This window comes from Drosophila persimilis, unplaced genomic scaffold, assembly GCF_003286085.1.
Source record: "Drosophila persimilis strain 14011-0111.01,24,50 unplaced genomic scaffold, DperRS2 tig00000000-arrow-pilon, whole genome shotgun sequence".
NCBI classification, from domain to species: Eukaryota; Metazoa; Arthropoda; class Insecta; order Diptera; family Drosophilidae; genus Drosophila; species Drosophila persimilis.
The window spans coordinates 3,900,261-3,967,846 of record NW_020825288.1 but is presented as its reverse complement, the minus strand read 5'-3'; the positions used below and the strand labels follow the sequence as shown (position 1 = coordinate 3,967,846).

General features: G+C 46.6%; 10 protein-coding genes across 12 annotated transcripts; 8 read left to right on the top strand and 2 right to left on the bottom strand.

Moving 5' to 3' along the window:
• Positions 1-11,535: 11,535 nt before the first annotated feature.
• On the top strand, positions 11,536-18,526 carry LOC6594857 (DNA polymerase epsilon catalytic subunit A). The gene is made up of 4 exons (XM_026994787.1): positions 11,536-11,606; positions 11,661-11,787; positions 11,850-18,073; positions 18,136-18,526. The coding sequence occupies exons 1-4, from the start codon at positions 11,536-11,538 to the stop codon at positions 18,437-18,439; spliced, it is 6,726 nt and encodes a 2,241-aa protein (XP_026850588.1). The 3' UTR covers positions 18,440-18,526.
• A 136-nt stretch (positions 18,527-18,662) lies between these two features.
• On the bottom strand, positions 18,663-19,420 carry LOC6594858 (ATP synthase-coupling factor 6, mitochondrial). Its single transcript, XM_002020030.2, has 3 exons — positions 19,376-19,420; positions 19,025-19,176; positions 18,663-18,957 (listed from the first exon to the last, which is right to left on the bottom strand). Exons 2-3 carry the CDS (start codon positions 19,174-19,176, stop codon positions 18,789-18,791), a joined length of 321 nt encoding a protein of 106 aa, XP_002020066.1. The 5' UTR covers positions 19,376-19,420; the 3' UTR covers positions 18,663-18,788.
• Positions 19,421-19,775: 355 nt separating this feature from the next.
• LOC6594859 (putative uncharacterized protein DDB_G0290521) lies at positions 19,776-20,793 on the top strand. The gene is made up of 3 exons (XM_002020031.2): positions 19,776-20,004; positions 20,057-20,252; positions 20,311-20,793. Exons 1-3 carry the CDS (start codon positions 19,821-19,823, stop codon positions 20,768-20,770), a joined length of 840 nt encoding a protein of 279 aa, XP_002020067.1. The 5' UTR covers positions 19,776-19,820; the 3' UTR covers positions 20,771-20,793.
• A 505-nt stretch (positions 20,794-21,298) lies between these two features.
• Positions 21,299-22,613, top strand: LOC6594860 (protein SEC13 homolog). Its single transcript, XM_002020032.2, has 2 exons — positions 21,299-21,643; positions 21,728-22,613. The coding sequence occupies exons 1-2, from the start codon at positions 21,357-21,359 to the stop codon at positions 22,515-22,517; spliced, it is 1,077 nt and encodes a 358-aa protein (XP_002020068.1). The 5' UTR covers positions 21,299-21,356; the 3' UTR covers positions 22,518-22,613.
• A 5,244-nt stretch (positions 22,614-27,857) lies between these two features.
• Positions 27,858-30,108, top strand: LOC6594861. Its single transcript, XM_026994811.1, has one exon. It carries the CDS (start codon positions 27,872-27,874, stop codon positions 29,999-30,001), a length of 2,130 nt encoding a protein of 709 aa, XP_026850612.1. The 5' UTR covers positions 27,858-27,871; the 3' UTR covers positions 30,002-30,108.
• A 2,135-nt stretch (positions 30,109-32,243) lies between these two features.
• LOC6594862 lies at positions 32,244-36,176 on the top strand. The gene is made up of 4 exons (XM_002020034.2): positions 32,244-32,861; positions 33,731-33,877; positions 35,076-35,252; positions 35,320-36,176. Exons 1-4 carry the CDS (start codon positions 32,717-32,719, stop codon positions 35,409-35,411), a joined length of 561 nt encoding a protein of 186 aa, XP_002020070.1. The 5' UTR covers positions 32,244-32,716; the 3' UTR covers positions 35,412-36,176.
• A 1,210-nt stretch (positions 36,177-37,386) lies between these two features.
• Positions 37,387-46,656, top strand: LOC6594863 (sodium-independent sulfate anion transporter). Of its 2 annotated transcripts, XM_026995180.1 has the most exons (6): positions 37,387-37,768; positions 43,043-43,429; positions 44,277-44,524; positions 44,589-45,360; positions 45,418-45,720; positions 45,782-46,656. In XM_026995180.1, exons 2-6 carry the CDS (start codon positions 43,285-43,287, stop codon positions 46,282-46,284), a joined length of 1,971 nt encoding a protein of 656 aa, XP_026850981.1. In that variant the 5' UTR covers positions 37,387-37,768; positions 43,043-43,284; the 3' UTR covers positions 46,285-46,656. The 2 variants fall into 2 exon arrangements, with proteins under 2 accessions (XP_026850981.1, XP_026850980.1); XM_026995179.1 differs by lacking the exon at positions 37,387-37,768 and having other exon boundaries at positions 42,926-43,429.
• Positions 46,657-48,695: 2,039 nt separating this feature from the next.
• Positions 48,696-52,768, top strand: LOC6594864 (heterogeneous nuclear ribonucleoprotein A1). The gene is made up of 5 exons (XM_026991032.1): positions 48,696-48,802; positions 48,945-49,419; positions 51,812-52,005; positions 52,076-52,385; positions 52,692-52,768. Exons 1-5 carry the CDS (start codon positions 48,752-48,754, stop codon positions 52,766-52,768), a joined length of 1,107 nt encoding a protein of 368 aa, XP_026846833.1. The 5' UTR covers positions 48,696-48,751.
• A 3,272-nt stretch (positions 52,769-56,040) lies between these two features.
• LOC6595257 (protein C12orf4 homolog) lies at positions 56,041-57,931 on the top strand. Its single transcript, XM_002020037.2, has 3 exons — positions 56,041-56,293; positions 56,346-57,654; positions 57,715-57,931. Exons 1-3 carry the CDS (start codon positions 56,113-56,115, stop codon positions 57,839-57,841), a joined length of 1,617 nt encoding a protein of 538 aa, XP_002020073.2. The 5' UTR covers positions 56,041-56,112; the 3' UTR covers positions 57,842-57,931.
• A 1,221-nt stretch (positions 57,932-59,152) lies between these two features.
• Positions 59,153-66,185, bottom strand: LOC6595258 (ankyrin repeat domain-containing protein 50). 2 transcript variants are annotated; one of them, XM_026984574.1, is made up of 5 exons: positions 60,630-66,185; positions 60,241-60,551; positions 59,991-60,174; positions 59,672-59,930; positions 59,153-59,602 (listed from the first exon to the last, which is right to left on the bottom strand). In XM_026984574.1, exons 1-5 carry the CDS (start codon positions 66,034-66,036, stop codon positions 59,419-59,421), a joined length of 6,345 nt encoding a protein of 2,114 aa, XP_026840375.1. In that variant the 5' UTR covers positions 66,037-66,185; the 3' UTR covers positions 59,153-59,418. The 2 variants fall into 2 exon arrangements, with proteins under 2 accessions (XP_026840375.1, XP_026840376.1); XM_026984575.1 differs by having other exon boundaries at positions 59,991-60,171; positions 60,630-64,506.
• Between the last annotated feature and the right edge of the window lie 1,401 nt (positions 66,186-67,586).

Below are 67,586 nucleotides of genomic sequence, written 5' to 3'. Positions count from 1 at the left end.
GCTTAGGCGCATTTTTCAATTAGGATTGCCAACTTTCGCCCCGGCAACAAATTAAATTAATTAATACGAAAAACAATTGCAGGCTCCATACTGAAGAGAGGAGAAAGGCCATCAGTGGCCCTGCAACTGGAGCCGGCGGCGCCTCGTGACCAATCGAAAGGTGGTATGTAAACGGAAGCGCACTAAATTCGAAGATGATAAAAGAGATGCCGACTCGACGGCGTGACACAATTGTGCCGGCATTTGCCATGCCCGCACCACGTCCTGTAATAGGACCCGTAATTTACGCCACAGCATGCCAAATCACAAAATTAGTTATGGACTGGCAGAGTCAGAGTCGGAGTCTGTTCGGGCAGGGGTGGGCAGGGTGAAACGCTGCTCACAAGTCAATTAAACAAATAACTGGGGAAGATTTCACCCCGGGGCCCCCACCGGAATCAGCGCCTCCGCAATTGATTTATCAGTCGACAATTTGGCAGGCAAACAAAGCAAGGAAGGGCCCGTAAAATGATCCATCAGCTGGAGGCAATCCAGGGGCTGGGGAAGAGGCTGGGGCAGAGGCTGGGGCTGGGGCAGAGGCCTCTTATATTGTTGACAGCTCGTCAGCTAATTACACGCCACAATAACTTTAATAACTTTGCAGCCCATCTTCCCTCTCCTATGTCCTGGCTCTGCCCTGTGTATATATACATATAGATTGTCATTATCAACACTTCGGCGGGCTAAACATTTTAATTAACTCGAGGCAGGCTCTGTGGGTTGTTGTGGATCTGCGCCTGGAAGTTTATGACTACTTAGCCGCTGCTCATTTCACACTTGCCGGGACAGGACTGAAGAGTCGGAAGAGCGCTTCATTGGGCCCTCCTCCATCGCTTCCCCCCCCTAATCGATTTCGGCTTTCATCGCAAAGTGCCAAACAATGTTTCATAATTTTAACGCTTTGCCCGGCGGCGCCGCTTCCTGTCTTGCCTTTGGCATCACGGTCTGGTCTCCGGTTGCAGCCCCCATCGTTTTTTCTTGCAATTTATGACGCATAAATAAACGGAATTTCAAACTAGAAGTGCCAGCCGTGTGACTAACAGCGAGCCAAACACACACAAAAAAGTGCTCAAACTCATTAATTTAAACGAGATTTGACGTGAGCTTTGATAAAGCCGCAATTTATATTCGCCAACGTGGTCGAGAGTGGTCAGAGGAGGTACGAGGACGAAAGGCACGACGGAAGGATACTACATAGACTACATAGAAAATGTGTCGGCCGGAATTGGGGGTAGCAATCTGCAATTGCCGGGTTTAGTTTACGAGAACAATGGCCGGTTTAGTGACATGGCGGACAAGACAAAAAATTATGATTTTATATGCAAATCTCACTCACTGCACTGAGAGAAATTCGAGTCAAACAGTACATAAAGGCGTTGTTTAAGAGTGTTTCCATCACTGGTAAAGGTATTTATAAGGGAATCGAACTGGTTTGGCGTGCCGAAAACAATCCTTTCTGATGGCATGCTTTGGCAATCCATTCTGATATATTGAGGATGTATTATACAGGGGATTAGCACGGTCCCTGGATTTCTTAGGGTTTGCTAGTCTCTCTCAGTGTAAGCCTAGCTAGGGGCGGCAAAAAATGTTCTCCACTTATGGCCAGAACAAAAGGCCAAGTTACCAGCTATGTGCACTAGCTGGGCAGCGCCATTTTGGATAGCGCACTCCATTTGCAAAAGCAATTAATATTCCCTTTGTTTTTTGCGCTTTTTCGGCTAAAGCGTTGCCTTGTGCCCAATGGCACATAAATTTCAACCAAGTTGTTGTGGTCCTGTTAGCGCATCTCGTAATCGAGTCAAGGCGAGTGTAGAACGTGAGTGAGAGAGAGGGAGAGAGAGAGAGATGGGGAGCTGCTGGAGCTGGAGAAAAGCCAACAATTTGCATGCATTTAAATGATGGGCGACAATGCGGTGGGGGTCCGGGATGGGGCCTAAACTAAACTGGTTGTGGTGTGGGTATGGCCAGAACTAAATAAATATTTACGCACATGTGGCCAAAAAATGTGAAAGAGACACAGCAGCAGCAGCAGCAGCAACAGCAGCAGCAACGAAAATGCCAATTTCCAAAGCAAACAAACCAAAGCCAAAAGCAATCAGAGCGAACCGATTCGAGCGAGTAAAAGTGAAAATCAATTTGTCAAATCGAACAATTGAAATGGGCACGAAAGGATTACACATGCGACCAGGAGGACGAGAGCTCTGCTCCGCCCTGCTCTGCTCTGCTCTGCTCTCTCCTGTTTGTGATGCCGAGAGATGTGTCGAGTGCCTGTCTATATAAATCAAAATATTTCACAACGCAGCGTAAACAAATTTGTTTCAAGAGTTCGCAACTCAGGTCCTCCCCGTCAAAGGGTTCGCCCTGTGTTTGTCAAGGCTTTGGTTGCCTTTTGTTGGCGATTTGCTTTACGATTCGTTGCATTCGCCATTAGTTGCGCCAATTAGAATAGTGCCTGGCACTCTCCCGAAAGTTGAGAAATTTGAATTCTGCCACATCATTTAATTTTAAATAATTTAACAAATGATACACCTCGCTGCACCCCTTTCCTCCTTAAATTCCGTATCCCTCTTCAATTTGGGGGGTGTGGAAATTTGTAAATTATTGCGCTGCATTGCCAGCGGCTCGACACTTCTTGTAATTGCACTCACAACCCTAGCAGTGTCCTAACCCAACCCGATCCAACCCATCTCATCCCATACGATCCGTTCTACCCGGCCGTGTAGCACGCGAATTTAAATAATCTTTTGTTGCTGCCTCGCAGCCAAATGATAAATTATTAAATTAGCTGTGGCAGCAGTTTTGCATGTGTATTGTACCGCCTGCCCTTGGTGGTGGGTAGGGCTGGGGCAGGGTCTCGTCGTGGCTGTGGCAGTGATTTGTGCGTGCCTCAACCGAGGATGGAATGGCAGCCCAATGCAGTGGCAGTGGCAGTGGCAGTGTCAGTGTCTTTTGTGCCTTGGGTAGTTAAATTGAATCGTCTGGGGACAAGTTTCTAATAGAGTAAAAGGCAGTTGAGAATTGTCTCTTCTCTCTGCCTGCTGCCTGCTGCTTGGTGTTGCCCGAGAACATTTTATTTTAAATTGCCGGGCTGGTTTTTGCTAATTTGCCTTTTACATCGAACGACCCGACCCAGCTACACTTAGCAGAATGCCAAAGGAAATCGAGTTGGGGTCGACTTGGAGTTTCCATTTTGTTTGCATGCCTAAGTGAGTGCCAGAAGGGAGAGCCAGATGCACTGCAGAAAGTCAAGTAGATGGAAGTTCCTGGGAATCCTAGGAACAAAATCAGAGTAAGTCTCTTTTCCATTTGGGTTGCCTCTTCCACCAATTTCATTTTCTCTTCCATCTGTAACATTTCTCCGAGTGTATATCTCTATTTTGTGGGGTCCCTGCACACTGGCACCCATTTACCATGCCAGCAGGACAATTTACAATGTGTTTTGTTCATTATAGAACTATTCTCGTTGACCTCTACGGCCCGCCCTGGAAAACAGAGCTCAAGGCGCAAATCAACGCACTCAAATGTGGCCGCCGTCGCCGCCTGTCGCCTCTGGCCCTGGCTCTAGCTCCTGCTTCCGAATCTGGCCACATGAAGTTTTTTGAAACAAGGGTAGCTATACCCCCGACTGGGATGCTGTGGCTTGGTCCTTGTTGGACCTTTTTTTTGTGTGTGCCGCTTGCCGCTTGCCTGCCCCTTGGGGGTAGCTAATGAATAGTTCCTGTTACCGTTTGCCGGGATTCAGATTCGGAGGCGAGCTATTTTCAAACACATTTGTTGTGAATTACATTGTTTGTTTGAGTGTCGACTTGATGCACTTTAATTGATGTCAATATGCAGCGATTTTTTCCCTCTCTGTACCGAAGGGGTGGGGGGGAGGATGGGTAAACAATTTGGTGGATTGCATTCTGGTTGTTAACAAATATTTACACTTTTTATACGAGTTTATAAACGTGTGTACGTATATCTGATAAGGGCATATGGCGGTATTTGGGCTTCCGGATGGGGAGGGGGGGAGGCACTTGGGCCGAATATGCAAAAGTATTTGCGCATATTAAAAACTAATTTCAAGAGTCAACATGCCAATAAAAACAACAAAGTCCTACCCGGGAGGGTGGATGTGGATGCCAGCAGGTACTCAAGACGCACCCCTTTTAGATGCCTGCTGCCAGGGGCGGCAAATGTGGGGGAGTGGGGTGTGCACCCACAAATTAGGGAAAAGGCACTCGATTCTGATTCCGATTCCGAGACTCCCCCACAGCCGGCGATAATTTAGAAAATATGCTTAGGCGGAGTTTTAAGGGTTGCTGTGGATTGTGATCCCAACGACCAACCAAAATGCGGGCGTTCCTTGGAGGATGGCTCGAATGGTGGGTCTGGCTCTGGTTTTGGTTACATCTTTGGGGTGGACTGCACAAACAAAAGCCAAAAGTTATGCCGAAAATGATATTTTTCATTATTAAACACAATAATGTGGTTATTATTTTTATGATTGCGGTGGCCCGACAGCCGACGGCCGACAGCCCGCTCCTGGCTCCTGGCGTATTCCTTGGGGAAGGACGGGCTGCATTCATTCGGTTAGTTTGTTTATGTTGGGCTTGTGGTCTTTGGGGATTTGGGCACGCTTAATTTTAAGTGCCCCGTCGAAATGGCTGAAACGGCAACAGAAACGGCGGTAAAAAAAACGAGGAGCGGGCTAACACAAGCAAAAGCGCAGCATGTAATGAAATATTATGGCTGCTTGACCAGGAGTAAGAGCATCAGGAGCAGTTTGTTCTCCTGTAAACAAAGGAAAACATTTGCGCCAAATGGTTTTTCTGGTAATTAAAGAGGGGCGATCGAATGGAATGGGACGGAACGGAGCTGTTCTATTTTAAAGTATTCCTTACAACAAATCATAGCACGCTCCCTCGGCTCCCCTCTAGCCGAACGGCTCATGGCAGGGAATTATGATCCATAACAGCACCCGGATTCGATTCTCACGCCTGGAGCCGACGCGACGCCTCTAATAAGGCAATTAATCAATATAATTACCAGCGATTAATCATAAACCCCAGATGAGTTTCGCCGGCCTCATCCCCATTCTCTTCCAAACGCTGGCCCACCGTTGACAGTTTTGGGCGTTTAGCAGAAACTTTAAAAAACTAAATTGGGAATGCCAGGCAAATAAATCAATGCCCCCGGCCCGACAGGATATGCTCACTGAACTGTGAGTGTGGCAGAAGCAGAAGTAGAAGCAAAGGCAAATCCATCAATCCCCCCCAAAAACTGTCAAAGCCACAAAGCAACATCTAACAAATTCCGGTAAATCCTTGCCGACCGTCGAGAGAGTTTTTTCAGATACTGGGAGATCTGCTGCTTAAAAATTAAACAATCTTTTTGAAGGTTGCTCCGACGACACCCTTTCAATGCCTGTCATACGCTTAGCATCTCATTGACCCGTGGCAATGCCAGCCCCAGCCCCAGACGGAGAAAGGCAGCCAGCTCCTAGTGTCAGCTAATCAGTTTAAAACGCTGTCATGCCGCACTCTCCCTCTGTCTCTCCGTCCGTGGAAATGGGTCCGTCTGTCTGTCTGTCTATGTGGGTTGCGGCACATTTTAATTTGTAATACGAGTCGAAATTGGGTGTAACTTAGACACGCAGCCATGGGATTCGGGTGTGGATTACACCCATCTATGTAGATGGCTGCTCTCTCTTGAGCTGCCACCTGGAGTCTGAATTTGAGTATATGGAGAACCGGATCAAACCGCAAACAGACACATGTGTGAAAGTGTGACTAAAGACTCCATGGGAAAACGCCTGAGAAAATGCCGATGAAAGGTCCCAAATAAGGGACAAAGTTGTCTCTTTGTCTATCGATCGAAATAAGTTAGCCGTGAATAATCAGACAAGTGTCCGTGGCATAAGAGATCTGATAAATTTAGTGGGGATAGCATATGATATCATATATATTATATATTCTCGCCAGAAAAGCTTTGAAAATTGGTACCAAATTATGACAAACACTCGTAATCATTGTAATCCTCGTTGCCGCCGTCATATTAAATTCTATGGAGGTAAATACACTCAGAGAAACACTTAAATATTTAGTGTTTAAGTACTTTGATTTAAGCATAAATGTATTCAAACGTCTTTTGAATATTCCATTATTTCTGACCTAGGATCTATTCAACATTATTCTCGTTTGTCGGGGGTTGTGTAAACTCGATTTGTATAAATATAGATTGGAATAATGATTATTCTCTCTTGATATTCCGCAGTATGAAGATAAAGTGAAACCAAATATCCTGCTCGTTAGTAATCTGTCGATTATTCTATCGCCAATCCAGGAACTTTAATGACAATCCCAATTTACCAATGACAGGACAATAAATCACTGGCAAAACGACGCTGTCAAAGACCGAGTGACAAGGAAGCCAAAAAAAGCACAGTAAACCAGAGAATATAACAATAAAAACAATGCCAGAAAACAATTTCCACAAGAACAGAACCCCAACAAGCTGCGTGGAAAGGAGTCGGAGGGGCTAAAGCAAAACCCCTGTGGATGCTGATGCTGACCAACATGTCAGTGGCGGAAGCGTAACACGAGGCATACGAGAAGCCCCCAAGCTCATCAGCATCAGCATCATCATCATCGGAACTGGAAGTGGAACCGGCATCGGTATCACAGGAGAGCGAGGACGCCCACACACGAAGGCCGGCCTGGCACATTGATAAAGGAAAGGTGTGGAAACGTGCGATTTTGTAATTGATACTAAAAAGCCCTTAATTGGCACCTTAACGCTGCTGATGCTCTGACAAATTCCCCCAAAGGACCGGCAACAAGGGGGCTGGGCCCCGGCGTTGACATGCGTGGGTCGGACCAGGACACCGATACGGACACGGACATGACTTGGCTCTGGTTGGGGGTGGATTGGGGGTGTGTGGGCCGCCACCAGGCATGGTAATGTAATCCAATGCCCTTTAGGTAATAGAGAGCCCGCAATCAAAGGCGTTGAAAATCGGTGCCATATTATGCCAAATAATCATCCTCAACGTCATCGTCATCGTCATGGTCGTCGGCAGCGGCAGCGGCAGCCATCACCATCAGCATCATCAATGTCATGCGACCATGTGAAATATCAAATCCCGATGAAGCTGGGAACAAATGGTACTAATCCATAATTGTCTGGGCCGTTGGTCAAGTGGGACTTGAGCCAATAAATCTCATCAGACTAATTCGATACGTGGCGGACGAGCTCTTCTCTGACTCGACTCCGTGTGCGCGCTGGTCAGGAAGGACTCGGACTCGGAGGCGGAGACGGAGAGAAGTCTGCGGTGACTGGGCTGGCTGCCACCCTTGTGGTTTTTGCTACTTGTTTGCCAGCCTGTTGTCATTTGTTAACATTTCATTACATTTATTCCACACTGGACACAATTCCATTGCAAAGTGGATGAATGGATTTTGCCGTTTGATATCGCCTCGAGGATGAGTACTCTCCCGTGTCCCGTCTCTCCCTCCCCCTCCCCCTGCCCATCCCCATCCGCACAATCTCAATCTCGCTCTGTATTTGCTCTCGAACCAATTTGTTTTATAATTGAATTTGAAATTGAAGATGACATTCGGTTTCCGATTGTTTGGCGTGTGGTGCAGCAGCAGCCACAGGCCAATGGGCCACGCCTCCTGGTCATCCCCCTGCTGACCCGACCCGACCCGACCCGACCCGACCTGACCTCAACTGTCTATGTGTTTAGGTAATTGTATGCACAGATCGAGTGTACTCGTATCTATCTGTTTGTCACTGACCAAAAATTCAATTATGTATAAAATTTCACAACCATTTTCCGGGATGACTTTTGGAAAAACGCAATTTTCTATTTAATTTGCTTTCAAGTGTCATGTCGGTTGCTCTCTCTCTGGTGATATGCCCAAGTGTTAACCCCGCATACATGAATGCCCACCGCAACATATGCACGTGCACTTTGACCTCGAGGTGATTCCGCCTCTGGAAAATATTGTTTGGCACGCCGAACGGTTTTTGGATTTTATTCATGCATCATTTGATTTTGCGGCTATTTCGATTGATTTATTCGCATTATCACCAAAGACTCTGTACATTTTATACATTTATTTCGATGTTCAAATTGCCTGTGTTTATATTAATGGCTTTCCCAGCACTTTGAGTGAGTCCAAAGGGGAGCTGATGTCATTTGCGATGAGTACTAGTATTTAACGCAATTTAAGCTTGAACTTTACAAGGAATTAAGAAAGATAAATACCAGTATTTACATTCAAATTAATAATAAAATAAATCAATCAGTAAATTTTTATTGTGACAAGTGCTTGAAATATAAGTATTTCGTCCAGAATACGAAATAAATAAATATTTTCGGGAACACAGCTTTCCTCAAGGGAGATCCGTACTGTACAGTCTTCCCTCAGTATCTTCCAAGTGAATTCCCATCGTATGCATTTGTATCTCAACATCTAAGAGTAGTAAGTAGCCTCAGTTCGAAATCAGGGGCCCATCGTCATCATCAGCATCATCGTATGCAATGCAGTAGTCAAAGTCCTTCGGGTGGATCCGATACTCTTTCATCCGTGTCGCAGTCTGGACCAGACACCAAATTAGCATACATACCATAAAGCAAATTTGATTTCTATCATCCATCTGGCCCCATCATCCAGCACCCTGCCCCGCCCCCACCACGCAGGGCATAGAATGGAGGCACTCAGCTGTGCGTCAAGCACTTAACCCGCTTTTAGCAATAAAATTAACTTTCCATTGAGCGGGGGGAGCGGGGGGGCCTGGGATCGAGGAGCCAGCAGCAGCAGCACGTACAAGTCGAGCATATAGGAAACTAATGGTTTAAGGCAAAAGTGTTTAACGAAATTGGCTGACGGTTGGAGTACAAGGCAGTGGGAGACGTAGAGCGAATCACACATGCACAGTGTGCACACGATAAACCTTGTAGCCTACTCTAAAGGCAGTAAATTCCTCGACTATCTCTGTATTTCACTTTACGAGTATTGGCGCATAAAAACCGAACCGAACAGAACGGAACAGGAAAAGGAAAGATGCGAAAAGGAAACGGCAACCCAGATCCGATACCTCTCTCCCATCCGAACAGGGAAGCAGCAGAGCAGTCCCGGAGTCCTGGAGTCTGACTGGGACAGGCGCTGGCTCAATTTGAAAGAGAAGCTGTGCTTAAGAAGGCGTGTAATTGAAACATTCAAAAGACAATTTCCAAGTCTTAGCACAGACACACTTAATGGACGCAAAAGACATGGACAAAGTTAAGAAGTGAAATGCGAAAGAAAAATGGCACAGAACAGTCGGGACAGGGGGGAGCTGCATCAGGGGTTCGGATGCGTGGCAATCAGGCGTGACCGGGGGTCAAATGGATTGGCATGGCATGAAATATTCTTACGTATTTTACGTTGAGCTCTTTTTCCTCCCAGCTGCCACCCAAGCACTCCCACTCCCACTTCCACTGCCGAGTCCCAACGTACTCGTGAGGTAGACAATGCCGGCCCGTGCGTTAATTAAACAAACAGCCAATAAGATTGATGGCACTTTGATTGAAAAACAATTGATGCAACTGTGCGGCCACATTAGCATGATATTGGACTCTTGGCCCGGACCACGAGCGGGACCATCAGCATCAGCGTGTGGCTCTTATCAGCTGACATGCCAAAAGTTCAGCTTCGGATGGGAGAGAAAGAGTGGCGGCTCTCTCCACTCCGGGGATGGCTTCTAGCTTGTCCAAAGTTCGCATAAATAAAGTCCAATATCAATAGAGACACCCACCCAAGCGAACACTCGTGTATATATGTATGTATAAGCTGATTGACAGCACACTCGCAACAGGGTCCATCGTTTCCATGGTGTTTTAATGGATTTTTGATTTCCACAACGAGCTGCATTTTCAGGGGTGGCTAGCTGTGTGCCATTTTTTCTTCATTTGTTTCTTTGTTTATCGCTTATGTAAACAAGCCCCATCTAGCTATGGGACACCACTTGACACTGACATGTTGCGACTGACTTTGGATGCGATAGTTCGCTGCGGTTTGATTGGGTCAGGATGTGACGGAAAGTCAAGGAGTACGGTATTCCCACGATTAGTAGACCCTAATGGATGAAAAAGATTATACCTTTTCTGTGGTTCTCTAGAGCGATTCAATTGAAAGCTTGAATGTAAGCAGTGTGTATTGTTTTTGGATTCCTGAGACCGAGAAGAGTTTCCAGTTTTTGTTTTTGCCGAGACTTTTTAGCGTTGTCCAAGTCATTGATGAGCGATAGCCCAAAAGAAAACTGAAGTAACAGATGGTGGATCTCTTTCGAATTATAATACAACTCTAACCCCTTAAGGACTGATTTTACGCATTTAAACACAAACATATTTTAAATAATTGTTGGCGAATACATACATACATATGTTACTATAATACTATTATTCATCAAATACACACTACAGAGAGCATATACATACATACATACATATGTATAATCTAACGAGCCCCCAGCTAAAATGGAGCCCTTCGAATAATTGTTGACATTACTGAAATCGTCTCAGTTCTCATACATTATTTCTAATCCAAATATGATAAGTAGATATGTACATATATGTTTGATTTGGTTTCTATCCAAAAAATCGTTATTTGTTTTGTGTTTCGTGTCAAAAATTGGCACGCGCCAAGTCTTTTGTTTGTCTTTCTGGTTTCGTATGTTGTATGTGCTATATAGTATATATATATGCATGTATGTACATACATACATATGTATGTACATAGTTTATGTACGGTTTAAAAGACTTAAACAAAAGTATTAGCTGACGTTAGGTTACCGAAAACTGGAAACTATAACTACTAACTAACTAACTACGACACGACTCTTATAACTAAGGCTTAGGGCTTAGGCTTAGTGAATGGTGCATTGAAAATAATAACATGAATATAATAACATAACGGAACATAACATAAGCTCAAATTTAGCAATGGCAACGATTACTCTCTTACTTCTTTTTGCTTGAACTTTTTCGCTGAAACCTTTTTTAAGCAAAATCCAATAAAAGCAAGTATTTAAAATAAATTATTCGCGTAGAAAATAAGTTCATTAATTGGATAAAATTATGTGGGCATGGTTAAATGTTCTATCTAGCTAGTAATATTCCACGGAATATAAAAATCGAGGAATGTGGCTACCAGTCCTTGACGGAGAACGATTAACCCATTGTAAGCCAAGGGGGTATTTGAATATTCCATCGAAAATAATGCAAATGTAATACTTTTATCGCAGTTTAGGGAAAATATAAAAGACCACGATTCTTTAAGTTAAGTGGAAGGATAGGATGGATCTGCGAGAAAAACTTACAAACACTATTATTTTCCGTCATTTACCTCAAACCGTTGAACTGCTTAAATAGAGGGGGGTTAGGTGGGCTAAGTTCGATTTCTTATCGATCCACTTTTTGGCGGCAAATCTTTATTTATATTTATTTTACGTTCTGTCGCAGAAATGGCTGAAATTGGCAAAGCCAAAACTCTGCAAAACACTGGAAAATTCGTTAGCGAAAACAGAACTGAAGGGTGAGTGTTGGGATTTAAGGGAAAAGTGCGTTTTATCAGCGGGTTTTCCTTCAGCGATGACTTTTACAACGAGGCAGGCTACCGTCAGTCGCGGGAGAATGATAAAATTGATTCAAAATATGGCTTCGATAGAGTCAAGGATAGCCAGGAGCGCACTGGCTATCTCATCAATATGCATGCGGTAAGAATTAAACCATTAAAGGCATTCAAAACCCTTTTAAAACAGAGAGTTTCCCTTTACAGAACGAAGTGCTGGATGAGGATCGTCGGTTGATAGCCGCCTTGGATCTTTTCTTTATCCAAATGGATGGATCCCGCTTCAAGTGCACAGTGGCCTACAAGCCCTATTTGCTGGTGCGACCCGATGACAACATGCACCTGGAGGTGGCACGCTTCTTGGGGCGCAAATACTCCGGACAGATCGCCAGCCTGGAGCACATATCCAAAGAGGATCTGGACCTGCCCAACCATCTGTCAGGCTTGCAGCAGAACTACCTGAAGCTCTCGTTCCTCAACCAGACGGCCATGACGAAGGTGCGTCGCGAGCTAATGGCCGCCGTGCGGCGTAACACGGAGCGGCAGAAATCCAACACGTACTACATGCAAATGCTGGCGACATCCTTGGCCCAATCCTCGGCGAACACGGAGGAGGGGCTGGGCAAGCGGCAGCAGGACTACATGGACTGCATCATGGACATACGCGAGCACGATGTGCCCTACCATGTGAGGGTCTCCATAGATCTGCGAATATTCTGCGGGCTGTGGTACAACATTCGCTGCAGGAGCGGCGTGGAGATGCCTCACATCTCGCCGAGGCCGGATATCTTGGACAGACCCGAACCCGTGGTCCTGGCCTTCGATATAGAGACCACTAAGCTGCCGCTGAAGTTTCCCGATGCCCAAACGGATCAGATAATGATGATATCCTACATGATCGATGGCCAGGGATTTCTGATAACCAACCGGGAGATTATCTCCTCGAATGTGGACGACTTTGAGTACACCCCAAAGCCGGAATTCGAGGGGAATTTCGTGGTCTACAACGAGGACAACGAGATGCAGCTCCTGCAGAAGTTCTTCGATCACATCATGGAGGTGCGTCCCCACATCATTGTCACCTACAACGGGGACTTTTTCGACTGGCCTTTTGTGGAGACGCGTGCCGCCGTCTACGACCTGGATATGAAGCAGGAGATTGGCTTCTCCAAGATGCGGGATGGCATCTATCTGAGTCGCCCCTCCATCCACATGGACTGCCTCTGCTGGGTGAAACGTGACTCATACCTACCGGTGGGCTCTCAGGGCCTCAAGGCTGTGGCCAAAGCCAAACTGCGCTACGATCCCGTGGAGCTGGATCCCGAGGACATGTGCCGCATGGCCGTAGAGCAGCCCCAGGTGCTGGCCAACTACTCGGTGTCGGATGCGGTGGCCACGTACTACCTCTACATGAAGTACGTGCATCCGTTCATCTTTGCCCTGAACACCATCATTCCCATGGAACCCGACGAGATTCTGCGCAAGGGCTCGGGCACCCTCTGTGAGACGCTGCTCATGGTGGAGGCCTACCACGCGAACATCGTCTATCCCAACAAGCAACAGGCGGAGCTGAACAAGCTCTCCAACGAGGGTCATGTCCTGGACTCCGAGACCTATGTCGGCGGCCATGTGGAAGCTCTGGAGTCTGGTGTGTTTCGGGCGGATATCCCCTGTCGCTTCCGGCTGGATCCCACGATGGTGAAGCAGCTTATGGAGCAAATCGATGGTGTCCTGCGTCATGCCATCGTCGTGGAGGAGGGCATACCCATGGAGCAGGTCCTGAATCTCGAGGAAGTCAAACAGGAGATTCTCCAAGGCTTGCAGGGCCTTCACGACATACCCAATCGTCTGGAGCAGCCGGTCATCTATCATTTGGATGTGGGTGCCATGTACCCCAATATCATTCTGACGAATCGCCTGCAACCCTCGGCGATGGTCAGCGACCTGGACTGTGCCGCCTGTGACTTCAACAAGCCCGGGGTCCGGTGCAAACGCTCCATGGACTGGCTGTGGCGCGGAGAGATGCTGCCTGCGTCGCGCAACGAGTTCCAGCGGATCCAGCAGCAGCTGGAGACGGAAAAGTTTCCATCGCTCTTCCCGGGCGGACCGACGCGCGCCTTCCACGAGCTCTCCAAGGAGGACCAGGCGGCGTACGAGAAGAAGCGTCTGTCAGACTACTGCCGCAAGGCATACAAGAAGACGAAGCTCACAAAACTGGAGACCCGCAACTCGACCATCTGCCAGAAGGAGAACAGCTTCTATGTGGACACGGTGCGCGCCTTCAGGGACCGCCGATACGAGTACAAGGGTCTCACGAAGGTGGCCAAGGCCTCAGTCACGTCCGCTGTGGCCTCGGGGGATGCAGCCGAGATCAAGGCGGCAAAGGGCAGAGAGGTGCTCTACGATTCCCTGCAGCTGGCCCACAAGTGCATCCTGAACTCCTTCTACGGCTATGTGATGCGACGAGGTGCTCGCTGGCACTCGATGCCCATGGCGGGTATTGTCTGCCTCACGGGATCGAATATCATCACCAAGGCGCGGGAGATCATCGAGCGGGTGGGTCGTCCCTTGGAACTGGACACGGATGGTATATGGTGCATACTGCCAGGATCCTTTCCGCAGGAGTTCACCGTGCAAACGAGCCACGAGAAGAAAAAGAAGATCAACATCTCCTACCCGAATGCAGTGCTCAATACAATGGTCAAGGATCACTTTACCAACGATCAGTACCACGAATTGAGGAAGAACGAGGATAAAGAGGGCGAATATCCCGCTCCCCAGTATGACATCCGTGATGAGAATTCCATTTTCTTTGAGGTGGATGGTCCCTATCTCGCCATGGTCCTGCCCGCCGCCAAGGAGGAGGGCAAGAAGCTAAAAAAACGCTATGCAGTCTTCAACTTCGATGGATCCCTGGCGGAGCTCAAGGGTTTCGAGGTGAAGCGTCGCGGCGAACTGCAGTTGATCAAGAATTTCCAGAGCTCCGTGTTCGAGGCCTTCCTGGCGGGCAGCACCTTGGAGGAGTGCTATGGATCGGTGGCCAAAGTGGCCGACTACTGGCTGGATGTCCTCTACAGTCGCGGCTCCAATCTGCCCGACTCGGAGCTATTCGAGCTGATTGCCGAGAACAAGTCGATGTCGAAGAAGCTGGAGGAGTACGGCGCCCAGAAGAGCACCTCCATTTCGACGGCCAAGCGGCTGGCCGAGTTCCTGGGCGAGCAAATGGTCAAGGATGCGGGTCTCGCCTGCAAATACATCATCTCCAAGAAACCCGAAGGTGCTCCCGTCACGGAGCGGGCCATTCCGCTGGCCATCTTTCAGTCGGAGGCGAGTGTGCGGCGGCATCATCTCCGTCGCTGGCTCAAGGACAACACCATGGGTGACGCGGACATCAGGGATGTCCTTGATTGGAACTACTACATCGAGCGGTTAGGTGGCACCATACAGAAGATCATCACTATTCCAGCGGCCCTGCAGGGACTGGCCAATCCCGTGCCGAGGGTCCAGCATCCCGACTGGCTGCACAAGAAGATGCTGGAGAAGAACGATGTCCTCAAGCAGCGGCGCATCAATGAGATCTTCACGAGTCGCCCGAAACCGAAGCCGGCGCTGGAGGACAAGCAACTGGAGCTGCGGGACATGGAGGATCTCGCGGGCAAGGAAATTGAGGACCCCACAGGCTTGCCAATGGTCACAAAGAGGAAACGAGTCCAACTGGAGGAAGGCGAGGAGGAGGAGACGCCGCAGGCCACTACCTGGAGACAGGCTCTGGGCGCCCCACCGGCCATTGGCGACACCCGCAAGACCATCGTCGAGTGGGTGCGTTTCCAGAAGAAGAAGTGGAAATGGCAGCAAGAGCAGCGCCAGCGATCGCGACAGGCCTCCAAGCGGGTGCGCAACGAAGAGGCACCGATCCCCAGGGCCCCCGGAGCCACAGCCACTTTGGGAGGATTCCTGAGGCGTGCACAGCGCACGCTGTTGGACCAGCCCTGGCAGATCCTGCAGCTAGTGCCAGTCGATGATTTGGGACACTTTACCGTGTGGGCTCTCATCGGAGAGGAGTTGCATCGGATAAAGCTCACGGTGCCCAGGATTTTCTATGTGAATCAGAGGAGCGCTGCCCCTCCAGAGGAGGGACAACTGTGGCGCAAGGTGAACCGCGTGCTTCCCCGCTCCCGACCCATGTTCAATCTGTATCGATACAGCGTGCCCGAGCAGCTCTTTCGTGATAATTCCCTGGGAATGCTGGCGGATCTGGCCACGCCAGACATCGAGGGCATCTACGAGACGCAAATGACGCTGGAATTCCGAGCCCTCATGGACATGGGCTGCATCTGTGGCGTGCAGCGCGAGGAGTCCCGTCGCCTGGCCATGCTTTCCACCAAGGAGCTGGAGAGCTTCAGCATCGAGCAGCTGGAACAGCGGCCCCAGACGCAGGTCCAGTACCTGGCGATGGCCAATGCGCGGATGCGGAAGATCTACTTGTATCAACACAACACTCCGACGGCCAAGAAGGAAATCTGGTCGCTCATACTGATGCCCAGCAAGAAGGGTTACATCTTCGCCCTGGACACGGTGCGTGCCAATCAGATGCCCAATCTCCGGCAGATGTACGCCGCCGAGCGGCTGGCTCTACTCAAGAATCTCACGGCGGCGGAGCAGGAGAAGATACCAGCCGAGGACTACACCTTTGAGGTGGTCATCGAAGTGGATGTCAAGCAGATCTACAGGCACATTCAGCGCGCCCTGACCACCTACAAGCAGGAGCACCAGGGACCCACCATGATCTGCTTGCAGACGGCGCTGGAGGCGAGAAAACTCTCGCTGGCCATGCCCATTCTGTTGGAGTTTCCCCAGGCCCAGATCCACATCTCGGATGATGCCAGCCTGCTCTCGGGCTTGGATTGGCAGCGACAGGGCACCAGGGCCGTGGTTCGGCACTTCCTGAACCTCAACAATGTCCTCGATCTGATGCTGGATCAGTGTCGGTACTTCCACGTACCCATTGGCAACATGCCCCCCGACACAGTTCTCTTTGGAGCGGATCTGTTCTTCGCCCGCCTTCTGCAGCGCCACAATTTTGTGCTCTGGTGGTCCGCGAGTACGAGGCCGGATCTGGGCGGACGCGAGGCGGACGACAGTCGACTACTGGCGGAATTCGAGGAGAACATCAGCGTGGTGCAGAACAAGGCGGGCTTCTATCCGGATGTCTGTGTAGAACTGGCGCTGGACAGCCTGGCAGTGAGTGCGCTGCTGCAGTCGAACAAGATTCAGGAGATGGAGGGCGCCTCCTCGGCCATCACCTTCGATGTGATGCCACAGGCCTCCCTGGAGGAGATGATCGGCACTGTGCCGGCGGCCACTCTCCCCAGCTACGATGAGACGGCCCTCTGCTCCGCGGCCTTTCGCGTGATGCGTTCCATGGTGAACGGCTGGCTGCGGGAGGTGTCCATCAATCGGAACATCTTCTCCGACTTTCAGATCGTGCACTTCTATCGCTGGGTGCGGTCCAGCAATGCCCTGCTCTACGATCCTGCCCTGAGGAGATCCCTCAACAATCTCATGCGAAAGATGTTCCTGCGGATCATAGCGGAGTTCAAGCGCCTGGGCGCCACCATCGTCTATGCGGACTTCAATCGGATTATCCTCAGCTCAGGGAAGAAGACCGTGTCGGATGCCCTGGGCTATGTGGACTACATTGTCCAGAGCCTGAGGAACAAGGAAATGTTCCACTCGATTCAGCTGTCCTTCGAGCAGTGCTGGAACTTTATGCTCTGGCTGGACCAGGCCAACTTCTCCGGGATCCGTGGGAAGCTGCCCAAGGGCATAGATGAGACAGTGTCCTCCATTGTGTCCACCACCATGCGGCAGGAGAGGGATAGAAATCGCGAGGAGGATGACGACGATGATGATGATGATGATGAGGAGGAGAACAGGGATCCCTCAGCCAATGCTGACCAAGAGCCAGAGGCAGAGGATGAGCTAGCTCTAGAGCTCAATTGGACCATCGGGGAGCGGCTGCCCGAGGAGAACGAATGCCGGGAGAAATTCGAGTCGCTCATTACTCTCTTCATGCAGTCCCTCGCCGAGCGGAAGACCACGGAGCAGGCCATCAGAGACATCTCGCACTGTGCCTTTGACTTTATCCTCAAGCTGCACAAGAACTATGGCAAGGGGAAGCCCAGTCCGGGACTGGAGCTGATCCGCACCATGATCAAGGTGCTGAGTGTGGACAAGACCCTCGCGGAGCAGATCAACGAGCTGCGGCGGAACATGCTGCGTCTCGTGGGCATCGGCGAGTTCTCGGACATGGCCGAGTGGCAGGATCCCTGCGACAGCTACATCATCAACGAGGTCATCTGCAAGGCTTGCAATCACTGTCGCGATTTGGATCTCTGCAAGGACAAGCATCGCGCCATGAAGGATGGCATGTGAGTGGAAACCCCATTTCATTGCTCTTTCGAATCCCACTTAATTGAAAAATTCTTTCTAGACCTGTCTGGTTGTGCGCCCAGTGCTATGTGGCCTACGACAACGAGGAGATTGAGATGCGCATGCTGGATGCCCTGCAGCGCAAGATGATGTCCTTCGTACTGCAGGATCTGCGCTGTGCCCGCTGCAACGAGATCAAGCGCGAGAATCTGGCCGAATTCTGCACCTGTGCGGGTAACTTTGTGCCCCTCATCAGCGGCAAGGACATCCAGACACTGCTCCAGACATTCAGCAAGGTGGCCACAAACCACAAGATGCAGCTGCTCCAGCAAACAGTGCAGCAGGCCATCGATACCCCCAGATAGGGTTTTGTTTCGTTCTTCGTCTTAGATTAAGGAAATCATTTGTATCGATAGCATCTAAATATACGAGTACATAAGCGTTATAAGAGACATTAGGGCTTCTAATATCCCACAGAGCCTCAGGACTTAGAAATCCACGGAACCCATTGCGTCCTATTTAAGGATACACAGCACCAATATATATCTCTGTAGATCTTCAATATATCTACCTAAATGCAATCGCTTCTTGATGTTTTCCGGATTTATTTGTGGATGCAATCCTCTCCTGTGGGAGCGCACTCTCTTTCTAAGCAGAGGAAGGGAGAACTTAAAAACAATTTAACTAATTCACACGAATATATCTGCGGATAGTTTAGTTGGCGCTCTGGGTGATGGGATCAATCTTGACCTCGGGGAACGTGAATTCGGGGAACTTGAGCATATCGGTCTTGCCATCGCTGCCGAACTGCTTGGCCACACGGTCCAGTTCCGTCTTCCTGTCGCGCTCAATCTCGGGATTCGAATCGACCAGTTTGCCACCGCTGCAGCGTTAGAAACAGAGATGATTACGAATGGATTCTATGGAAGACTTTTCCCATCTACACTTACGTGCTCTTCTGCTTGTACTCGCGCACTTTGTCGAGGAACAGCTGCTGGATGGGATCGGACACCTTGTTCAGGGCTGGGGCAGCCAGGCCAAAGTTCCGTCGAGCCTCCGTGCGGAGCACACGCACACCAGTCAGAATTGATTGCGACAGCATCTGCAGGTAAATAGAATATCTTAGAATTGCGCGAATTTCAGCTATCCTCTCCAATGTAACCTTAAAAAGGTTATGTAATATGTGGTGTTGTTTTGCTAATTCACAAAGATATCCAAAGCTTTCGCTAGTTATAGTTCACGAAGTCATTTAGAACAGACCTTCCAGATCCTTTTCTATATTTTTTCTATATAGTTTTTACCTTTTATTCGTTGCAAACTTTTTTGTTGAAAAGTGATTGACAGTGTGACCGCGATATCGATGAAGTATACGGTCTGACAATTAGAAATATACCGAAATATACCGTCTCATTTTCAAAATAGACCATACTAATTCAACTTCTATATTCCTCGATTTGTATAGTCCGTGGAATATTACTAGCTATATAAATCTGTCAGCCCCGCCCACTTAATTTTATCCAATTAATAAATCTATTTTCAACGTAACTGGCGTAAAGTAACCACTTTCTTTTATTGCATTTTGCGTGAAAAGAGGTATTAGCAGCCCTGGCTTGTTTTTTCTAGCAAAAACAGGGCTGCTTTTTGAATCGTAATCGATAAGAAATCTTTATCTACAGATGTGACGAGAGTGAAGAAAAAAAATATATTTTCTACTTTTCGCTAGCGAACTGACAAAACACAAGCAAAATGGACGGCGAGGGCTACACGCGAGCACGACGGCTAGAAGAATTCGATTATAAAGACAAACTGAAACTCATCAATGCTGTTCAAAAAAGGACTGCTATATGGGATGTGAGGAATAAAAAACATTTCGATGGCAATGCGCTGAGGAGCTCATGGGAGGCTGTGGCCTCTGAGATGAATAGAGATGGTAAGTTAAACTGATTTTTATTGGAATGTGTAGTTATATGTATGTTTTTCAGTGTTTACTTGCAAAAACGCTTGGAAATCGTTGAGGGACAGCTACCGCTACCATATGAAACTAGCTGGAAAGGGGACTGTCAGGAGAGGAAGTGATGAATGGGACCCATTGTCTGATAAGAGCCCAAAGGAAAACGACGGTGTAAAATGGCGGTTTGCTCCACACATGGAATTCCTGTATCCATCTCCGCAGAAACGGTATGTATTATGGATATTTTACTTATAAATGGATTTTTATGTTGCGTGTTTTCTACAGTTCCACGGCAAATATTTCTACCGTTTTTGTGGGAGAGCTCGTTAAGCCGGATACTACACCCAGTCCGCAAGTTAAGCGCAATAAGCAGCCAAGTCCCAGTCCGCAGGCAAAACGCAGTATGCCGCCAAGTCCCAGTCCGCAGGCAAAACGCAGTATGCAGACGAGGACCAGTCTGCCAGCTATACCCGCTCCCACGGCTAGGCCCAGTCCTCCGCCGGCTAGGCCCAGTCCTCCGCCGGCTAGGCCCGCTCCTCAGGTTGTGCACAGGTCGTCGGCTATGCCCGCTCCCCAGACTAGACCCATATGCGCATACTGGGATTCGGAATTAAATAAATTGTCTCCAGAGGATGCCGAGGCAGTGGAGCAGAAAATGACCAGGCTTCTATGGGCCGAGACGCAGGCCTGTAGACTTAACGCCTACATGAAGGAGGAAGAGGATAACGTGTACACTATAGAATAAATCATATTCATTAGATTTGAAAATTTGTTTAATATCTTTGGACGCTACGTAATCGAAATGCAATCGGTATTATATTGCAGGTGGAAAAATCGTCACATTTCTCCAAGTTTTTAATCTGGGATTTTACCCTTGAAAATTGCTACCGAAAATTAGTTGGCCCTACCTAAAGGGAGAGGAGGATAACTTGAATCAGGTAGCGAAAATTTAGAGCAGAAAGAAAAGATCTACAAGAAGAATTTGCAAAAAGTATGTTATTCCGCGCCTTCCCTCTTCGAGCCTGTTGAAATAGAGATTTTTTGATTTAGGTACCAGGTGGCGAAAATTTAGAGAAGAAAGAAAATATCTACAAGGAGAATTTCCTTCCCTGTTCAAGCCTATTCAAATAGAGATTTTTTGATTTAGGGTTAAGTGGGTTAAGGTGAACTTATTCAGTTCGTTCACTCATGAGCAAAACGCAGCTCTTTTGGATGGTTTACAACACTTGTTTTTTCCAACACTGAACGACCCAACAAATTCCACGTCAAGAACCGGAAAAATACGACTTTTTGTTTTTAATTTGAATTAAATTGAATATAACTCAGTCGAAATGGTGAGCCTGCTGCAGGAAATAGACACAGAGCACGAGGACATGGTCCACCACGCCGCTCTGGACTTCTACGGCCTGCTGTTGGCAACCTGTTCGTCCGACGGTAGCGTCCGCATTTTCCACTCTCGCAAAAACAACAAGGCTCTTGCCGAACTCAAAAGCCACCAGGGGCCCGTGTGGCAGGTGGCATGGGCACATCCCAAGTTTGGCAACATCCTGGCCTCTTGCTCGTACGACCGCAAGGTGATTGTGTGGAAATCGACAACGCCCAAGGACTGGACCAAGCTGTAAGTGAAAACGCAACGCACACAGTCGCACATAGGCATGACGTTATCTTCTAATGGCTGCCGCCATCGCTTGCCACATTTCAGCTACGAGTACAGTAACCATGACTCCTCGGTGAACTCTGTGGATTTTGCCCCCTTTGAGTACGGTCTGGTGCTGGCCTGCGCCAGTTCCGATGGCTCTATTTCGGTGCTCACCTGCAACACGGAGTACGGGACTTGGGATGCCAAGAAAATACCAAATGCTCACACCATTGGAGTGAATGCCATTTCGTGGTGCCCGGCGCAGGGCCCAGATCCGGCATTCGATCAGCGCGCCAACTCGCGCAATACGGCCATCAAGCGCCTCGTGAGCGGTGGCTGCGACAATCTCGTGAAGATCTGGCGTGAGGACAATGATCGCTGGGTGGAAGAGGAGCGTCTGGAGGCCCACTCCGACTGGGTACGCGATGTGGCCTGGGCGCCATCGATTGGTCTGCCACGATCGCAGATAGCCACGGCCTCGCAGGACCGTCACGTTATCATCTGGAGCAGCAATGCTGATCTGACTGAGTGGACATCCAGTGTCCTGCACACATTCGACGATGCCGTTTGGAGCATTTCCTGGTCGACCACAGGCAACATACTGGCCGTCACCGGCGGCGACAACAACGTCACTCTCTGGAAGGAGAACAGCGAGGGTCAGTGGATCCGCATCAACTACGAGTCGGGCACCTCCATTCAAGCAAAACAGCAGCCCCATCATCCACACCTCTCACAGCAGCAACAGCAACAGCAACCGGGACAGCAACAGCAGGCGACTGCTGCTCTTTCCGACTCGGAGCACAGCTCCAATCTATCCAATTCAAACTTGTCCAATTCCCAGCTCTCCAACTAAGGAGCCGTCTGCCACGATCCAAGTTAAAGTCTCTGTACTCTGTCAAATGTTATCCCTACCTACACGCATACAATATACAAAACCTAATATGCCCTATTTGCTCCACGTGCATGGGATCGATCCATTTATGTCCAGCGATTAGCATTATGCAGAAAAGCGTAGAGCGAGAGTGGTTGACGACCTAATGTACTCCGCTTTGTAATTAATACGTCTGCTGCCAACAGGAAAGTAATCACGGAGCCAAGACAGGGTGCCCCCATCCGAAATTGCATAGAATTAACCTCCTTTTTGTGGTACATTGACTTTCGGTTACGTTTACGTTCACGTTCCAGTTTCTCTGATAATTAGTCATAGATTAGGCTAGTACATGCTCTGCGGGTCTTAGCCCTACCTCTTAAGTGCGAAAATTGAAAATCCATGAATCCCAATCCCCATGAGCAGGCTCTCAGGCCTTATTGTTTGATACTTTGGTAAGTAATTTTTCATTCATGAGAACGGAAGCCACTCATTTCGTGTAAATTCAGGACACGTGCCGCGCGATAAAACGCGAAACATTTTGTAGGGGCTTATGGCTTATTTGGTGGAATGGGGTATGGGGTGGTGTAACCACTAGGAATATATTGTGGCACTATTTGCTGATGTTATCTTTTCAAAACTTTTATTCTTGTTTATTTGTTTCTTACTGGAGTGTAAAACTGGCCAAGAAGTGGTTTGTGGCTTTCAAGTGGCTTATTTATGGAAAAGACAGAATCAAAGCGAAACTCTCAAACTGTGAAACCTTACGAACTTGTATGATTCCTTCAAACTATCAATTAAATGGAACAAAGATGGTTTCTCCCATGCATAAACCTTTATTGCAGGTAGCTTGCATCTGCTTCTAACCATATTCCCCATTAAATATGATTTTATGTTCTGAATTTTTCGTTAAATATAAATAATTTAGAGTCCTATAGACTAAGATGATTGTATACTTAAAAGCTGAAGCGAAAATTAAAATCCTATTGGGTTTTTCTGGAAAAAGTCTGAGAGATTTCTAAGTGACTAATCGAAAAGGCCATGGGGATTTTCATTTCAAACAATTGAAAATTGCATGTCCGTAATACTCGCCTCAGAATGCGAAACCAAAATAATTGCATTTTAATAATACAATGAGCGAAATGCGATTAAATCGGTCAAGTTTTTAATTTGAATTCCAATTAAAGAATGTCACTCACTGAACTCCGAGCCCCCAGCCGTAGGAGAGGTCCCCACAAGTTCAGTGCTCTTGATGGGCGCAACAGCAGAAACAGAAGTTATTAGAATAATTTAGCAGGTTGCATAGAGCGAAATTCCTGTGGTAGGTACTCCTACCTCCAGGCCTTGTGCGAGGGTGCCATCTACTGCCGAGGGACGGGATGCCCGGGGCTGATGTAAGAACTACCCTTATATGTGGTGTGGTGTGGTGGGGTGTGGGGCACTCACACTAATTGTGGGTCACTTAGCCTAGGTGCAATATTTGGAGAAGAAAAACAAACCCGACACCGAACCGGAGACCGAAGGAGCACCGACTAGCACTCGTGCTCGGTGATGTCATGGATTGCGTGCAGAGGAGCCGTCATCAATAGTCTCGGACCACGGACTTGAGCAACTTTTTAGAAGAAGTTTTTTGGCGCTTTTCGAGTACCATACGAAACGGGCCGTAACCCATAATCAGAGCGGTTTAATCGTGTTCTCAAGCGAACCTGCCACCCGCTGGGTTCCCCATCGGCACCTGCCTCCTCCACTCCTCCATCAAAGGATCCCATCCATCCCTCCTCCACTGACCGCAATGCTTCGGTGGCCTGCATTGATTTTTTTTTCGACTTTCTAGGCTCCCATGTTTTCGGTATTTTAATGGTCTCCTCTGGAACTTTCACTTTTTGATGTGCGTAAATTTGCATATTTGCCGGCGGTATACAGGGTGCCCCAAAGTGTTTCCTCTTTTCCTCCTTCAGCTGTCTCGAGAGTTGAATAATGAATAAGGTCCGATGATGATGACGCCCCGACTAATGACTTTTTCGTTCTTCCTTTGGCTTTAGATAGGTCATTGTTATCGTCATATGGGTCTTTCGGGGTTTGAGAGTGGGAGTGGGGTACTGGCTATACTCTACAGCGTGCCTTCGAATAGAGGTATTACTGCATTTCATGTTCTTCTAATGAGAGACTTGTTAGGGAGCTCTTTTAATGGCCCCATAAACCATATTTGATGGTCGTCAATATGTATATGCAGATAGAGGTCGAGTGGGTGTATGGTTTTGCAATAAAACTGTTCGAAAACCAAATGGAAATCGGTCGAATGTGTGAAGAAACTAGTGGAGCTGACAGAAACCTGACAGACTCTGGCTATTTGTTATGGTCTATAGCTCTATTATGATATGATCAATGGAATGACCAAAAAACTTTCTATATGTTAGGGTTAACCTGAAGATAGCTATAATATTAGCCCTCATGGCCATTATGATCCTCCAATAGTACATATATCTTAAATGTACTAGATTTTATAAAAGATCTAGAAAATGACACCCTTTTTGTTTATAAAACGAAAGTAATTCAGAAAGTTATCGTTGTATTTTCTTAGGTGATTTGCTTCTCCATATTACTCTGGAGAGATCCAAAATATCTTAGCACCTTACCTCCGCATCCAGAAATCTTTGAGTATATTACGTAAAAATGATCCTTATTCTTAGCATTCCCTTGCGAAATTTCAGTTCTCTAATCACTTTGAACTATGCACTATTAATCCAACATAATGTCCACTGCCTAATGGACGACAGCTCTTGGCGAATTCCTCAAAAACTCAAACGTTCTAATTATAATCCTCCCCCTGGAAAGGGCCTTAGGTACACCCGGCCAATGACGTCCTAAACCTAACCACGCATGAGTTATTATAATATGTTCGTGAGGTTTAGCATTTCGTAGTTGCTTTTATGTTTTCAGGAGCTTGTTTTTTGCGCTGTTTTGCGCCGGGGGCAACATGACATGCAGACCTTAGCCGACCCGCACATTGCGTATACGTAACGGAGTCAGAGTCGGAGCCGCAGTCAAAGTCCAAGGCGCAAAAGACCCCCAAAAGTGTCGCCAATGCAAAATCAAGGTGTACATTAGCAAATGAACTTGAAGGAATCGTTATAGTTGCTTTTTAGCATGTGCATTTTCCTGCAGTGGCACTCGAGCTCGAGTGGCGAATGATAAATTGGGAAAGTCATGGAAAGGTTATTTGGTCAGGCCACACGACGCTCGCTGGCGAGGAGACAAGGCTACAACAAGTTGCGGCTATCGACGCGGCAAGTAGTTTTGACCATCTTGCATGCAACATTCGGTAGCCTCCACTGGCGGGAGCGGGGGGGCTCTGTGCATGTCCAGGAACGCACGGCAACAAACTTGCATGTAGGGAAAACCCCCTACCATTCTGCCATTCGGCGGAGTGCTTGTGTGAGAGTGTGTGTGCAATTAGAGTCCGGAGCCTAATATGAAATTAAAGGACTTAAATTGGCATTTCTTCGAGAGCTCTGGACGCGGTCTGGCCCCAGGTTCCGTTCAGAGTTAGTCGTATAATCAGCAAAATTGTGATGACCTCTAGGCATGAGTAAGCCCTCGATGAGATTTCGTGAGAAAATTATATATCGCCGGGGTCGGCCCTAGACGAAGGAACCCCACCCCACCACAGTCGGCTCCAACCAATTAATCATCAGTTAAGACCAAAAACATGACGCTCGGATTGTTGAAAGGGAATTAGCTCTTTAATTACAGGCAAGGGGGATCGAGGAGTTGGTTCCGGAGAAGTTGGTTCCTCCGATTCGTTGCAGTCTCTGATTTCGTGAGTTTTCTATATAATTTTCCCGGTACTTTTCTGTGTGTGTTTTCTTTTGTTTTTGCTGCTGCCAGTGCCAGAAAAACATTTATCAATAATGTCAAGAATAAAATATCTGAAGTAAATCTACGAGTTTTGCCGCATGAGGACTAGCCGTCGGTCCAATGGCGTGGACTTCTGCCTCTTTTGAATAATAATTAAACGAAATTTATTTTTACACATAAATATTCTACAATTTATTATACAATATATATTATATGCAAAAAGGTATATTTCAGATTTAGTCTGCGGCGGCTACGGTGGATTTGCGTAGATTCAAAGCAGTGGGGCAAAGGCAGGGAAATCTGGGATAAAAGTGAGAGTAAAAATCAAAAATCAAATTGGTTCCTATCTTCAACAGATAACCAGAGAACGGGGTCCCCATTGAAAACACATAAAACGGAGGAAGACAGAGGAAAAAATCAGAAAAGATTCTCCTATTGGGTCTTCAAAAACAGAAAATATCAAGAAATATTTCTCTCTTTTAAGATTCTAATACTAAGATAAAGATACAAAAGCTATTCCGAAGATTCTTATTAAAGCAAAAATATGTTTAATTTTTGTATATACTTGATGAAAGCACTTTTGCCCCTCTTTCTATCATTCATTCCACGGTGCTTTCACTTAGTGAGAAATGTATCCTAATTACTCGTATATCCCCTCGATTTTTGTGAATATATTCTGGTTTCCATGGGGGCTCACGGGCCTGTGCGATGTGCGTGCCAAAAAATGAATTTGCCGCGATGTTGCGCGTTTAGTTAAGGGCAAATTGTTTTTGCTGTCGCTGCGATTAAAACAATCGTTTATAAGGAGATTGGGCGACCAGATAAGGAGCACAACAGACCACACCAGAACGGAGCACAAACGAACCCAAAGCGAAGAGAATCCAAGCGAAAAGGTTGACATTTTCCCACTACAATCGGACCTGGCGGCAAACCCAAAAATAGACTCAAAAAGAATTTGTGTCGGAAAATTGGGAAATATTTCATGTCTGGAGGCCAGGCCAGAGCTCTCCAAAGTGTTTTCGCTTTGCTGTAAATTATTGACAAAGACCCTCCTTGAGAGACAGTGGAATCCTTTCGGGGGCTGCCCCGAAAGGGGGGCACATCCGTTTCGCCGCTGCGCCGTTCGATATCCACCCAAATGGTGATTTGTGAAATTGGCTTTATTTTGGGGGCTAGGGGGCGTGGCCTGTAACCTTTTTGTTGCCTGCCACACTTTGCAGTTCGGTTTGCTGTGTGTGTTGCAAAAAGCAACAAGCGCCCACTCATCTGCGGTTTACTTTTGTTGCAAGTGGCAATGTAATTAGGTGCATGCACCACCACAATATAATCATGAACAGGGGACCCCAAGAGGGTTTCGAAGCCATTGATACCCTAGTAAACATAGCTTTCACATTCTTACGATAAAATTTAACAAAATTAACAAAAACGAAAGTACAATAACATAAATCAAGTACATAGTGTATATAACATATAAAGAAATCATGTCGCGACAGAGATCGTTTCTCGCCTCATTCTTGACCACCGTCGAGCCGCCGAAGAGTCAATCCACTGAAAATGAATTTGAGTTCAGCTCAACCTCGACCTTGGAGTTGTACAAGAGGACCAGTGCTCTGAGGGAGGTCAGCCAGCATGATGGCAAAAAGATCGTTGAGGACATAGTCAACAACATATTCAACAGCAAACAGGGCCTGGCCAACCTGTCCAGCTCGGAGTGCTCCGTTGAAAGGGCGATTCAGGAGTCCGTGAAGATGGACCCGCGCCTGAAGCTCTGGTACGATACGCTGCATGACCGCACCGAGACGCAGATGAAGATCCAGCGCAAGATCGGCCGCAGGGCCAATGAAATGCTCATCAATCTGCCCAGCTCCGTGGAGCAGCGGGACAAGGGCACTGTCCAGCGCTTGATGGACTACGCCACGCGCATGAATCCCACATCGCTGGTCCAGAAGAGGCCCGTCGAAATGCCTGGCTACTTTGATACGGAGCGTTGCCATGACGTGAATAAGTTGGTCGAGACACTACCGCTGGCCGAAAGACAAGGAGAAGCCAACGTGGAGATTATTGGACTAACAAGGGCCACCAAACAGGAGATACTGGGACCGTTGTGCAATGCGAAGCACTCACACCCGAATGAGAAGGGAAAGTGGATTGATTCCGAGCTGCTCGACGAGGGCATCGAGAAGAAATGCAGCGACATCAAGCGGGTGCTTCAGCACTATCCGGACGTGGATAATCTCGAGGTGGTGGGCACCAATATGCAGGAGGTACTGAACCTCGAGTACCATGGCGGCGTCAAGGACATTGAACGCTTGTCCACTGATACTATGTACAACATCAGCAGCACTACCCAGGAGCTGGGGGACGAGGAGCAGGAGGAGGAGCAGGACGCAGAAGTTGAACAGATTAAAAAATATGTCCCAGAACACATCCCTGCGGTAGCTCTCAAAATCAACGATGAGCTATTTTTTCAACCAGAACGCCGTAGCCGTGACTCTGTGATCTATGACATCTATTTCGAGTGTCATCCATACCAGAACGTGATGAAGCAGGTCCTTCGCTTGGAGAACGTGGGCCGGCAGGTCATAACCTGTCAGTGGGCCAATGTGGAGTTCTACAAACGCAATCCGCAGTTCTTGGGTCCTAATCTCGAGACCTTCTTTCTGGAGCGCACCAACTTTGCCCTCTTTCCGGGCGAGATTCATGAAACGAATGTCCTGTTCCGGCCACGCCGGTGCCTGGTGCAGAAGCAGCGCTGGGAGCTGCGGGTGTTCCCCAATGTCTTCTGCAATTATCGGGACACAATCGTCTTGAAGTTGCACGGCAAGTGCCTACCTGCCCCGGAGTACACACAGAAGGTGCAGAAGCAGATGGAGCTTGTGTTGAACAAGTCAAAGACACAGATGGCCCAAAAGTTAACAGAGCTCAAGGCCACTCTGGTGCCTCTCATCCAGCCCCACGAACTGCTCTGCCCCTACGAGCGCATTTTCGACGAGCGTGAGATCTTCAATTCCCAGAACATCGGCTACCACTGCGATCGGTTCGACGATCTGGAAACACTGAAGACCCTGTACCAGTCCTTGAAGAAGCCCCGCGAACCGGCCTGGGATCTGCGCTTGGAAACGATCAAGAAGGTAATCCTGCGCCTCGCCGAGGTAGAGCAGAGGGAGGAGAACTTCAAGAAGCTCGTTGAGGTCAAGAGCTCCCTTAAAAGTGGCGCCGGGGACTTCATTCAGACCCCCATCCTGTTCCTTGGCCACAGCACCGAGCAGGATCGATCGCGATTCATTTACGTGCGAGGCAGCATTGGCAACGGCCTAGAAGAGTGGGAGGAGCTAGTCTTATCCCTGGAACAGAGCTCTTACAAGTCTGAGCTGGCCTGTTTCTATGCTGAAACCATCGAAGAGGAAGAAGAGGAGGAGGATTCCTTTGCCGAAGAGGAGCTGAGTCCTTTGCTGCGAAAACTCCGCCGCGACAATCCCCAGCTTTATGTTCTACTGAAAATGCGCTCCAAGAAGTACTACCGGGACGCCCTCTACATGCTGACCTATACCCATCTCTGCGACATGGCCGAGAATGTAGTGTCCATTATCGAGAGCACACAGTTTGTTTAAGCTCTCGTACATATACCAAAAATGTGTTGTGTTTATAAAGAAGTGGCTTTTCTTATAATATTTGGTATATATTCCAAAGTCCCGCCGCCTTAAAATTTTGACTATAAAGAAGTACCTGTAATACTTGCCCTATTAATCTGGGGGCTATTATTTTCCCTGAGAATTTTGAGACACTTTTTATCGGGATTCATATGCATACTTTTTTTTTCGGGAGATCTACAAAAAATGACTTTTTATTTCTCAAGTAGCATTTTAAAGGCTTAAAGACTTTTGGGAGAATGATATTTATAAACCAATTGTTCCTGGACCGATTGTTTTAAACGTGATTCACTGATCAAGGGATAGGAAATGTTAGATATATACAAACATTTGTATAAAGTCACAAAAAGATTTATACACAATTTAACAGCAACAGATAGCGACTCCCTTAGGTCAAAGAAACCCTAACATACATTCACAGCCAGAAGTTCCTTTCCAGGGTGTAAAAACTCTCACTGAGTGAGCGACGCAGAGCGAGAGTAGCAAAATAATGGCCAAAATAACTATTTGGCTTTAACTAGTGGTTGCTTTTGTTGCTTTTGGTGCGTGCTAATGTTATACTTTATTGTTGCTGTTGGAGTCACACACCAAGAGGGAGTGAGGGTGAGCGTTGGGGGGGCGAGAGGCGGGCGGTTCAAAACTCTACGGACCCCAAAAAGTAGGCTATGCAATGGCTCTAATGTCTTCGTCATTATTATAATACACACACATGCAAAACCCGTACACACACACACACACACTCGTGGGCCCAAGCCGAGGACGAGGCGAGGTCGTGCCAACAACAATAAAAAATTGCACGAAGGTAAAACTAAACAAAAAACGACAGAAATACTAGTGGAAATGTTTTACGGGATAGTCGAAGTAGGGGTTACCTCTTAATCGAATATATTTTTTTGACTTAACAAGCACAAGACTTAGAATGTTGGAAGAAGAAATACCCATAGATTAAAGTTCTACCCATAGAACTTCGAATTTTTTTTTCCTACTTCGGACTGTGGTAATATACCAATTGGTATGATTTTAAGCAGATCAGTAATTAATACTCGTAATAGATAAACTTATAGTCCTATACCTATGAAAGAAAGCGTTAGGAGAAGTTGTTGTCTAAAAAACCTAGAAGATTCATGACTTCAGACACAGAGAGACAGAGACAGGACACACCATATTGACGTCTCCGGATTGGAAAGAACCACGCTGTAGATTCAATATCATTCGGTATAAAGAACACACATCACCTCTATGCTGACAATATACCCTTGGTGTTCCAGTCGTACCGCGTACAAAAATCCATCTTCGTTAACAAAAACTCGCTCACGAAACAACGAAGCAAGTTACAAGTGCGTTGGATCCGACTTACTAGTATTCTCCCCCCTCGTCACACCCATACGGACCAAAGGTACGTACGAGTATAATATACAAATTATATGGAGCTGGCAAGTTCAGAATCTGCCTAGAGATTTTGCGCCTGAACTAACCCTTGCTCCTCCCCCTGAGGCCCCCACACACCCCCTAACATTAATGTAGTGGATGGAATACCCTTCACCTGCTCTGGGGATCTCTTAATTATGCATGCATGTGTGTTGTCTGTCCGGATGGAATCACACTTTGTGGATGCCTGGAAATCAGCGCAACGCAACTATTTTTGGGGGAACAAGTACGGGCACGGATATGGTGTGGGATGCGTCTTGAAATAAATTAAATTTTAACCAAGAAATCTGCTCTTCTAAAGGGCTACGAAATGAGTGCAATATATTCTTATCAGCTTCGTCTTAAACCATTTCAAGTTTGAATATTCATTTACTTTAAAAACTCTTTGGGGCAGACAACACCAGTTTCAGTTCTCAAAAGATAGAAAGATTCGAAGCAAACTTCTTCGACTTGTTTAAAAGATCTGTATACCCTCACTTAGCTTCCCAAATGGCAATTAAAATTAACCTTTTTGCACTTTAGTTTCTCCTGCATTCTCTTATCAAAAGGGTATACAACAATTGTTGTTAATTTTCGTGCGACTTGGGAAAGGGGTTCTGTGTTTTGCAGAGTCGGTGGATGGTTTCGGGAGGGATTGAGGGTGCAGGATTCAGGGTGGTACTGGTGCGCCTTCGAGAAGCGTGCGCGAGCGCCAAGTAGCCCGGCGAGTCGGCAGCGACGTCGAACCTTAACTTAAGCCCCGTGTGCGCCGCGAATTCTTCACTTGCACTCCGAACGCGCAGGCGACTGGTTCGAGCTTTCAAGACCCTCATCGGGAGAGACCATCTAAGGGAAAACAACCATACCAAACCATACCAAATACCCATACAAGTTGTACAAATTTTAAAGGATTTTTAGTGGCCCGTTTGAGCGTCAACGCCTTCCGTGCGGTTTAGTTTTGTTTCGGCCTCTCTACCGGAAACAATTTTGGTGTGAAAATTTGCATAAAATTGCCTCGCAAAAACAACTAAAGAGTAGAAGAATAATCCACTAAACAAACCGACTTGAAGCCTCTGGGCAGTTTTTCAGTTTTCAAAGTGCGTGAGAAATTCCCTGGGAGAGGGAGAACAGATTCGTTTGTGTGCCGTGATTTTATATAACACCTGCGAAATCCATTCCAAAACTAAGCTTCGACCTCAGACTCGATTTCGATTTCGATTTTGGCTTTGTCCTTCGCCCCCCTCGACCACCCACGCGAAACCATCCAAAATGCAGCCCCTGAAGCGCTTCACACAATGCGGCAGCCTGACCATGCTCTTCGGCGTCTTCATCATCCTCTTCGGGGTCAGCTCCACGGCATTGACCACCTTCGGAAAGACCAATAACGGGCCGCCGCCCACCCATATGCCCATTGGTAAGTGCAAAGAACGGGGAGGGGGCTTCGGGCACTTGAATTTGATTTGGAGGAATTTGTGCGAAGGTCAAGATTTGAGCTGGTTAAATCGGTGATTTTAGGGGCCATAATTGGGTAAGAGGGAGGCTTAAAACTCATACCTTTTTCGAGCCTGATTATCTGAGATTTGTTGGAATTTAAACCTAAGGGTAGTATAGTTTTATTAGAAGAAGGAGCACTATTAGAAATATGCGAGGATTATATCTTTCTATAGATCTTTAAGAATGTTCCAGACAATAATTAAGTTGAAGCAATATTCAAACATAAGCATTCCCTTAAAGAATAAACATAATTATGGTATAGAATACAACATTTGAGCCCTTTGGATTGCCCATAAATCGGTAATTAAGACTTTCAGAATCATAATTGCCATACAAATACTAGTATCCGAAAGCGAATCCATTATCATACGATTGTCTTTGAATTTCCCCCTTAAATAAATGGAATAATAATTATGGCAGAGCGCCAAAGCAATTGAATGACATGCCCATAGAACAGAAACAGCGGCCCACATAAATCAGGAATTGATCAAACAAGTCACTCAAATGCAATGACAACCCACGCTCCCAGCCCAAATCACGGACATTAGTCGGGGGCATGAACCAATAGGTACAATACCATAGTGTGGCAGGCAGTGAGTGTGTGGCTTGGGTGGGCAATGTGTTAGAGGTGGAGTTGGTGAACTAGTAGATGGAATAGATAGGCTTAGTAACCGATAATTTGTGGAGCAATAATCATACAATTAGTGTGGAATTAGTTGGACAAACTTTCAACGTTTAACCTTCTCTTAATTACATTTCATTTGATTTTATTTGATTTGATTTAAACAGTCAAAGGACGCGAGTGCAGTGCCCATGATGACTGTACAGCGATAGATCGCACCAGCTGTGTAAAGGACCCCAACGACTACAAAATGCGTTGCCTCTGCGGCGATGACTCGGCACCCGCGGCTGGGAACTGTCCGGATGTACTCAAAGGTAAGATATTCTAAGGAAAATGTAGAAGAAAACCATTAGAAATATCCTAATTCGGGCATGGGATACATTCGAATTTAAGCATAAATACTGATCAGTTTGGGTTCTTCAAAATTTCAATTAATTTTTTACATAACTATTTTAAGACCTATATTCCAGATATACTTCAATTTGATGAGTCCTGTAGCCCATTATTCAGTTTGTATTCCATACGAGTACTTCCTCTAGTTTGTAACAGTTCTTTCTGGTTGTTTTGGAATAGATTCCTTTGGCTAGATTCTGGAAATAGAACAGCCAACAAAACGTCAACTAATTGCTAAGACATGCACATTACATTTATTATTTAAGAGGCTGCTGTTGCTGTTTTCTGTCCTCACCTGCTTCTGTGTCACTTTCTTGATGTGCCTCAAGTGGCAGGTAGACAGGCAGTCAGGCAGGTCGTACGGCGATGTGTGATGTCCAAGGCGCCACCTAAATGAGAATTAAACAAAGCATCCATCCAGATGGATATTACCAGAGCCCCCCCTCCTCATCCTACACCGCCCCCGTACTCTCCTTGGGCCTGTGTTTGCCTGCTTTTTATTTATTTAGTTTTCGTGCGCAATTCACACTTGTGCTCCTCGGCTTTTGGGCTCCTTGGATACTTGGATCCTTGGGTCTGCGCCATTGTTCCCCCTTGGCTTTCTTACTCTCTTCCACTGCATTCAGGACCTACTTGGGTGGACGGACGGAACGGCCTAAAACGGAGGCCTTTCCTTTATGGCAGCGCCATGTCGAAGAAGGGATTTATGTTAGGATGTCGTGACTGGAACCGAGAGAACATCCAAATGGTAATGGAAATCGCCGCAGTGCCAATTTGTGACATGCACAGAAAATGCTGAGCAAATTGTGATGATATGCATTACCTCGTATATACTCATACTCGTACGATATTTGCATGCCTACAAAGTAGCCAGTGCTAGGAGCTAAGGAAAAGGTTCCTACAAACATGTTTTGAACCATGAATACCCTATTCCCTTGACTATATAGAATGATGTTCTGCAGGTTTACCAAATTGGTTGAAATCAGTATTATTAAGGGTTTATCTTAGATGAATCGATCCTTCGCTTTCGAAGGCAGGGATAAAATATAACTTGCAATTTTTATGTAGATATTCTTTGGCTTACGGATCAATGATTTATTCCAATTTAAATAATTTCAGGACTGCGCCACAAGTGCAACAGCAACAACGACTGTGAGGACGGAATGGTCTGCCAGTATGAGAACAGCAACCGCACCATCGGCGTCTCCAAGTTCATGTCGAGCAAGACCAAATTGTGTCTCTGCGACAATGACAATGGCTACGTGGAGGACATACTCCATGACATCTGCAGTGGAGGTAAGTAGAGGAGTAGGGCTGTACATAATGACAACTCCCAATGAATTACCCCCCCTTCAAATTACAGCCAGTCTTCAGGGTCTGGTCAATATGTTGATGTCGATCTGCTCGCTGCTGGCGCCCTTCGTGGTGTCCGCCCACATGCGGAAGCATTTCTAGAAGCCGGGAAGACGGGACTTACGACGAATCGAATCGAAGCTTGGCGTTTATCTCCCTTTAGTGATCCATCAAATGTGCCTCAGTAAAACCAATTCAAAGAGATCATATCCCCCATCGCCCTCACCAAATAAAAAGAAGAAGGAAAGGAAAGGAAAGAATAAAGATATATGTAGTTACAATCGCCATTAGCCTAAAGGTCGTTCTATTGTATAAGTTTCATATATACCACCGTCAATTTTATTCGCTTCTCACCCAAGGTCGCGTTATACAATACGATATACAGAACAATATATATTATCTGATAATGGTTTTCTATAGATCCCCTAACCAAACCCTAGTCTGTATTCCACAAATTAGTAAAACGAAATTAATTCTACAAAAACATTAACAAATGTCTGCACAATTTTATTGTAATTTTATATGTACTCAGATGTGTGTCCAACAATTATAAAAAAGAAAAAAAAAAGAAAAATCGCATATATTCAATAAGCAACATTTTCTCACTGCACTGTGAATGGCATTCAGATCGCTTAACATCGCAATTACAAATGTGAAACATTTTAATTTTTGTATGTATCCAAAATGGAATAGCTTTACGAGCTCACAGCCCACAATCAAATCAACGAAAGAATTCGCAATGAAAAGAGATCTATCCATATATCAATACCATAATATTTGAGGTCCTGGCAGCTTTGATTTCAGCTCAAAGATGCCTCCCTAGTTATGAACTTTTTCCCCATTGAAAACGTTTTGTCCGTAGCAGTTCTATATGATATTATTTAATAATAAAAAGATTAAAAACGCTTTTTTTACTAGTTAATGATGGATGGTAAGCGACAATTGAGTGTTTAAAGCGTTCCAGTTGAAGTGACATTTCCCTTTCATCAGGAGAGAATAAAATACGTTTTGATATATCCCTCTTGGCAAATGGCAGAATATTCATAGGTCGGTGCCTTACTGAATGTTGCTGAAAAGGAGGAGCAAATATTTACCTGATATTACAAATATTTTAAACCAAAAGCAAAGGACAAAGACATCATCGATTTTGACAAAACTTTTTTATTACATGAGCTCGGCGGGAAAATGGGACACAGATTCTATCCAAATAAATTGACACTTATTAAAGAGTAATATATATTTTAAATATTGATCGTTCGATACCATAGACTCACCAGAGAAAGGGCAGAATATTCGTAAGACGGTGATTGAAGGACTGATATGACCAGCAACCAATTATTTATTGGGAATTTTTTTTCAGTTGAGTTGAACATTGCATATTTGGTCTATAAATTTGGTCTTAACTAGTTATTCGGTATTTAGCTACATTTAAATCGAATCATTAGTGAGATCATTGAGTTATTTTTGCTATCATAATTATCAAAATATTAGCCTCAACGTTTTATGTGTTCTAGAACATAACTTTTCTCGGTTCTAGCAACTTTCTCTTTATACCTTTCTCAAACTATTCAGTATTCAAGGATGAACGACCAGGTAAATGTGTTCCATTGAACTGAGTTAACCGCATTGTCAAATTAAACGTTATCTAACCTTAATCGATACCTAATCGACATTGATTAAAATAGATTGGTGTATATATTACAAGATGTTATTAGCATGTAAATATACTTTGTAATGCCAACGCCTTTCGCTGTTTACTTTCAAATTTCTCACCTCAAACAAAAAAAGAGAGAAAGACGCAAAGAGAGAAAAAGAGAGTGCAAGCTCACCAAAGCTCAGCTTGGAAGCTTGTCGCAGCCAATTACACGCTCAATTGCCGAAGGAAAGCTATGTTCAATAGAAGGTGGGGCAGTCTCTACTGTGTTGTAATGCATGTAACAGAGGGCGAGCCAAAGAGAGGCTGGAGCAGAACCGGCGTACCTTCTCTTTAATATAGCTTTGACAACAGGTGACGGCCGAACCGATTGGGCTCCAAACAACAGTTACGCTTGTGTACTTTACCGATTCAGCTGGCTGGGTCTCAGCGGTTGCGCGAAAGAGACCGCAAAGAAAAGGAAACGAAGACAGAGCGAAGATCGACCTGCATCGGAAGCGAGTGAGAGTGTGTGCGTGTGTGTGTGTGAGGTTTTAGTGCATTTGCATAAGAATTACGCGGGTGCCAAAAATACTATTCGAAATAGTGTGCGCACATAAATATTCAATAAAATAATATTAGAATGCGCTAGAAAACTAAAGTTTGACGCGGGCCAAAGTCAATGGAATCGCGTTTCCGGTGTCATTTGATCGAGGCGAAACAATAAAACGTTTGGGCCACAACTGAATAGAGGGAAAAATACCACAGCAGCTGGCATTCCAATTGTAATTGGGGGTATCCACGCCCCCATCACCGCTCCCAAGGGGTAAGCCCATGAGATATTTCAGATATGACATCAGACTCTATATCGTACAGATAGAGGTAGAGCCATGGATACAGCCTCAGATAAAAGCCAGGGACAGCCACAGAAACAAGACAGAGACAGCGACCGTAAGGGAAATTCCCATTTCGAAAGTTGTAAATATATTTTGGCGATCTTCTGCTTTTTCGCAACTTTTTTTAGCCTTCCAATTGACGCAATTTGAATGGTCGATTAACTTTTAACGTTAACCGATTACCAAAATGTTTATGACTCCCTCAAAGCCGAAGCCACATGCTAATTCGCATTGAAAGACAGCATAAAATGTGCTAATTTTATAATCCTCTCAATGAGGTGTCAATTAAATGAATCATTGAAGATCACTACGGAAATTCTTCTAGACCAAAGCCAAAAATATTATTGTGTACATTTTTACTGCTCTTACTATACTCTGCACTTAAAAGAATACCTTATGTTACGTGGTGACTATTCGAGAACTATTTGCACGCGGCCGGGGAAATTAATTAGATTACGTGACGGAACCCCATGAACGTGCTCAAAGCGTAGATTTCCTAAAGTGGTCGATTAACTAACGTTTAAGCCAAAGATGCAGTCGCATTTCGTTTATATACCATGCAAAATCAAGTGACTAAATGAGGGTCCCAGTGAAACCCCCTTATTAGAGCCCTCCCAAATATTCTGAAACGCACTGTCGCCTCGTGTGATAATGGATAGTAGCTGTTTAAACTGGTTCTAGGTAGTTTTTAGTCCCAGACAAAGGCGTCGCCGTCGCCTGCATGCAACAAAAGACATAAAAACCTCAATGACAACGTCTTAAGTTATTTTAATGTTTGATCTTTATGGGATAGATAAGAATCCGCACTGATTCAAGTTGTGGTTTTCTTTGCTGCGTAATCGGCGGAGAGTGAAACGCGTTTTGCATAAAAATCGCAAAATTATCACAAACCCGAAATCCGCCGCATCAAAACAATAAATTCATAAATATTCAAATCAAATCGAACAGAAGCCGGCAGCAGACATCCCACTTGGGACCTGCCTTATAAGATAACTCAGACGGAGTTGGAAACAGATTATGAAACCCCTTTTTAAAGATTTGTTCAATGTTAGCTTGACCTGCCTTTGACCAAACATTGATGACTGATTGTTTTTGTGGAGGATCCCTTAAATTACAGACAGAATTCTAAGTATAGGAAATACAAAAATAAACCATCCATATTTAGTCAGAGCCCCATTGGCATGCTTTGAACATTAACAATTGAGCCATTCACGTAGCACTGTTCGAAAGGGAACTCAATATTTTGGGGGCATTGTGGACTTGGTTTTTAGCACAATTTTCAGCAGAAGAATTATCGACACAGCTGTGGACATCAGCATAAGTCACATTTAAAAGCCGGTATCCACTTATTCAGGCTTTCAAATTATTACCAAAACTTTTACAGTCACGTTCCGCAATTTACTTTACGACCATTTAAATGAGAACACTTTCGGAAATTGAAAATAAAACTGAAATATGGAATTTTAAAAGGCGGAAAACAGAGAACAGAGAAAACAATTTTCGATCAAGGAAATTATCAATTTTCAATTTTGAATTATTAATGTTGTTCCAATTTATAGACAGTGTATTATATTACATTCGCAATTGAAAATATGTGCAAAATAAATTCCTCAATAGCTCAATAAAGAATGTACGTAACGACTTAATCTTGCTATAAAAATCAACTAAAATGCACCTGAATGCGGAGCCCAGAGCACAGCTGGCACGTGTCTATCGCTGTAGAGCAGGCTGCCATAGCGTATACGTAATTTTCACATGATAAGCCACACATGCTTGCATCCCCCGAAAACCCTGCTTCCCACCGGCTCCAATGATGTGTTACCAATTACAGCTTTCGACCATAAAAAGTCTAGAAACGGCTGGAAGATCGGAAGCAAATCTCATTGGATTGGACTCACATTGGCTCACAGATTGCTGGGCTCTGTACAAATTACAGGGTAATCAGCCACGCCCAGTCGCTCTGCCTGAGCTACGCCCCTTGTGGCAATTTTGCAGGGATGTGAAATATATTTTGCAATTGGGCCTGTAATTTGGGCCGTAAGCCAAACGCTCGAAAAAAGTGGGAAAAAAGTAAACAAAACCACCAAACAATTGTAGTTGGCTATTAAGTGTATAACTTCCTGTTAGTCATAGTTCGGTTTATTAGCCGGATAATAATGTGATTACGGTTTTATCTACAAAAAATATGCTAAATATTAGTTTGTAAATTGTTGGGATGTTGAAGATACTTCAGGAGTTTTTACGGCTTTTTTTATAAATTTAGTCTCAATTGTGACACCGATCGGTCTGTTGCTTCCTTTCTGAATAACATATATGTATTTTTTGGAAACCACTTTGAGGGCACAACTTTGTTGCACACCTGTCTGGGGCAGTCTCAAAAAAAGTACCTACATATACGTAAATTCGTGTGAGTAAACTTTAATTAAATTCGAGTACCGGTACAATTATTACGTTAGGGGGAAGCTTCAACTGAAATGCAATTAACACAAATTGAATAAAACGCCCACCACACCCCCGCTGTCTGTCTCTCTCTCTATCTCTCAGTATCTCAAAATAATAGTTAAAAATAAAACAAAACAAAGGAAAAAGCATTTAGAGTGTTCGATTATGTATATGAGGAGTACTCGTTTATTCAAATAACTTGAGCATTCATGGCATTATCTCGGGCGCCAGCTTGTTTGACAACATCCAAAATCAGCTGAAACTTCATCAACCGGCGGGATATACCTCTACGTTTTTGCCTTTGCCTCTCCATCAAGATCTGGGATCTGAATGAATGGAGGGAAACCTGTTGCCGGCGTCTTGACGTCTCTTTCTAAGTAAATAAATATGTTTTGGCCAATAAACTACGGCCAGCTGACTGATGATACTCGAATCGTATTCAAGTCATTGGACTGCGTTTAGGAAACGAAATGCACAACAACAACAAACCACAATAAACAAAAAAACCCCGAATCTTTTTTAAAACGTGTAAGACAGTGGGGAAGGTGTGTCAATCGACTAAGGAGATACTCAGTAAAGTTTTAGAATGGGAAAGAGGAAGTTAAAAGTCTTTGATAAAAACTACAATGGACTGAATGAGGTAGGGAACATACAATATCTATAGCTGGCATTGGATCGAACGATCTGTGTTTCTTTCCTTTTATGTTTAGATCTGTGTTTCCGAAATCTTTACCACCACTCGATCTACCATCATTAAACACCTCAAAATATACTGGGTAGCAGAGACCGATACGGTACGCTTGCCGATTCTTCTCTGAACTTGGCCAGACTCTAAAGACAATGTTATTTATGGCCTTTTATCATATGAAGCCCGTTTCAATTAATTTAAATAATTCCATCTGTCACAGCTTCAGTGGCTGTCTAGGAAGCTTTTTGGAAATGTCTGTTTAAATTTTGATGTTCATCTTGAATTCCAAGTGCAATGCCTCAACAAATGCCATAAATTAGCAATTTTATCGCCATAATTTATGAAAATAACACGAACAAACCCAATCGACTTCAGCTAAACGGCCTATAAATAACTCCCCGACCCGAGGTCCATAGAAAGTTTGCACCCAAACTACTATTAAATATGCATTTTTTCTAGTTTTCCCCATCGTTATGCGACAACCTTTTGAAATCACATTGGGGTCGATCTAAAATGCATTTACAAATTGATATCTAAATATTTACAAAAATATTAAGGCACATTTTATGTTTAGCCTCAATTCTCGCATTTCCCTTGGAAACCGCTTCGACCCCAAGCTGTCACCGAAAGCAGCATTTTAATATTATTCGTCTATGTATTTATTTATCCATGACATTTTTTGGTATCGGCTTTTGTTTGCGCCTTGGCCATATCTAGAGAAGAGGGTCCAACCCCATTCTTTCTCAAAGTGTCAAGTTCATCTCGAAAATGTTTAGAATGCCTACGACTAATATTTCCGAGGTAAACAATTAATTGTTGATGCGGCATCGATGGCAGGTGGCTTTGCTTGGAGTGGATTGAGTGGAAAATGCTGTAGTCATGAAATATTGTTCGATAGAGGAGCAGGCAATTCTGGTGCGAATCCTGATGCGCATGTAAAAATTTAAAAACTGATGCAAAATGTAATTGCTTCCCAAAAGGGCTACCTAAATTAAAGGCTACGCTGATTTCCAGCCCGGCTTACAAATTACCAAGAAAATTAACCCCCTACCAGTCGAAGTAAAGAATCGAAACGGAGACAAAAGAAACTAAGCCAAAACCCAGGTACGAGCACTTGTCTCTTTATATATATATGTATACCTGTAATCTCTATATGCAAGACCCGATCATCACGCATTTATAGAGTGATTTGGTGTGCAGCAGAAGCAGAGCGATCCAGTCGAATCTGGTTTGAAGAAGTTAACACTTGGCAGACAGATCTGCTCCATCCTCCATGGTAATCCCCCGACTAGAACTCGTTTGAAAGACAAAGAAATGACTCAAATGAAATGCACTCCAATGAATGGAAAATTTTAAAAAACAAAAACTCAAGAAACACCCCAAAAAATCTCTGTATCTCTGACTCCTCCCACGCCTCGTGTGTGTTTTGGGTAACTTTCCATTGAATTTTTTCAGAAATATGAGAGAAAATAACAAAACAAAATAAGACAAGTGACAAACGCTCACGTGTTGGGAGAGTGTCTCGAAAATTGCCGAGCCACACAAATAATTGCGGACTAATACGAAAAGAATTTACAACTTCCTTTCCATTCAACCGAAAATCTGAAATTCGAGCACTTAGTGCCGCAAAGCGGAGTCGAAAACACGCAATGGGAACCGAACCTTATATCATTTTTGGGTCTCACCCTTACTCCCTGCTGCCTGCTGCCTTTTTCCATGTCCATTTTTCCTATGGTTGATTATCTGTTTAACGCACATATACGATTATTGTAGGTAAAACGACGATCAGGTGCGGCTTCCCAAACCCAAACTTAAACAAAAACTTAGTTTGAGACCCGAATCGACTCGGATATTATAGTGAGAAACGATAACGACGATGACGACACAACGAGACAGCAGCGAAAACAAAGTTTTGATTTTTATAAAAGACAAGGTTCGGATCAAGTACAAAACAGTTTCGTTCGAAACGTTGCCGTGTGAAGAGCAGAGCCGAGCAGACCGAACATTTCCGAGACAGATTCAGTGCGTCTAGCAAAAGTTACTTAATAATCGTACCCCCCTCCGCACCCACCAGGCATCCAATATACAGATGCAACACCTCTGACTCCGCCAGTACCAGGCGGCGCGTGCTTCTGTTGGATCGTATAAACTTTATTGTCGGAGGCGGCACTCGTAGAAGTTTCACCTGCTGTCAGCCCCCAGAGCAGCCTTTGTTTTCGAGGTTTTTATTCGTAACTGGGACTATAATTAACTGCAAGTTTGTCGGCAGTCTTTGTTTCATTTGTGGGAACTCCCCTTCGCACACTAATACCCGGAATGATGAAGTCCAATCCTGCTTCGGACCACGTCTACTTAAACGATGGATTCAAGTGCTCAACAATCAGCATCCATACCAATCTCAGCGAACAGAATGGAGGCAGCAACAACAGTGTGGGATCTCAAGGATCCAAGGAGTTCATATGTGAGTTTTACTAAAAAATACCTCCTAATAGAAAAGTGTGTCTGAAGATATAAGTTTATTTGGTTTACATGTGAAATAATCTTTTTAAATAGGAAATTGTGGATGATTGGTTCTGTAATTTATATAAATTGATTAATAATCTATGAGATTTTGTATACGAAATTGTATAGAATTATTAGAGTGATTCGAGAGGTTTTCATTCATTAACTAGTGATTTACTGTGAAAACAAATTAAAGTAATTGAACAATTTTGGTCATTTAAATTGTTGTAAAGGTTTTTTAAAAAACCTATCAAATTTGCAATAATTTTCTGTGATTGCACAAAAATAAAAACAAATTGTTATGCAAATTATTAAATATAAAAAATAAAATTGGAACCATTAGCTAAAGATGTTGTGATTAGTTCCTTATCGGGCAGCTATTAAAATTCGAATGAAAGGAATTTTTTCCCAGGGAAATGAAATTTTACGAAACGTGCCGACCGTTACATCCAATTGTTTTCCACGTTTTCTCAGCCGATAAATGCGGCCCAGAGACCTTGACAATGAAATTCTCGGAGATCATGGAGAACTATAGAAAAAAAAACAAAAAAAATACAATTAAATAATAAATGGGAATGAACAGATGAGATATACTATGTAGAGTGGGGCAGATAGTAAAAGGTGCTCTGTAGTACGTGATTATGAATCACAGTCGAAAATGAAGCCAACGACTTGCCAGAAAATAACAAAAATAACCAACAAGTACGATTTCATTGTTGGTTTTTTCTCGCCATGGCTTGCAATTTCCGTCTAGAAAGACCTCTCGTTAACCTCTGCTCTCTCTCTCTCTCTGTTTGACCCTTCAGTGACCGAGGACGGCAAGAAGGTGAAGCCCTCGCGGAGTACGGTGGAGTGCACCAAGAGCTGGCTGCAGGAGTGCAGCAGAAGGACCTTCAACCGCAAGACCCTGCACAAAAAACTGCCCATTCTTGGGTGGCTGCCGCGATACAGCAGCCAGGATGCAGTCGGAGATCTGGTGGCGGGCATAACCGTGGGTCTGACGGTGATTCCCCAGGCACTGGCCTATGCGGGTATAGCAGGACTCCCAGTAGCCGTGAGTAATCTTTGACGGAACTTTCTTTAAGAATGATCTAATCCCTGTTTATTTGCCTTCTTAGTACGGTCTGTATGCCTCCTTCTTGGGATGCTTTGTGTACATATTTCTGGGCAGCTGTAAGGATGTGCCAATGGGTCCCTCGGCCATTGTAGCCTTGCTGACCTTCCAGGTGGCCCAGGGATCGTGGCAAAAGTCGGTGCTGCTGTGTCTGCTGTCGGGGATTGTGGAGCTGCTGATGGGACTCTTTGGGCTGGGCTTCCTCATTGACTTTGTCTCGGGCCCGGTCTCGTCCGGCTTCACCTCCGCCGTCTCCCTCATCATTCTCACCTCCCAGATCCAAAGTGTGCTGGGCATCACGGCCAAGGGCAACACGTTCGTGGAGATCTGGACGCAGGTCTTCCACAACATTGAGCACACACGAGCCGGCGACACAGTCTTGGGACTCACCTGCATTGTGGTCCTGCTCCTGATGCGCTCCCTCTCCTCCTGCCGCATCGGACCCGACGATGAGGAGCAGTGCTCCTCCTTGCAGAGGGTTGTGAACAAAGTACTCTGGATTGTGGGCACAGCCCGCAATGCCATTCTGGTGGTAGTCTGCTGCCTGATGGGCTACCTTCTGCACAGTGAGGAGCACGGTGCTCCATTCCGGGTGGTCGGCGACATTCCGCCCGGCCTGCCCAGCGTACAGTGGCCTCCCACCTCGCTGAGCGCCAACGAGACAAGCCATGGCGCTGCCGAGAGCTTCGTGGAGATGATACACAGCATGGGCTCCGGCCTGATTGTGATCCCCCTGATCTCGCTGATGGAGAACATTGCCATCTGCAAGGCCTTCGGTAAGTGATCCGCACTTTCTAACGTCCTGGGCTCTTTTTTAATGCAAACTCTTTCAGCCAATGGCAAGTCGGTGGATGCTTCCCAGGAGCTGATTGCCATAGGTACGGCCAACATCTTCAACTCCTTTGTCCAGGGCTTTCCGGGAACCGGAGCTCTGAGTCGTGGGGCTGTCAACAATGCCAGCGGCGTCCGCACCCCACTCAGCAATATATATTCTGGCGGTCTGGTGATGATTGCTCTGCTCTTCCTCACTCCGTACTTTTACTTCATACCGCGTCCCACACTAGCTGCCATCATCATAGCGGCAGTGGTGTTCATGATCGAAGTCAAGGTGGTTAAGCCCATGTGGCGATCGAAGAGTAAGTACATGGGAAGATTAAAGAAGATTAAACGTCTAATGTAACATGGAAATTTTTGCAGAAAGCGATCTGGTGCCCGGTGTGGGCACTTTCGTTGCCTGTCTGGTGCTGCCACTGGAATGGGGCATTCTCATCGGCGTCGGCCTGAATGTCATCTTCATACTGTATCATGCGGCGCGTCCTAAACTCTCCACAGAGCTGCTGTCCACACAATCTGGCATGGACTACATGATGATCACGCCGGATCGATGCCTGATCTTTCCGTCCGTGGACTATGTCAGGAATCTGGTCAACAAACAGTCCATGCGGCAGAATGTGCCCGTCGTCATCGATGCCTCGCACGTCTATGGGGCCGACTTTACCACAGCGACAGTCATCGACTCCCTGATCAGCGACTTCAATCAGCGGGGACAGCTGCTCTTCTTCTACAACCTGAAGCCGAGCATTTGCGCCATCTTCGAGCAAGTGTCCGCGGCGCAATTCGTTGTCTATTACCAGGAGCAGCAGCTGGACGAGCTGCTCAAGGAGCGGAACTACACACAGAAGCGCTCGGAGACGGCCTGAGCTCGCAAATACGTGATACATTTAAATTAGTTCAAATTACTAGCGTAGTTATTTATGGTATTGTAAATAGTTCATACGAAACTTTCTTTAGTATTAGCCAAAGCACAAACACTATTAGAAATTGTAAGTCAACCAAATAGTTACTGTAATTAACTTTACCTTTAGATTCAGTTTTGAATGAATTAAACGATCAAATTAATTATTAATTTTGAATTTGAAGACATTACAAAATTTTAATTGTCCCAGAAAGTCCCTTTTCTGTTGGTTAGTGCTAGAACTCCGTTGAGAGTACCCTTTTGAAATCGTTTTTCGTTTGTATTTTTTGAAACTATTAAAATTTAATCATCTGGTAAGACTGCCAGGAACTCTAAATAACATCCAAAACCTTTACATATGTAACTTCTTTACGAGTGACAATTGTTCAGTCTATTGTTGGCCAAACGCAGAGATCGACGACGATAAACTTGAGACTGTGGAGACTGTGTGTGAGCCATCAGATCTTCTGGTTTCGGGCGCTGTTGTGATTGCCAAACGCTCATCCTTTGTTTATATTGGATCATAGCCACGGACGCATATACATGCCACAAAGACTTGTCGTACTCGCACATCTTCTTCCATAGACTACTAGATTTTCTGGCCACCTGCTTGAAGCTGTATTTGGGATGTTGGTTCTTGATGTTGCTACGGCCTGAACTGTTCATCCACATTATATATGCGTTTACTGGTCGTTTGAGACATCGAGACCTCTCCATTCTTTAACAAAATATACGAAATCAAGAATACAAAAAGTAAATTTTGTTTACAACAATACAATATGTAGGTGTATTGGTTTTTAGCTTCAGTTTTTTGTTGGTCGTGTGTTCCCTACGAATGTACGATGTAAAGTTTTCGGAAAACTATAGACACAGCCTACTGCGAAGAAAAGAAAATTATCTACTTTGAAGGTATTTCCAACAAACTTCTTATGTTGTTTGTGGGTTTTGAACAATTATAATTAAAATCTGATGACTATATACACCTAACAGAGCTGCTTTATGAAGAATGGATGTGTAATTCTAGTGTATTTCAATAGTACGAAATATTAATCCTCCCAGATAATCGTAGATCACATCCGTTACATCCGTCATATGTAATGTGGATGAACGTACAAGGACGTCATCGAATAAAGATGGAGCATCCCAATTACAACGTCCCCCAAGTGGGAAAACGTGCGGGCGAGATCTGGAGGATGATGGACGAGATGGAGAAAGAGAATTGGAAATTGCAAGCTTCTATTGCTATGAACATGTATAAGAAGGATTTCGCCATCTGGAAATGCCTAAGAATCAAGCAGCGTCGTTAAGCATAAAATTAGCCAAAGTCCACTATCAAAATTCCTAGTTTCAATTAAAACCAAAAGTAAATTCCTTGAAGGATTTAAATGTTACATATTTTGGATATTACTAAAGAAACCAAGCACAAATTCAGAACATAGTATATCCTCAGTACAACACACAGCATAGAAACAAAGTTCAAAAGTCGCTAGCTCTAAGGCAAGGGGAAGAAATTGAGGAGATAAAAGCACGTATTACGCTTCTATAGTCATCCGACTTGGATTACATTTATTATTCAGGAGCGGGAGCTATTAAGTATGTTGTTTGGCTACAATTGGCCCTTGGATGGTATTGGATGGTATACCACCATTCAGGCTTGATTCAAATTGATATTCAAACGTAACGGATGTGGTAATAAGGCGACACCTGTCGACTTTGTTTGGTAAGCTGCCAGAGTTACCACTCACAAACAGTTAATCGATTGTTTGGCGCGCATTTCGATTTCTGTACAGTCAAGGCCCCGCCATGTTTTAATTTACATGAGGGTACAGAAACTTCTATAAGCTTTCATCCTTAACTTTGTCTCCACCATCCGGGTATGGGGGCAGAGGTAATATTCCACGGAATATCAAAAACGAGGAATATGTATAGTAGAACTTGTGTTCGTCAGTATATTTACGGTGTATTTTTAGAATGTGACGGTATATTTAGTTATATTCCTGAGGTATATGTTATCGATAAGTCCGCGGTCACACTGATCACTAATTTTTTCAACTTTTGAACTTTTTCGTTTAAACCTTTTTTTTCGCAAAAGGCAATAAAAGCAAGTATAACGAATACACGAGTAAATTAGAAAATTTATTCATCAATCGTATCAAATTATGTGGGCAGGGCTAAATGTTTCATATAGCTAGTAATATTGCACGGAAGATAAAAATCGTGGAATATGTGAAATAGAACTTGAGTTGGTCAGTATATTTACGGTATATTTTTAGAATGTGACAGTATATTTAGTCATATTCCTGAGGTATATGTTATCGATAACATAACCGCGGTCACACTTTTTTCCAACGCCGACGCTTGTGTGAGTGAGCTGTGAATTTTTCGTGTAAATAAATATAAGTGGAGCATATTAAACGTTAAAAATAGTCGAAATGGGCGGCCATAACGATAATCAGAACGGAAACTCCAACGGCCACGATGATGTAAGTAGATATTTGCAGGAGTTGAGATTTTTCAGTGCGTGTCTCGGCGGACGCCATTTTGAAAATTACGCATGTGCCTCCAAGCGAGGGAGAGAGGTTATGTCTGACCGTGAAAAAATCAATAATTTGCCTATGTTCCTAGGATATTACTGAGCCGGAGCATATGCGTAAACTGTTCATTGGTGGTCTGGACTACCGCACCACTGATGATAACTTGAAGGCGCATTTCGAGAAATGGGGACAAATTGTCGATGTGGTGGTCATGAAGGATCCACGTACCAAGCGGTCGCGTGGTTTTGGGTTCATCACTTATTCGCACTCGACCATGATTGACGAGGCCCAGAAGGCCCGTCCGCACAAGATTGACGGACGTGTTGTCGAGCCCAAGCGTGCCGTGCCACGTCAGGATATTGATTCGCCCAATGCCGGGGCCACCGTCAAGAAGCTGTTTGTCGGCGCCCTCAAGGACGACCATGATGAGCAGAGTCTGCGCGACTACTTCCAGCACTTTGGCAGCATTGTGGACATCAATATTGTCATGGACAAGGAGACTGGGAAGAAGCGTGGCTTTGCCTTCGTTGAATTCGATGACTACGATCCCGTGGACAAAGTTGTGTGTAAGTAGAAAGGCATCTTTTCATTCTCTATACTAAGCAGCCGGCACACCCGGAAAATTTTCAATGTAAGGGCTGTTAACCATCCACCCTGTATGTGAAGTTGATACACAACAGCCTCAAGCTAGAACAATCCACCCTCATCGTTACAATATCATCATCATTCCATATTCTTCACAGTCCCAGCTCCGCATAGCAATGTTCGATGTGTCTGTGCGGCGTTTCATGACTGTAAAATGAAAACCCAGCCCGTATTATATCATTGTTGCTGGTGCTTCCATGCATCAGCGATGAAAGAGTATTTGGCACACTATACCTACCACATACACTGTAAATGACCCTTTGAACCGCCATAACCACCCTTCAAGGGTACACAGTACTGACAAACTGTCTGGCTTGATCCCCACGCCTGAACAGTTTCTTTTTAAACGCTGTGAGACGAATGATAGCGTCGGCTAAGCTATGTTATGCGAATGTAAATCAAACACTATTCAGTGTAACACGCAGCCTCGTTACACTCATATAAATCGATCTCCATAAGGTACTTGATGTCCAATCCATTCAATACACAGTCCCAGCTCCGCATAGCAATGTTCGATGTGTCTGTGCGGCGTTTCATGACTGTAAAATGAAAACCCAGTCAGTATTATATCATTGTTGCTGATGTTTTCGTGCATCAGCGATGAAAGAGTATTTGGCACACTCCCTACGAAATTACATCTGTGTTTACTAGACACCCTGTAAGTCTACAACCTCGAGAACCATCCCTTTTTTGACCTGCACAGTACTGACAAACTATCTGGCTTGATCCCCACGCCTGAACAGTTTCCTTTTAAACGCTGTGAGACGAATGATAGCGTCGGCTAAGCTATGTTATGCGAATGTAAACCAAATCACTATTCAGTGTAACACGCAGCCTCGTTACACTCATATAAATCGATCTCCATAAGGTACTTGATGTCCAATCCATTCAATACACAGTCCCAGCTCCGCATAGCAATGTTCGATGTGTCTGTGCGGCGTTTCATGACTGTGAAATGAAAGCCCAGCCCGTATTATATCATTGTTGCTGGTGCTTCCATGCATCAGCGATGAAAGAGTATTTGGCACACTATACCTACCACATACACTGTAAATGACCCTTTGAACCGCCATAACCACCCTTCAAGGGTACACAGTACTGACAAACTGTCTGGCTTGATCCCCACGCCTGAACAGTTTCTTTTTAAACGCTGTGAGACGAATGATAGCGTCGGCTAAGCTATGTTATGCGAATGTAAATCAAACACTATTCAGTGTAACACGCAGCCTCGTTACACTCATATAAATCGATCTCCATAAGGTACTTGATGTCCAATCCATTCAATACACAGTCCCAGCTCCGCATAGCAATGTTCGATGTGTCTGTGCGGCGTTTCATGACTGTAAAATGAAAACCCAGTCAGTATTATATCATTGTTGCTGATGTTTTCGTGCATCAGCGATGAAAGAGTATTTGGCACACTCCCTACGAAATTACATCTGTGTTTACTAGACACCCTGTAAGTCTACAACCTCGAGAACCATCCCTTTTTTGACCTGCACAGTACTGACAAACTATCTGGCTTGATCCCCACGCCTGAACAGTTTCCTTTTAAACGCTGTGAGACGAATGATAGCGTCGGCTAAGCTATGTTATGCGAATGTAAACCAAATCACTATTCAGTGTAACACGCAGCCTCGTTACACTCATATAAATCGATCTCCATAAGGTACTTGATGTCCAATCCATTCAATACACAGTCCCAGCTCCGCATAGCAATGTTCGATGTGTCTGTGCGGCGTTTCATGACTGTGAAATGAAAGCCCAGCCCGTATTATATCATTGTTGCTGGTGCTTCCATGCATCAGCGATGAAAGAGTATTTGGCACACTATACCTACCACATACACTGTAAATGACCCTTTGAACCGCCATAACCACCCTTCAAGGGTACACAGTACTGACAAACTATCTGGCTTGATCCCCACGCCTGAATAGTTTCTTTTTAAACGCTGTGAGACGAATGATAGCGTCGGCTAAGCTATGTTATGCGAATGTAAATCAAACACTATTCAGTGTAACACGCAGCCTCGTTACACTCATATAAATCGATCTCCATAAGGTACTTGATGTCCAATCCATTCAATACACAGTCCCAGCTCCGCATAGCAATGTTCGATGTGTCTGTGCGGCGTTTCATGACTGTAAAATGAAAACCCAGCCAGTATTATATCATTGTTGCTGGTGCTTGCGTGCATCAGCGATGAAAGAGTATTTGGCACACTCCTTCCCAGTTCTCGAATGGAGGATTGATTGCCTAATCAATTGCTAATCAAATACTAATTGGGGTTCACTCTCACTCGACTATTTACAGTGCAAAAGCAACATCAGCTGAATGGCAAAATGGTGGACGTGAAGAAGGCCCTGCCCAAGCAGAACGAGATGGGAGGCGGCGGCGGCGGCGGTGGTGGGGGTCGCGGTCAGGGCGGTCGTGGGGGCGGAAGCCGTGGATCCAACATGGGCGGCGGTGGCGGCAGCTACGGCAATCAGAATGGCGGCGGTAATTGGGTAAGTGATTCGATTAAATCCACTTTCTAATTGCATTATAAATTGACTGACGTATGGATATTTTCTGCAGAATGGAGGCGGTAATTGGGGTGGTAACCGTGGGGGCAATGATAACTGGGGCGGCAACAACAACTTTGGCGGCGGCGGCTATGGAGGCGGCGGCAACAGCGGCTGGGGAGGCAACAACATGGGTCCCTGGGACAATGGCAATGGGGGCAGCAGCTACGGTGGCGGCGGCTCCAATTGGGGCAACGGCGGTGGGGGCAACGATTTCGGCGGCTACCAACAGAGCTACAGCGGCGGTCCCCAGCGCGGCGGCAACTTCAACAACAACCGCATGCAGCCCTACCAAGGAGGCGGAAACTTCGGCAACAAAGCAGGTGAGAGAAATCGTACCGAATGAATCATGTTAAAACAAATAGACGCACTTGAGAGATTACCACACAATACCCTGACACCTAACTGTTAGAACATCGATAGAGTTTGGCAGTTAGCTTTAAGAAAAACAAAAAAATAAACACTGTACTGTGAGATAAACGGACGTTGGCCTTCGCTGTGTGATGCGAGTGGAGCCTCGTTACTGTTTTAGTTGTATTTCGTGTAGTCCGTCTGGCGGATGAGATGATCAGCAAAGTAATTAGTGGAGAATGCTTACACGATCTTATGTGATCTGGGTTTTCTTTTAGGCGGTGGCAACCAAGGCAACTATGGCGGCAACAATCAGGGCTTCAATAGCGGTGGCGGCAACAGCCGCAGATATTGAGGGAGAATACCAGACGAGGTGAGACACCATTATCTGTTTACTTAGTTATGGCTTACGAAAGTAAAGTAAAGTAAAGTGAAGTAAAGTCGGTCGATTAACAAGCAACCAACCAACAACTAATACTATCCAATCCATGGCCAATCAATCCATTAACCCTTCGTTTGATTCTACAAACGTGTATCTGTTCTTTTGTTTGTTTTTATCAACATAGCGAGTAGGCCTTTTAAATTATCGCCATTTCTTTGGTAGTTTGTAAAAGAATTTGGGACTGAAAACGCAAACCTGAAAACCAAGCAACATTTTGTTTTTCCTAAAACGAAACGAAACGAAACCACCAACCAAGCAATCAGCCGATGTATATGAACATTAATTAAGACTTGTATACTATTTTTATTTTATTTTGTAAACGTATTTAGCAAAGAAAACCAATACCAATACCATTACCATTACCAATACCAAAAACCAGCAATTAAGAATTCTCTTCGTATACAACCTGTTTTAAATAACGTTTCTCATTTATCGACATTTTATAGGTGATAAATTAGAAGTCGCTCAGTATAAACCCAAAAGTCACAGTCAAGTAAACGATACGCAATTCAATGAGTATGAAGAAGTATGAAGAAGTTTTCCGAGCACCACAAACCATACCAAAACATGACAGAGAAGAGAAGAGAGTAATCAGGATCAGTGCAGAGCAGAGAAGTGGATGAGGATGAGGCTGAGGAGAGGAGAGCAGAGCAGGAGAAGAGCAGTGCAGTTCAGAAAGAGAAAAGAATGAGATGAGATGAGAATGTGAGATCAGTGCAGCAGTACAAGTACCAGTACAGAGCAGAGCAGCAGTGTGTGTGCATCGATTGATTACAGAGGGCACAGATTGAATATCAGACAAGGCATTATTCAGAGAGAGTCGAGTCGAGTCGAGTCGCACACACACAGCATGCACACACACAACAACCAGCAGTACACGTACACAGCAGCTGGCCAGGATTCGATTCGATTCGATTCGCTTCGATTCACTAATGCTTATTGCACTTGATGATTGATTGATTACCTTCTATGAGACGCATCTAAACAATCCAATACCCCATAAAAATATATACTTACTTAAATTCAAACCATTTGTAGCAACAATGCAACAACAACAACAAGAACAACAACCAGTATAAGTAACATTGTAAATTAGATGAAAAGCGCGTACAAGCGAACATTTGTATATCCAATCCACACAATTTTTTACCATCTCTTTACCGTCTTTACCTTACCCATAAATGCAATCAGCTATGTAAAACTTCAAGGCGGCAGCCGAGAGGCCTCATTATTTGTACAATTTCGAGTATGTAGCAATCTGTGCTGTGGCCTGCCGCCAAACATTTCTGATAATCAGTGCGCAGAACACACACAAAACAAACTTATGAAAATATGTATTACATTTTACGACTTTCACTAGGCTTAAGTTGTCATAATCTTAAACGAGTAGAGTGTGCGTTGCGTTGCGGTGCGGTGCGGCGCGGCGGCAATGGCAATCCATCCTTCACAGCTGCCCCTGCCGCACGCCGCCTTAGCGTTAATTCACGTGTACGTTTACGAGTACCACACACCACATTCAGTTTCAAGCGAACTGCTGAACCGAACCGAACCCAACCTTAATCGTAACCCTAACCGTAACCGTAACCGTTCGGAGGAATATCTTAGCTTTCTTGTACGCATAAGTGACGACATGGAACTAACTTATCTCCAATGTTTAGTTTTAATCAAGCAACAATTAAATGTAATCTACCTTTTAGCAATCAGTCTGTATGCAGTTGTCGTCTGAGGTCAGCGCAATTATAATTAACGAAATTTTACACATTAATGTAGCGAAATACAAGATTCGAAAATACATAAGTATATACAGCAAATGAATGATGTAAATTCGAAAAGAAAAAACCCAAAAAAAAACAAAAAAAAACAAAAAAAAATAATGTTTAGCTAAAGATTTTTGTAGTTTTTGTGTATATATTTGAAACGTTGTAGCAGAGCAGCAGCGCGTCAGCAGAGCGAAGCAGAGATCTATCTATCTGAGCAGAAGTGTAAGTCTGAGAGTTGGAAAGTTGGATTGAAGGAGATTTCGAGAGATTCGAGGAAGGAGAAGAAAGGCAAGCAGCCAGCAAATTGTTAACGTAGCGTTCGTTGTCGGGCGGGCCATTTCACATCTACTTCATTTACTGCGACTTCTTGCTATTCACTCTATTTCAATCTGGTTTCAATATTTCGTTCGTTTATCACAATTTCACGCTCTTCCCACCCTTCCTGTAACATCATGACATTTACAACTATGTATTATTGTAATTTTTGTTGCAAGTTGGCTGAAAAGTAATGCGAAGCGCTGAAAAGACGGCCGCCCGCGCTACTAAGCAGCCACGGACCATCTCCACCCTTTGTTTGCAGTTCGATGATGGGGGATCCGGGATCCGGCCCATGGGGTAAGTCTCCTCCTTCCAAAACAGCACAAAAATTGTAATTTTCAGATTGGCTTCTGGGAATGTTCGTTCAACGCGCAGCCTCAGGAGGAAGGGAAGCTGTACGAGTTCGTTCCCCTCGAGGTGGCTGAAAGTATGACTAATTTTGTACGTATTTGAATATTTTTTTTGTTTTATTATTTTACCTTCCATAATAAAGAAGTACTGAAAATAAACATACACTTGTTTTAATATTATACACTTTTTGAATTTAAATAAAAAAGGCATTTCAATATTGCGCCTTACAGCACATTTTGCTATTTTGACGACGGTATATAATGTTATATTTTATCAATTTCATCAATCTATTAAATGTATATAGACATCCAATAAAAGCAAGTTTTTAGAATAGGCTAGACAAGTAGAAAATTGTTTCACGAATCGAATAAAACTATATGGGCATGGCTAAATGTTCTAGATAGCTAGTAATATTCAACGGAAGATCAAAATTTTGGACTCTTTTTTGTTTGACCATTTTCCCCAAAACCTTTTTTTTTTACGCCAAATGCAATAAAAGCGAGTATTTAAAATAAACCAGTCAATTAGAAAATGGGTTCCTTAATTGAATAAAATTATGTGGGCATGGCTAAATGTTCCATATAGCTAGTAATATTCCACGGAAGATCAAAATCGTGGAATATGTATAATAGAGATTGAGTTCATCAGTATATTTTTAAAATTGGACGGTATATTTTGGTATATTTCTGAGGGTCGGACGGTACATTTTAACGATAAGTCCGCGGTCACACTGACGTGCAAAATCAGCTGTTAGCCGCTCTAATTTTGTTTTTCCGGGGGCGTAAATTGACAATTTAATGTTTTGAACGGCTTCGAAAGCATTCCGACATGGACTCTACTGCCACACGTACTGTGACCTTTGTGTACAACTACAAGGACCATGAAAACAAAGACTGCGTAGCCCAGCTTGACATCAAATTCCCCTTCGACCAGGAGAATCTGGAGGAGTGTCTGACCCTGCTCCTCAACCAAATGGATCCCATGATGCGGTATCTGGACGAGAACATTAGTAGGTATTCCACGAAATTCAGCCAGAATTGTGTGATAGATCCCTGTTGTAGATTTGGAAAACCATCTGCAGGACTTTGTCGACACTGAGCACCAAAAGTTCCTGGACGACTACGCTGAGAAGCTAATCGGACAGGCGGCCAACGAAGAGCTCGACTTGGAGGCCATTGTGCGGGACACAGAGCGGCTGTATAAGGACGAGCTGCTGCAGTTTGCCGATCGTGTAGGCCCCAGGGACGAGGATATATTTGCGCAGAGTTTCCACCGGCTAGTGCACTCCTCTTCGTTGGAGGAAATCCTCAAACGGGAACGAGCCTACGCCAAAGTAATAGCCGGAATGACGGAGCACATGGACAGCGAGGTGGAGACGCTCAACACGAGCCAGCAGCAGGAGATGGACAGCCAGATCAATCAGCTGGACATAACCACCACCTCGGAGGACATCAACAACCTGCTGGCACAGCAGTACACCACCCAGAACTTTGTGCGCAAGCGCTACGAGTCGGAGCTGGAGGCGAAGATGGGTCACCAGAAGAACGAATACCGGGACTGGATCACGAGTCAAGTGAGCCAAATGTTTCAGGTCTCGCCGGTGGCCACGCCGCTGGGCAATCGCTCCTCGATGTTCGTGTCCCAGCAGCCGTCGATGGAGGAGAGCTTCACCATACATCTGGGCTCGCAGCTGAAGCACATGCACAACATCCGCATTCTCAGTGCCAACGTCACAGAACTATGCAGTCCCCTGCATGCCGAGGAGAGCTTAAATGGCCTGAACATGGCCCTGGGCCTCTATTCCAGCTCGCTGTGCGGTGTCGTCGTGCTAACGCCATCCATTCAGGCCGAGGCCAACAAGAATATCATTAAGAACGCCAACAGGTCCACAGAGTTTCACTTTGAGCAAATCGACGTTCAGCTGGAGAAGATCGAGAAGCAGATCCGCAGCCTCAGCACCACCGATTCGAACAGCACTCCGAGCACTGCCAGCAGCAACAGCAGTGCCGAGGGCAGCGCCACGCCCTCGCCCACCAAAAAGCACGTGCCCCGACTGAAAACAGGAGACTTCTTCATCACCAAGCACTCGAATTTGTCTCAATCCCATGTGATATTCCACCTGATCTCGGACGAGCCCATCAACAGTCCGAGCGAGATCAACTCCCGTCATCCGGTGATTTTGGGCCTGAGGAACATCCTGAAGACAGCCAGCAGACATGACATCACCACGCTGACGATACCGGCTCTCTTGCGCCACGAGATGAGCGAGGACATGACGGTGCAGTGGTGCATCAGGCGCGCGGAGCTGGTCTTCAAATGCGCCAAAGGATTCATGATTGAATCAGCGTCCTGGGGCGGCGCCGAGCTAAGGTCTGTGCTTTGTGTTAATCGATCGCCAGCCTCGCATTAATTGGTTTGTCCTTTTTGCAGCACTTTGCAATTGTTACTGCCGGATGACATATCGGAGAGTCTGTTCACCACGCTGGCGGGAATGGTGCCCAGCGTGTTTCATGTGGCCAATCCGAAGATACTCGTCGACACCAGCAGCAAGTCGTAGACTGCGTACGAGAGAACATTCCTCGAAGAACATTGAAGAAAAGACTACTTTAGTTTATTTGTATGAATATACAGTTTATTCAGATTCAGAGTTATATATTTATGTATATATATGTATGTATGTACCTATATATGCTTCGGTATTCGTCGCCACGCTCAAAAAGTTGTTTACTCGTAAATTTAACACACTCAGAATTCTTGTGTAAATGTTCCTGTATCAATTTTTGTCAATAATTCAATTGCAACCTTTTGTTTTTTGTTTCTCAATTTCCAAACTACAACACTACTGCTCGTACAATGTGTAAGTACATATGTGTGTAGGCATATAGTATATGTATATGCAGTTATGTGTTAGGTATAGGTATCATGTGTATATTACTTCCAAATGGTTTTTATCCTTTATCTTTGGTTTCTTAGACCCCTCACCATCTATCGCTGATGCATTGTCTGCCCGTGTGTTGTGTGTGTTGTCTGTCGTATGTGTTCGGTTATCTTTAATGATTATTATAATACGGTGTTTCACTGAATAACTCTGTTCTGTAACTTGTAAATATGCATTTTTGAAATATATATGTATATATATAATATGTATTTATATCTAAACAACTGTGTTCTGCGGTATATTACTATATTTGAAGGTTCTTCGTTAACAATTAATTAGGTTTCCATCGTCAATGCTGTGTTCTGTTGTGTGTTCGCTGTTTAACTTTTGTGGTTTATTTGGTGTTTAGCCAAGTACGTTGTCTGCGGTGTGTATCGTTTGTTTCGCTGCTTTGCAGTAATGGGAGTATAGGCTCAGAAAATAGTATTCCATAGAGGGTATTCCATAATGCGTATTTCGTTTGTTCGTTCGGCTTACGAGGGGTTTGGTTTACATAAAATTAGTGACGAGTGTTTTAGGTACAGGAACGGACCGCATTGAGTGTTTTTCTTTTGTCTGCGAGCGAATATCGATATCGCTTGGGTTGTGGGCTTCAAGGAATTGACATAAGCAGCATAAATCATTAGTGTTTAAATAAATTACATGGCTATAGCCGTTTGCCGTTTGCTTATAGATGAGCATTGGAGCCCCACAATCCTGGGGCTTGAGACAGCGTAAATTATATTAAACTCGAACTATAATTTATTGCTTCTGTTTGTTAATGTTAATAAATACTTTAAAATTACATCCTGGGCACAGGGCTGTGCTCCGCCAGTATACATTCGTGTCGTGGTGTCGTGTCTCTATTTGAATTTGAATTTCGATTGATTTCTTGCCTACATTGAAGAAAAAAGTCCACTACGAGTTACAAGTTGCATGCCAAAAGGGTGGTTATGATGAAATATCGTATTCTATATATTGTATGTAAGGTTCTTTAGCTTGATACTCGGCGCATGCCTTAGACTACGTTCTGTATGGATAGTATATGCCTACATATATTTTAGTTAAATCAGAATACAGATTAAAAGTTTACTAAAATTGAAACTATCACAAAAAAACCAAATACTTTATCAAAAGTACGATACAAATGAAATAAATTAGAATTAGAACTTTGAAGATTGAGTATGTTCGTCCGGCAGGGAGGACTGCTTCCCCCATTACATTTGGCTCTCCTTGCGCCACTGGAAGGTGCCCGACTTGACGCCAATGCTGGAGGAGCCCTGGTTGCTGCTGGAGGAGAGTATGTTGTTGGTGCGGCGGATGAGCTGGGAGGCGGCATCGAAGCGGCTGCGTATGAGCCTCATTGCCGGATTGCTGGACACACCACTGCGCTTGCTCTTGCTGTTTTCGGGAGACACAAAAAGGATTAGTTTTCGTTGTTGAGGATTGCTTGTACGTCCCTCGACTTACCCAGAGGAACTGGGCTGGTTTTCCTTGAGATTTCCCAGTATGATGCGCATGTGCGTGTCTCGGGCAAAATGATTGTCCGGCAGGGAGGCCTTGGCTGCGCCACTGCTCGTGCCGGCTCTGTCGTCATCCACGAATGCATTCAGCCCCGGCAGCTGGCCGGGGGAGCTCAGTTCGCTGCTGGGCGAATGCGGTGGCGTGGCATACAGCGGCGACATGCACTCCATGTCGTACATGTCCGCCTCATTGGTCATATTGGAAGCTATTCGCAGATTAAAGAATGAAATTCGTTTTGCGGTTTCTGTGGTTCTGATATTCTTACCGAGCTGATGCTCGCTGAGATCGGGCAGCATCTGTGAATGCCGCTGGCCACCGCCGCCGCCGCCGCCTCCGCCACTGGACTTGTGACCCGATCCAGAGGCATGCTTCGAATTGACCATCAGATTGTTCCGCGAGCTCAGTTTGCTCTGTCGCTGCAATTGCTGTGTGAAGGTAAGCGGCGCCTGCTGCAACGAACAAAACCCATTAGATTCGAAGGCCGATCGCCGATGGGCCACCTGGCCTGTACTCACATCATTGCTGCTGCCCGTGGACTGACTAGAGATGACGCTCTTGCGCTTGTGCAAACTGCTCGTGTCCGACTGCATGGTGTTCTGGTAGAAGTTGTTCGAGCTGTGCGTGGAACTGGAGGCGTTGAGCACGTGCAGCTGGCTGCCGTTGTGCACCGTCGCCGTGGTGGCCGCCGAGCAGACCGACGAGGCGGAAGCGTGGGCCGGATAGGGGGCCAGGTTCTGGTGCAGGGGCAGTGCCGGCGGCTGGTCCGGGGAGCGCAGCATGCTGGCGTGGGCATGGAACTTGGGTTCGTTGGGATTACTAGCATCGTCTAGGGGCGGTAGGGAGAGGTGAGGAGGGGCAAAGCATTAGTAACAGAGCAAAAGGATGCTCCTGCGTTTGGTCTTACTTTTGGTGTAGCTCTCGAAGATCTTGAGGATGCTGGTGCGACTCGACTTGGCCGCCAGCTTGATTGGCGTGCGCCCGCAGTGGTCCGACTTGTAAGGATTGGCGCCGAACTGCAACAGAGCGATGACGCACTTCTCGTGCCCCTCCTGGGCGGAGATGCCCAGGGCGGTGGCCCCCTGCTTGCAGGCGTGATCCGCCAGGGCGCCGTAGTAGAGGAGGATGCTCATCACGTCGTGGTTGCCCTGCCAGGCGCACGAGTGCAGGGGCGAGCGCGCCTCCAGGTCCATGGAGTTGACATCGGCCCCGGCCTCGATCAGGGTCTTGACCATGTCCGCGTGCCCCTGCCAGGAGGCCACGTGGAGGGCCGTGCGGCCCTCGCTGTCCGGAATGTTCACATCCACATTGGTCATGTCCAGCAGGTACTTGACGATCTCCAGCTTGTTCTCCAGCGCCAGGATGTACAGCGTGGTGCGCGAGTCGGCGTCCTTCGAGTTGACGTCGCAGCAGAACTTGAGCAGAAACTCCACCGTCTCCATGTGCCCCTCGAGGCAGGCCAGCCGGAAGGCGGTCTTGCCGTCGTGCGCCTTCTGGTCGACGAAGCTGGAGTGGATGTCCAGCAGGGCCTGGACGCAGTTGAGGCGCCCCTCCTGGGCGGCCAGGTGGAGGGCCGTCTTGCCCTCGTTGTCGCACTCGTCGATCTTCGCCCCCGACTCGAGCAGCTGCATGCACACCTCGTGGAAGCCCTCGAAGGCGGCGTAGTGGAGCGGCGTCCAGCCCGCGTTGTCGCGATGCGTCTCGTCGAGGCCGCGGTCGAGCAGCTGCCGCACCGTCTCCACGTTCCCCTGGGCGGCCCCAATGCTCAGCACCGTGCGGCCCTCGGAGTCCATGCAGTCGATGCCGCATCCCCAGAACAGCAGCAGCTTCACCACCGTGGCATGCCCCGCCGTGCAGGCGGCCCACAGGGGCGTGCGTCCCATGAAGTCGGCCAGGTCCGGGTCGGCGCCGTTCTCCAGCAGCAGCTCGCAGACCTCGGCGTTGCCCTCGAAGGAGCTGACCAGCAGAGGCGACATGCCGTCGTTGTCCAGCTGATCCGTGTTCGCCCCGTGGTCCAGCAGCGTGGAGATCACCTTGCTGTAGCCCGAGGAGCCGCACAGGGCGGCCACGCACAGAGCACTGCGTCCGTCCAGATCCAGGTGGTTGACATTCGCCCCGTTCTCGAGGAGGATCTCCACGATGTCGTAGTGGCCCATGTAGGAGGCGGCAATCAGGGACGTGCGACCCTGGCGATCCACCGAGTTGACATCCGCTCCCGACTCGATCAGCAGCTTGAGGATGTCCTCGTGCCCGCTCCAGGCGGCGGCCCTCAGGGCAGTGCGCCCCTCCTTGTCGGCGAGATCTATTTTGCAGGCCGGCTGGGAGATCAGAAGCCGCACCACGTCGCTGTGGCCGCCCCAGGAGGCGGACCGCAACGGGGTCCAGCCGTCGCGATCCGCATGGTTGACGTCGACGCGCTTCATCCTGCCTGTGCCGTCGTTGCAGGGCTGCGAGAAGCTCAGGAGGAGCTTCACCACCTCCAGGTGGCCGTTCCTGGCGGCGATATTGAGCGCCGTCTGGCCATTGTAGTCCTCGATCTCCAGGTCTATGGGACTCTTGCAGGCGTTGAGGGCCCGCTCCAGCAGCTGGTGGTTGCCGTCGTTGGCCAGGATGTGGATCAGGGCCTTGCCCTTGTGCAGTTCGATGTGGTGCGAGTCGGAGAGCTGGTGCAGCGTGCTGGACGCGTTGTCGTCCTGGCTCTCGTGCGGCGGCTCGCTGTGCTCCGAGGGGCTGCCCGCCCGCTGGGTCTCCAGCAGGCAGCTCTTCTCGCTGGAGAGCAGCAGGTCGGCCAGCTCGAAGTCGATGTTCTGCGACTTCTCCGACAGCTCGGGCGACATCAGCGAGGACTCGCAGGAGTTCTGCGCCTCGGCGTTGTTGATGCCCGTCTCGATGAGCAGCTTCAGCATCTTGGCGTCCGTCGGCAGGCTGGGCTTGAAGAAGTCGCACAGGAACTGGGCGAACGGCTCGCTCAGGTCGTTGGCCAGGAACCGCTCGAGCATGGCGCGGGTCTTGGGCAGGAAGTTGCCGTCGTACTTGAAGTCGTGCTCGCACTGGGCGCAGCAGTTCATCTGGTTCGTGTAGAAGCAGTCGCTCAGGTTGAGCCGCGACTCCAGCAGCATCAGAATGAGGTCCATGTCCACGTGGCGGCTGGCCAGGCACTCGCCCGCCTTGATCAGATGGTAGGCGAAGCGGCGCACCGTGTTGGCGCACAAGGTGTCGGCCACCAGCAGGTAGTACATCGATATCATCACGTGGCCCTCGTTGACGTCGCAGATGAACTTCTTGGTGGCGAACTTGACGTCCACCAGCCAGTCGGCGAACGAGTTGTGGAAGATCTTGAGGCGCTGGGCGTTCGCGTCGTAGGCGAGGATGTTGCGCATCAGCTGGAGCCGCTTCTCGAACTCCTGGCAGTCGATCGTGTAGTTGTGGGTGCGCAGGCAGTTGAACAGGAAGAGCTTGTCCACGTAGCCGGAGGAGGCCAGCAGGACGTTGAGCAGCGGCCGGATCTTCATGTACTGCTTCTTGTTGAAGGACTTCTGGCAGATATACAAGTACAGGCCGTTCAGGGTGCACGGGATCAGCTTGATCTCCCGGAAGCTGAAGAAGTTGTCCTTGATGCCGTGCAGCACCTTCTCCAGGTAGAGGATGCAGCCGTTCGACTTGATGTACAGCTGGTGGAGCGACTCGATGATCTCCTTGGTCAGCATGATGCTGTCCTTGAAGTCCGAGTTCAGCCGGTTGATGATGTACTCCTGCACGTCCTTGACCACGTGCGACTTGCGCAGGTCGTCCAGCGTGATCTTCTTGAAGCCGGTGAACATCCTGGTGATCTGCTTGGTCTGCTTCTTGGTGGTGCACACGAGGAACAGCCACTTGGGGAACAGGTGGATGTGGTTCGACAGCAGCTCCGCCACGTTGCGGCTCTTGTGGACGGCCGCGTTGCAGCGTCCGCCCTTCAGAGTGGAGATCAGGTGGCCCTCGTTGATGTAGTTCTCGTCGATCGAGTCGATCAGCAGCAGCAGCGCCGTCTTCGGCGGCGTCAGCTCGAGCAGCGGGAAGAGCAGCGCCTTCTTGAAGCACTCGTCGGGGTTCGTCTCGATGTTGTCCACGCTGAGGCACTCGAGGATCTCCGGATTGGAGAGCAGCAGCTCGTAGTACCCGTCCGCGATGATGGTGCGGCAGCTCTTGGTCCTCGGCAACGGCGGCGGCAGTGTGTTCGTGTGCTTCCTAGGCTTCTCGGCGAGCGCTGGCGGTGCCTGGCGTTCCTCCTGCTTCTCCGCCTGCTCCTCCTGCTCCTCCTCCCGTTTGCCATTCACCGGGCCGTTCTCTGTGAAATCAATGAGAGGCTTCGACGCCTCAGCCTCTGCCTTGGGTTCCGTCTCCTGCTCCTTGCCGGGCGTCAAGTCCTTGTCCGCCTCGGGCTTGTCCTCCTCCTCGTTGTTGGCCACCGCCTTGTCCTCCTTGATGGCCGCCTCGATTTCGCTCTTCTCCTGCTCGGTGCCGAGATCGGCTATGTCCTCGCCGCCGCCCTGCTGGATCGCCTGGCCACCGCCCGTGCCACCGCCGTTGCTGATGATCGCCAGCTTCGAGGGGGAGAGCACGCCGCTGCCCGATCGTCCCCGTTTGATGGGGATCTTGGACTTGGTTTTGCTGGGACTGGCGCTCGGCTTGGCAGCCGGCTCCTTCAGCTCCTTCTCGTTGCCCATGTCCTTGTCCTGCTCGCCGCGCTCCCTGCCGTGCTTCGGCGGATGCGTGCCATAGCAGTTGGCGGCCTGCTGATCGTCCGGCTGGTCCGGCAGCGGAGCCGGCTCCGATTGCTGGCGGGTCAGACAGCTCTTGGCCGCCTTGTTGATGGTGGAGGTGCGCTGCGACTGGAAGTGCCCCGAGTCCAGGGCCTGGGGGGCGTCGCAGTCGCCGGCCCCGCGCTTCAGCTCCTCGATGAGCAGCTCTTCGGCATTCGCGCTGAGGCTGATGTTGTTCATGGCCTCGTCCAGCTTGAACTCCTGCTGCTGGGCCTCCTCGCGCAGGAAGGAGAAGCCCTCGTCGATGATCCGCTGGCTGTCGTCGCGGCTGATCAGCGAGGCGTGGCTCAGGAGCTGCAGGACGATCTTGCGCATGAACAGCGAGAGGCTGTGGCACTCCGGGTTCTGGGACTCGATCAGGTAGCAGGCCAGCAGCTTCCTGTTGAGGATGCCCTTGGTGCCGGAGTTGCCCTTCATGATGGCCTGGCAGATGGAGGTCTTGCCGGAGCCGTTCGAGCCCAGGACCAGGCACCCGTTGTAGCTGGAGCTGGAGATGGCCGCCGCCTTGGCCCGGGCTGAGACATAGCCGGAGGAGGAGGCCGCTGCCCCGCCCAGGGCACCGCCCACCGGCACGGGCGGCTTCTTGCCCGCCGTCCGCTGCTCCAGGCACAGGGCGATCTTCTTCAGGACCCACTCGCGATGGATGTAGACGGTGCTCACGATGCGGCTGTTCGACTCCAGGCCGCTGCTGTGCACCAGCCCGTTGACCTCCTTGTCCGGCGAGACCTTGCGCTGCATCAGCGCCTCCAGATTGCCATCGGTGTCCTCCCTGGCGCCGCCCGCCGCCTCCTGGCCGTCCTCCTCGGGCGCCGAGCCGCCGTTCGTGTCGCCGTTCGAGTGCTGGGCCACCTCCTGGGGGAAGTTCTGCTGCACCAGATTGGCGAAGTGCTCCTCGCGCGCCAGGTTCGAGAAGCTGGCGTTGGGGCAGTCCCGCCCGCTGATCTCCAGCTTCTTCTGCAGCTGCGTGGTGTCCTTCAGGAAGTTGAGGATCCGCCGATCCTCCAGCTGCTGGTTGGCTGTGGCTGTGGCTGTGCCCGTGCCCGTGCCGCCGCCCAAGTGCTGGTTGCTGTACTTGGAGCCGCCCACCAGGGCGCTGGTCGAGGCACAGCCGTCCACCCCATCGCCCTCGGCGTCGTCCTCGTCGGCATCCAGGTCTGTGACCTGCACAGCGTTCCCATTGCGGGCGCTGGCCAGGCGATTCGAGTCCCGGTAGTTGGAGAGCTTCGCCTCGGCAGCAGCCGTGTGGCGACTCCGCTCGCCGCTCTTGTAGCGATCCGACTTTCGCAGTGGCGTGGCATACAGCATCTCCTTGCCACCGCCACCGCCCCCGCCGGAGGAGGCCTTGTGGTTCGCCGGCGTGGAGTTGCAGTTGCCTATGGAGTTGGCATTCGGATTGACGAGGCTGGAGGCCTGCTGATGGATCTTCCGCACGGACTCGTTGTACATCGCCTGACAGGGCAGATTTTCATAGATGTCATTGCGCAGATTATCGTTATCCGTGTGCTTAGACATTGCTGCTGTTTCTGTTTCTGTTTCTGCCGAAGAGCTGATTGCAGCTGTATCTGTATCTGTATCTGTATCTGGAGGATGCCGGTAATCCGTTTGCTGTCTGCTGGCTGCGGGTTCGTTCCCCTTTTCGCTGACGTCTGACTTTCCTGCCTTTCACTTAAGCCCCACAAATGACTGCAAATAAAAAGAAGGCCGGGAAAGAGGAGGTTAGTAATCTGCTTAGCCATCATTCAAATACCAATACCATGAAAATTCACTGGCATCGTACGTCTATCCCATGCCACTAATCGAATCATATTTGAGTCGAATAAACGTGTATTATTCGGGTGATAATTTGTTTAAATCGTTCAAATATTTCATGAAATTGGGGATCATATACAATTTTTTAAATTTTTTTACTAAAGGCTGAGTATAAAATAATAATGCAATTTGTTGTTTGCTATTACTTTTGGAGCACCTTAAAAAAAAGTCACTGGAAAAAATTATTAAAAAAATAGTAAAAAAAATAATAAAAAAAAAACGTGTGATGAAGGTCTAAGATTTTGGAGGGGGATAATATTTGGTTCAAAATATAAAATTCAGCTGGACTTTGCTACCTTTTCACATAGTTCTAGCTCTAAAATATTACGGCAATACATTTGTGCCTTCGTTGGGGTAGAGAAAGCAAAAAAAAAATAAATTAAAAAACATAAAAAATAATAAAGTTATAAGTTTATCATCTCACTCTCTGGATACTCATTCTCTTATGCTCCAAAAAAGTTTCCAAGAGAATGTCTGAGAGCCCGAAAACCCAAATACATGTCGTGAGCATGATTAATTAATTAATGCTCGACTCGAGAGATGCGTCCATAGGGGTAGTTGTTTTTGCTGTTGTTGGACTACTTTTAAAACTACTTCAGAAACATTGAAAACATCATGGAGGAAGAGACTCTCAACATTCAAACATTGAACCATCTTTAAGCTCTCTCAGAGCAGAACCAAATGGAGATCTTAACGATCTCAGACTCTGTTTACGATAAGCATCCCCATCTCCCTCCTTAGTGGCATTATGCCTTGAAGATAGCGCAAATTACCTTTTCCGCTGGCGTCTATGCTGGGCTTTTAGTGGGCCATTACTTGAACTTAAATAGCACTTTCCTTTTGCCATTTTTTCGCTTTTCGTTTTTTATACCACTTTTTTTTAGCATCCTGCAAAACAATTGACCTGATTTCTGTACATTTTTAACCCTTTGGCAGCTACCGGGCTCCTCCGCAGGCATTCACCCCACCACCACACACACACACACATGCACGCACACACACACATAGACACTCTCATGCATACAACTTGTCATCAGTTTTTTTTTTTCTGTATTGCGCTTGTCCTTACGCGCAGTATCTTTTGTTCTCGGGTTTTACCATGCCATACCATACCACACCATATCTCTAAGCTTACGAATGTACGAGTACGAATAAGCGTACGAATACGAGTGTGTGTCCTGGGGAGGATGAGTAGGGTGTGGAGGCAGGGAGGCCGGGGCCCGGCTTTGCGGTGCACCAAGCGAAAAATGTGT

What these genes read in the sequence shown, in the direction of transcription:
- LOC6594857 (XM_026994787.1), top strand. Translation starts at nt 11,536, where the DNA reads ATGGCTGAAATTGGCAAAGCCAAAACTCTGCAAAACACTGGAAAATTC. An exon ending in ATCTCATCAATATGCATGCG is followed by an intron (nt 11,788 to 11,849) that starts GTAAGAATTAAA and finishes TTCCCTTTACAG; the next exon opens with AACGAAGTGCTGGATGAGGA. An exon ending in CGCGCCATGAAGGATGGCAT is followed by an intron (nt 18,074 to 18,135) that starts GTGAGTGGAAAC and finishes AATTCTTTCTAG; the next exon opens with ACCTGTCTGGTTGTGCGCCC.
- LOC6594858 (XM_002020030.2), bottom strand. Translation starts at nt 19,176, where the DNA reads ATGCTGTCGCAATCAATTCTGACTGGTGTGCGTGTGCTCCGCACGGAG. An exon ending in GAGTACAAGCAGAAGAGCAC is followed by an intron (nt 18,958 to 19,024) that starts GTAAGTGTAGAT and finishes CTAACGCTGCAG; the next exon opens with CGGTGGCAAACTGGTCGATT.
- LOC6594859 (XM_002020031.2), top strand. Translation starts at nt 19,821, where the DNA reads ATGGACGGCGAGGGCTACACGCGAGCACGACGGCTAGAAGAATTCGAT. An exon ending in CTCTGAGATGAATAGAGATG is followed by an intron (nt 20,005 to 20,056) that starts GTAAGTTAAACT and finishes TATGTTTTTCAG; the next exon opens with TGTTTACTTGCAAAAACGCT. An exon ending in TATCCATCTCCGCAGAAACG is followed by an intron (nt 20,253 to 20,310) that starts GTATGTATTATG and finishes TGTTTTCTACAG; the next exon opens with TTCCACGGCAAATATTTCTA.
- LOC6594860 (XM_002020032.2), top strand. Translation starts at nt 21,357, where the DNA reads ATGGTGAGCCTGCTGCAGGAAATAGACACAGAGCACGAGGACATGGTC. An exon ending in CCCAAGGACTGGACCAAGCT is followed by an intron (nt 21,644 to 21,727) that starts GTAAGTGAAAAC and finishes GCCACATTTCAG; the next exon opens with CTACGAGTACAGTAACCATG.
- LOC6594861 (XM_026994811.1), top strand. Translation starts at nt 27,872, where the DNA reads ATGTCGCGACAGAGATCGTTTCTCGCCTCATTCTTGACCACCGTCGAG.
- LOC6594862 (XM_002020034.2), top strand. Translation starts at nt 32,717, where the DNA reads ATGCAGCCCCTGAAGCGCTTCACACAATGCGGCAGCCTGACCATGCTC. An exon ending in GCCCACCCATATGCCCATTG is followed by an intron (nt 32,862 to 33,730) that starts GTAAGTGCAAAG and finishes TGATTTAAACAG; the next exon opens with TCAAAGGACGCGAGTGCAGT. An exon ending in CCATGACATCTGCAGTGGAG is followed by an intron (nt 35,253 to 35,319) that starts GTAAGTAGAGGA and finishes TTCAAATTACAG; the next exon opens with CCAGTCTTCAGGGTCTGGTC.
- LOC6594863 (XM_026995180.1), top strand. Translation starts at nt 43,285, where the DNA reads ATGATGAAGTCCAATCCTGCTTCGGACCACGTCTACTTAAACGATGGA. An exon ending in TAGCAGGACTCCCAGTAGCC is followed by an intron (nt 44,525 to 44,588) that starts GTGAGTAATCTT and finishes TTGCCTTCTTAG; the next exon opens with TACGGTCTGTATGCCTCCTT. An exon ending in GCCCATGTGGCGATCGAAGA is followed by an intron (nt 45,721 to 45,781) that starts GTAAGTACATGG and finishes AAATTTTTGCAG; the next exon opens with AAAGCGATCTGGTGCCCGGT.
- LOC6594864 (XM_026991032.1), top strand. Translation starts at nt 48,752, where the DNA reads ATGGGCGGCCATAACGATAATCAGAACGGAAACTCCAACGGCCACGAT. An exon ending in ACTCCAACGGCCACGATGAT is followed by an intron (nt 48,803 to 48,944) that starts GTAAGTAGATAT and finishes CTATGTTCCTAG; the next exon opens with GATATTACTGAGCCGGAGCA. An exon ending in TCCCGTGGACAAAGTTGTGT is followed by an intron (nt 49,420 to 51,811) that starts GTAAGTAGAAAG and finishes GACTATTTACAG; the next exon opens with TGCAAAAGCAACATCAGCTG.
- LOC6595257 (XM_002020037.2), top strand. Translation starts at nt 56,113, where the DNA reads ATGGACTCTACTGCCACACGTACTGTGACCTTTGTGTACAACTACAAG. An exon ending in GTATCTGGACGAGAACATTA is followed by an intron (nt 56,294 to 56,345) that starts GTAGGTATTCCA and finishes TCCCTGTTGTAG; the next exon opens with ATTTGGAAAACCATCTGCAG. An exon ending in TGGGGCGGCGCCGAGCTAAG is followed by an intron (nt 57,655 to 57,714) that starts GTCTGTGCTTTG and finishes TCCTTTTTGCAG; the next exon opens with CACTTTGCAATTGTTACTGC.
- LOC6595258 (XM_026984574.1), bottom strand. Translation starts at nt 66,036, where the DNA reads ATGTCTAAGCACACGGATAACGATAATCTGCGCAATGACATCTATGAA. An exon ending in CCACGGGCAGCAGCAATGAT is followed by an intron (nt 60,175 to 60,240) that starts GTGAGTACAGGC and finishes TGTTCGTTGCAG; the next exon opens with CAGGCGCCGCTTACCTTCAC. An exon ending in AACCAGCCCAGTTCCTCTGG is followed by an intron (nt 59,603 to 59,671) that starts GTAAGTCGAGGG and finishes TCCCGAAAACAG; the next exon opens with CAAGAGCAAGCGCAGTGGTG.